The 60948-nt window shown below is 44.8% G+C and overlaps 2 protein-coding genes across 2 annotated transcripts; one reads left to right on the plus strand and one right to left on the minus strand.

Moving 5' to 3' along the window:
- Nucleotides 1-11613: 11613 nt before the first annotated feature.
- Nucleotides 11614-17690, minus strand: LOC138794732 (cystatin-like). The gene is made up of 3 exons (XM_069973582.1): nt 17314-17690; nt 13941-14054; nt 11614-11877 (listed from the first exon to the last, which is right to left on the minus strand). The coding sequence occupies exons 1-3, from the start codon at nt 17518-17520 to the stop codon at nt 11800-11802; spliced, it is 399 nt and encodes a 132-aa protein (XP_069829683.1). The 5' UTR covers nt 17521-17690; the 3' UTR covers nt 11614-11799.
- Nucleotides 17691-26781: 9091 nt separating this feature from the next.
- Nucleotides 26782-60147, plus strand: UFL1 (UFM1 specific ligase 1). Its single transcript, XM_069974756.1, has 19 exons — nt 26782-27019; nt 29939-30084; nt 30175-30203; nt 32678-32775; nt 35879-35993; nt 37462-37592; nt 38017-38075; nt 39523-39669; nt 41578-41753; nt 42110-42289; nt 43450-43567; nt 48050-48178; nt 48945-49065; nt 50145-50311; nt 52046-52176; nt 53558-53638; nt 54613-54698; nt 55720-55900; nt 58457-60147. The coding sequence occupies exons 1-19, from the start codon at nt 26943-26945 to the stop codon at nt 58673-58675; spliced, it is 2391 nt and encodes a 796-aa protein (XP_069830857.1). The 5' UTR covers nt 26782-26942; the 3' UTR covers nt 58676-60147.
- The last annotated feature ends 801 nt before the right edge of the window (nt 60148-60948 follow it).

A 60948-nucleotide genomic window follows, 5' to 3' on the forward strand; every position in this document is an offset into this window, starting at 1 on the left:
TAAGTACTGGAGATTTTTAAATAGAAGTAAATTACTAATGTATATACCTTTCTGACACCAGTTGATTTGAAAGGAAAAAAATTGATTTTTTGGGGGGGAACAACCCCTTTAAAGGGGTTGTCAGGGCAGGGGACTTTTTAGCTATACGGATGGGGAGTGGGTGATTGATAATAATAAATAATAATAATAAACTACATTCACCTCCGTTCCACTCCCACACTGCTGCCGATCTCACCCATCTCCATTCCTGCTGTGCAGACGATTCTGGGTTCTAAGGGGCCTATTCGTTGTCTCTATTCCACAGAGATTATTGCTCCGTGGAATAGACACAATGATCCGCCTTTCATCGTGTCTTCGGTTGATCGTTTATTTAGGTTTAAACCTAAAATCATCAGGCACCGATCGCACATCGCTGCGTGGAATAGTGATGCGCTAAGGGCGACCGGCGATTCTACAAGCACCATACATTACCATAGCATGTTGCAGGTCTTCTCCTGCGCTCCTTCCTCCAGGTCCCGCGCGCAACAGCAGCTTCGTTGCGGCCTGTCTGAGCTGACAGACCGCTCAGCCAATCACTGGCCAGGACCGCCGCAGCCAGTGATTGGCTGAGGGATCTGTCAGCTCAGACAGGCCGCACAGAAGCTGCTGCTGTGCGTGGGACCTGAAGGAAGAAGGAGCGCAGGAGAAGACCTGCAACATGCTTAGGTAAAGTATGGTGTTTAAACAAGGGCTGCAAGGATATCAGTAATGATGTCCCTGCAGCCCTCGCTAAACAATTATCGGGCCGTGTAATAGGCCCAATAAATGACGCTCGTTTACATTAATGATTGGGCCCCCATCGGTCCGAGAAATAGGACCCTAAGGGTCATTACGCTACAGGCCCCCAGGGGAGAGAGGGAAGGGGGCAGATCGCACGGCCGCGCACCCTGCTTACCTCCCTCCCCCCCGCCGGCCTTCGCAGAACCCCGATGCACACCATACAGAGAATTCTCCCTCTGTAGAGGGAGAATTCTCTGTCAGCAGACCTATAGATGCTGTGGTCGTGCTGACCGCAGTATTTATACGGTCAACTCCGGTGCTGAGAGTTGCGGCCACTGATAGCTGGGACCCGCCGCGGATGACGCAGACACAGCTCCTACACCTGTGTTATCCTTGATCGTAAATTAATGTCGCTGCAGCATCAGGCATAGGCTGCAGCGACGTTAATTTACTACCTAGCGGCAGGAGGAGGTTAAATAAAAACTTTTGACATTCTACAGGACCATGTAACAAGTTCAGGAGGATCAGGAGAACAAGCCAGGAGGTTAGTAAATTTTACTACTTTACCTCCTTGGAGGAGGATGGAAAACAGCTTTTGAGTACAGAAAGAGGCTTTATTGCCTAATTAAACCTATTACAGAGTTTTTTTTTTAAATCCCTTGTACTATTGATTTCTGAAAAAAAAAAATGTAAATGACAGTTATACTTTAAATGATATCAAATACAGTAAATGTGACATATTATACATTTCCAAATGAATTGTTTCTGATTTGTCATAGTATATGTCTAGTTTGGAAGCTTTGCCCCAGATTAAAGTCAATTTTCACAATCCAGGAAAACTGCAATCTGTGATCTTTCTGCAGAGACAAAAAGCTGACAGCTATCTGATGAACCGTTCTCTCCCAAACTATTCACCATCACTCAGCACGCGGTTTAATTTACAGAAGAGACGTGGTGTATGACCTTTATTATATCCCATTCTATTAAGAATACAGACTTATCTTTGTTGAGATAAATAGTTGAATTTAGGAAGAAGCTATGTGAACAACAGCGATCTGGTAATTAGATGTGGTCATTTGTCATAGTGATGACACTTCTGCTAGTCTGTACAAGCATGAATGCCATCCACTGTGGGAATGAAGGTGTCACCGCCACTATCATCTTCATCTACATCACACAGTATTTGTGCATTGCTATTTGAGATGACAAACATTCTAAAAAGTTTTTTCTTATTTTGGAAGAGTTCTAGTTCCATAGTGCATAGTTCATGAAGAAATGTTATATTAATTTTATAAAAAAAATTTTTTTTATCTAATCCTTTTTTTTTTTTTTTTTTTATCTAATTCTACAGAAACCATCTGTGCCTTTGAAAAGTCTCCAATATTGCCACTTTAGTTTCTTATTAGAGATGAGCGAACCTCGAGCATGCTCGAGTCCATCCGAACCCGATCGTTCGGCATTTAATTAGTGGCGGCTGCTGAAGTTGGATAAAGCTCTAAGGTTGTCTGGAAAATACATAACCTTAGGGCTTTATCCAGCTTCAGCAGCCACCGCTAATCAAAAGCCGAACGATCGGGTTCGGATGGACCCGAGCATGCTCAAGGTTTTCTCATCTCTATTTCTTATCTTTAAACAAAGACAGAAAAGGAATTTTCTGGAAGTGAGCATAAAATGGGTTTTTAAGTTTTTTTTTATAATTAAATTAATAGGGGTGTCTAGTCTGGAAAATTATGTTTGGTAGAAAAGGTTGATCCCAAAATATCAACCTTTGTAATAGGGCAGTGGTCTGTACAGTAGTGGATTATAATAGGGGCGTTTCGGGCGGCAGCCCGGGGCCCTGAGCTCCTGGGGGCCCCATGACCACCCAAAAAGACTTATACTTTCAGTGGTGTACTGTCTCCTGGCTACAGTTCCGCCATGATTTGCAAAGAACCACAGTTTTTTTTTATGGCAATTTTGCACAAATCAGGACATCATGATATTATCTATCCCGTACTATGAACGCCAGGCTAGTGCTGCCATAGTTACAGTGGGGTGGGGGGGCCCAGGCTTAGTGATCAGCCCTGGGCCTATGGTAAAGTTAATCCACCCCTGGGTCTGTACTCAGTAGCTTGGGGGGTCACATCTGGCTCACCCCCCCCCTCCTGTGTGGCTCATTATAGTGCCATTGCTGGTACTGATGTTGGACCGGTGACCAAGAGTGGTAACACCAACTTCCGGACACTCAGCAACCAGACCTTGGTTAGGACTAAGGTGAGGTGCGAGATGTAGGTACAAGTGTGGCGGCAGATATGAGTCTCAGAGATAACTTTAAAATTTTACTTAGGTCAAAAATAGTCACAAAGTGTGCTTAGGTACTTAGGTGCAAAAATAATCAGCAATAATACTCCAACAGATAGGTGAGTTGATAGAAACAGTAAGGTAACAGGTGTCAGGGACTGTATAGGAGGGCCCTTGCCTAATGTACTAGGTACTCTCCCAGGATGTGGTGAAGTGTCCCATAAGTGTTTGAAGAATATCCTCATACTCACGTATGGATGAGTTATCTCATCTAACCACCTTCTGCCCCACAGTGTCTGGTTTCCGTCCTAATGGGGTAGTACAAGTCCCAGGTCCCTGCTCTGGGTGGAGCTGGGTAGCAGAAACCTTCCTACAAAGCTGAGCGTCTTGGCAGTAGAGAGCGGCTTGCTGGCACTGTGCACTACAGTCATGGCCAAAAGTTTTGAGAATGTTACAAATATTAATTTTTACAAAGGCTACTGCTTCAGTTTTTAAAATGGCAATTTGCATATACTCCAAAATGTTATAAAGAGTGATCAGCTTAACAGCAATTACTTGCAAATTCAATATTTGCCTAGAAAATGAACTTTATCCTCCAAAACACATTTCAACATCATTGCAGCCCTGCCTTAAAAGGACTAGCTAACATTGTTTTAGTGATTGCTCCATTAACACAGGTGTGGGTGTTGATGAGGACAGGGCTGGAGATCAATCTCTCATGATTAAATAAGAATGACACCACTGGACACTTTAAAAGGAGGCTGGTGTTTGGCATCATTGTTTCTCTTCTGTTAACCATGGTTATCTCTAAAGAAACACGTGCAGTCATCATTGCACTGCACAAAAATGGCCTAACAGGGAAGAGTATCGCAGCTAGAAAGATTGCACCTGAGTCAACAATCTATCACATCATCAAGAACTTCAAGGACAGAGGTTCCATTGTTGCCAAAAAGGCTCCAGGGCACCCAAAAAAGACCAGCAAGCACCAGGACTGTCTCTTAAAAGTGTTTCAGCTGCGGAATCGGGCTACCAGCAGTGCATAGCTTGCTCAGGAATGGCAGCAGGCAGGTGTGAGTGCATCTGCACGCACTGTGAGGCGGAGACTCTTGGAGCAAGGCCTGGTCTCAAGGAGAGCAGCAAAGAAGCCAGTTCTCTCCAGGAAAAACATCAGGGACAGATTGATATTCTGCAAAAGGTACAGGGAGTGGCCTGCTGAGTACTGGGGTAAAGTCATTTTCTCTGATGAATCCCATTTCCGATTGTTTGGGACTTCTGGAAAACAGCTTATTCGGAGAAGACGAGGTGAGCGCTACTACCAGTCTTGTCTCATGCCAACTGTAAAGCATCCTGAAACCATTCATGTGTGGGGTTGCTTCTCAGCCAAGGGAATCGGCTCTCTCACAGTCTTGCCTAAAAACACAGCCATGAATAAAGAATGGTACCAGAATGTCCTCCAAGAGCAACCTTTTCCCAACCGTCCAAGAGCAGTTTGGCGATCAACAAGGCCTTTTCCAGCATGATGGAGCACCTTGCCATAAAGCAAAGGTGATAACTAAATGGCTCAGGGAACAAAACATAGAGATGTTGGGTCCATGGCCTGGAAACTCCCCAGATCTTAATCCCATTGAGAACTTGTGGTCAATCATCAAGAGACGGGTGGACAAACAAAAACCAACAAATTCTGACAAAATGCAAGCATTGATTGTGCAAGAATGGACTGCTATCAGTCAGGATTTGGTCCAGAAGTTGATTGAGAGCATGCCAGGGAGAACTGCAGAAGTCCTGAAGAAGAAGGGTCAACACTGAAAATACTTGCTGCATTAGCTCATTCTAACTGTCAATATAAGCTTTTGTTACTCATAATATGATTGCAATTATATTTCTGTATGTGATAAAACATCTGACAAACACACATAAAAACCAGAGGGCAGCAGATCATGTGAAAATATAATATTTGTGTCAAAACTTTTGGCCATGACTGTACTGCAGGTCCAGTCTTGAGTTATCATTCCCTTTTCTCTAAGGTGGTCGACTGTCCTGTTTGGCTGTAAAATCCACAGCATAGGCAAGGGTGAAGACTCCCTTGTCTCCAGTTTACCTAAGGGTCTACTCTAGCAACCCATAGTGGTTGAGTAGCTAGCTGTGACAAACCGTTCTGCTCTCTCAGCTCTCTGAAAGTAGACTGAATACCTCAAGGAAGTACAGACTAAGAGAGCGTGTGCAGCTAAAACCTAGTGTTATCTGCAGCTGCGCTGTCTGAGGGTGACGTCTAGTGGTTGGAGTAAGGACCAGCAGCCTACTGTCCTAACCTGTCCTAACTAGAGATGAGCGAACCGGGTTCTGGTTCGAGTCCATCCGAACCCGAACTTTCGGGATTTGATTAGCGGGGGCTGCTGAACTTGGAAAAAGTTCTAAGGTTGTCTGGAAAACATGGATACAGCCAATGACTATATACATGTTTTCCACATAGCCTTAGGGCTTTATCTAACTTCAGCAGCCATCGCCAATCAAATGCCGAAAGTTCGGGTTCGGATGGCCTCGAGCATGCTCGAGGTTCGCTCATCTCTAGTCCTAACCTGTGACACTAGAGTGATACACTTTTACCAAGGTGTAAGAAAAAAGGAAAAACATTAGAGATGCTCGAGTCCATCCGAACCCGAACTTTCGGCATTTGATTAGCGGTGGCTGCTGAAGTTGGATAAAGCCCTAAGGCTATGTGGAAAACATGGATATAGTCATTGGCTGTATCCATGTTTTCCAGACAACCTTAGAGCTGTATCCAAGTTCAGCAGCCACAGCTAATCAAATTTTGAAAGTTCGGATCGACTCGAACCCGAACCTGGTTCGCTCATCTCTAAAAAAAACATGTAGTGGGACAATACAATAGTGGTCTTGAGTAATAACCATATGGACAATTGACTTTATTGGAGACATATCTTAACAGTGCCATTATATATGGTATAATTCTAGTGTTAAAATGTAGCACTGAAATGTTTATCAACAATGTTTGGAAAAGTAGGGCCTCTGTTTCATGTCGGAACAGTATAAATACTCACAAATTAAAGAAATATGCTTAAAGTTGCATACTTTATTCAGTCCATATAACCCCTGGTTAACCACTTTCAGTCTGGACCCCCAAGGGGTTAAGGAGGGATGCATATCATTCTGATTTAACCCACTGGTGGTCCAGACTATACAACTATCTGTACAGATGCAGAACACCTGTCAAAATGATGGGTTTTCTGCATGATGTTGACTGTGGGCTCTTAGGCATGTGTTTGAGGTTGGATGCCCCCTATTAGGTGGTTCTGCACCTCTCAACACCTATTGGGTGATTGCGCCCTCACTTCCTCGCAGGGGGTTGTGGGGTGCTCCCGTACAAAGGTGACTCCAGGTTCGACCATGGATGGTTACCTGGTCTGAGACCGCAATTAGAGACATTAAGGTAACAGTTTATTGACGACCACAGACTTGGTTACCTATGGCAGCAGGAGAGAAGAGGTTCCCGCTGTCATCTTGCGCTGTCCCCCTATCCGGTGCTGGGCAGGTTAACTAGCCAGGTTGGTGACGTCACTATCCCAGCTGGGTTGGTGACATTGTGCAGTTACATGATCAGCTTTCAAAATAATGGAAGCCTGGCGAATTTATAATTGATGCACTTCACTCCACTCCAAATCATAGGTAGTCGGGCGCAGGGCACACTAGGTATCAAGTATAAAAGCTATTTATTAAAACACACAACGCATTTCGAAACCAGACGGGTTTCCTTATCAAGCGTGAACAACTTGATAAAAAAACAGTCTGGTTTTGAAAGCGTTGTGTGTTTTGATAACTTGCTTTTATATTTGATACCTAGTGTGACCTGCACCAGACTTTACCTATGATTTGGAATGGAGTGGAGTGAATTGCAACAATTTGTTCCCGGTAAAGGACCTATAGGTCCTTTACCTATATGCGCTGTTATTTTTCCATCACACTTTGTGCACCCACCACGCTTTCTGAGGAGTTTGCACCATTGGAGCGCTGTCTTTCTTTTTGTTTCCTGAATTTATAATTGAGGCTTATTAGTAAAATTTAAGTTGCAACAAAGCATGTTTATTAGTAAAATAAAAATATGACTTGGAAAACCCCTTTAAGTTTTACACCTACGGATGCTGTCGGATCTCTATTTCTGATGTCTTGACAATGTGTCAGAAGTTTATATAAATGACAGAAACGCTTTAAAGGGAGCCTGTCAAGAAGAAAATGCTGTGTAATCTATCAGCATCATGTTACAGAGCAGTAAGAGCTGAGCAGAGCGATATATAACTTTGTGGGGAAAGATTCGGCTTGGCTTGTAACTCATCGATTGAAATCCCAGTTCTTTCTATTTTTAGGAGTCATGTACACAGTGCCACTCAATAAATGACAAATTATACTACTCGTTTTATTTGCCCACAAAGATATATACATCAATCTGTTCAGCTCCTCCTGATCTATAACATGATGTTGCTAGATCAGACTGCATGTATAGTGTGACAGCTTCCCTTCAAGACACTGAGTGCTCCAATCCAGATCACCATACACCCCTAAGGGGAGACTTATCAAACTGGTGTAAGGGTAGCTTCACACGTAAAGGATTCGAGTTTGCAGCGAAATCCGCTTTGAGTCCTGCTACTGTGATTTTGAATGGGTTACATACCCGCAGCGGAATTTGCGTTCTGCTGCGAGTATGTAATGTTGGCCCCTTTAACCCCCCCACAGCATAAGTTACCTGCTCAGTGCTGCAGCTGCATGTGAGACTCCTGGCCCACATCGGTCCTGCTGCAGTCACTGATTGGCTGAATGGGACCGACAGGAGCTTCACATGCAGCCGCGGCGCCAAGCAGATAATGTATGCTGCTGGTGTCGGGGGGTTAAAGAGGCTGGCGTTACATACTCGCAGCACAATGAAAATTATGCAGCGGGTATGTAAGCCCATTGAAGATCACAGTAGCAGGATTTGCAGATTTCACTGAAATCCACTGCAAATCCATTACGTGTGAAGCTACCCTACTGGCTCAGATGCCCCTAGCAACCAGTCAGATTCCACTTTTTATTCCTCACAGATTCTTTGAAAAATGAAAGGTGGAATCTGATTGGTTGCTAGGGGCAACTGAGTCAGTGTCACTTTACACCATGGGGGAGATTTATCAAACATGGTGTAAAGTAAAACTGGCTCAGTTGCCCCTAGCAACCAATCAGATTCCACTTTTCATTCCTCAAAGACTCTGGAAAATGAAAGGTGGAATCTGATTGGTTGCTAGGGGCAACTGAGCCAATTTCACTTTACACCATCTTTGATAAATCTCCCCCCTAATCTCCAGGCCCCGGTAGTATCTCCATGCACTATAACCACAGTACTAGCCTTGACCTCTAACAAAACACAAAGAATTTTTTATTTTTTTTTTATCCTGTGCATTGTCGTATTCTCAGGAACAAACTCCCCCCCCCCCACAAGATAAACTCTACTGCATGATAACTAGTAGAAGCTTCTTGATTTTAATTTGTTTTATAATCACTGAAGAGAAGCAACAAAATCAGGCAGCTCCAGTAGCAGGCTGTATTTCATATTATGTCAATCTGCATAGATATGCTCTGCCGGTAATAAGCATACAAATCACACAGGCTATTAACTTCTGCCATGGTTTACAATAACCTCTAGCAGTTACAATACCATTTAAAGAAGCTATGAATAAATAATTTGTTGTGTATTAATACTAAAGCAAATCCCGTATCCTTCATATCTTTAATCCAAGCTTATTCAGAGGAAGAAAGCGCATGGGTGATTAATCTATAGAATCCAGTATTACCAGCAAATTCTACATAGAAAATGCGAATATGAACCTCACATAGTGTCACGGTATATTGCAATGTATTATATGATAAGTAAATATAATAAGAACGCAATTTGTTGAAGCCGTAATATCCCTTGAAGGGGTTGTCCAGTTTTAGAAAAACATGGCTGCTTTCTTCCAGGACGGTACCTCTCCTGTCCTCATGTTTGGGTGTGGTTTTGCAACTCAGTTTTATTGAAGTGAATGGAGCCAGATTGTAATTCCACAGACAACCAGAGGACAAAGGTGGTGCTGTTTTTGCAATAAAGTAGCTGTGCTTTTTCTAATCCTGGATAACCTCTTTAAAAGGGGTTATCCGGCCCAAATCTTTTTCTTTCAAATCAATTGGCTTCAGAAAGTTATATAGATTTATAATTTACTTCTATTTAAAAATCTTAATCTGCTGCTGTATGTCCTGCAGAAAGTGGTGTTTTCAGTCGGACACGGTGCTCTCTGCTGACATCTCTGTACGAGAGAGGAACTGTCCAGAGCAGGAAAGGTTTTCTATGGGAATTGCCGCTGCTCTGGACAGTTCCTGTCTCGGACAGAGGTGGCAGCAGAGAGCACTGTCTTAGACTGGAAGGAATACACCACTTCCTGCATGACATTCAGCAGCTGCTAAGTATGGGAAAACTTGAAATGTTTAAATAGAAGTAAATTACAAATATATATAGCGATCTGAAAGAAAATGGTGTTGTCCTACAAATATCTAATAAAGCGAACCTGTCACCCCCAAAACTGCTCAATGATCCTCATGCATTGTAACATACATCATAGCAAAACCTTTTGGGATCCCAAACAGAGGTCCCCAATCCTTTTGCTCAGTCATTTTCCACTATTCGCAAGGACAGGTGATCAACAGATTTACTTGCACTTAAAGCGACTCTGTACCAACAATCTGAGCCCCCAAACCACTTGTACCTTCAGATAGCTGCTTTTAATCCAAGATCTGTCCTGGGGTCTGTTCGGCAGGAGATGTAGTTATTGTCCTAAAAAAAACAATTTTTAAACTTTGTCAGCCCTGTGTCAAATTGGCGTGGCCTAGAGTACCCATGTCCTAGGATTGCAACACCCCTCTGTCCCGCCTCAGCACTAGCAATGCCCCTTGGCAGGATTTTTCCTATTCCTCACCTGTCTGAACAGGGCACAGGTGCCTTAACGATCCCGCACATGTGCAGTGTTCAGACAGGTGAGGAATAGGAAAAATCCTGCCAAGGGGCATTGCTAGTGCTGAGGAGGGCGGGGAGGAGAGACAGAGGGGTGTTGCAATCCTAGGGCATGGGTAACGGACCCCCAGGAGGACAGATTTTGGATTAAAAGCAGCTATCCGAAGGTACAAGCGGTTTGGGGGGGGGGGGACAGATTGCGTGTACAGTCGCTGTAACATTCGGATAAGTGAAATTTCTAATCCTGGCTTCAAGTTCTAGTTGAGGTCAGCGCACTGATGTTAGATGTGATGATCTGACTTTGGATCAGCATTTGGATGCATCTTAAAAGCATTCAAAGGGTTAAAAGGGGATATCTAAAAGCAGGAAAGGTTCTCCCTAATAATGCAGCGACATTGGTAACATTGAGCACTATTGATCACTGCCTGTAACATGCACCTTCCCCCATCTTGTTTGCAGAAGTAATAGCACAGCTGGAGGAAGTGGAGCGCTGGAGAGCAGAAGAGATAAGGGTCCATTTGCACAGAAAGATTTGAAGCCAAAGCCAGGAATGGATTTTAAAAGAGGAGAAATCTCCTTCATGACCTGTCCTCTGTTTATAGTCTGTTTCTGGCTTTGGCTTCAAATCTTTGGCAGATATCAATATTGCACCCTCTAGATGCTGCAAAACTACAATTCCCATAATGCCTGGACAGCTTAAGCTGGGCTCTTTAGGCATAATGTGAATTGTTGTTTAGCAACAGCTTGGGGGCAGTGAGTTTGACACCCCTAACCTATAGTGTAGGTCCAGGTATAGTACCTTAAGAATGGTGGGCCTTCCTGAACTGGTGCACAAGACTTCCGCATTGCAAAATGGAATGGGCCCAGAGTCAGGGCAAAACCTAAGCACTAGAGATGAGCGAACCTGGAGCATGCTCGAGACGATCCGAACCCGAACTTTCGGCATTTGATTAGCGGTGGCTGCTGAACTTGGATAAAGCCCTAAGGCTATGTGGAAAACATGGATATAGTCATTGGCTGTATCCATGTTTTCCAGACAACCTTAGAGCGTTATCCAAGTTCAGCAGCCCCAGCTAATCAAATGCCGATCGTTCGGGTTCCGATGGACTCGAACCCGAACCAGGTTCACTGATCTCTACTAAGCACACATTCTAAACATGCAGACCTTACCAATGCACAGCCCAGCCCGTCTGGCATCCAACTTCACTCAACGCCCCTCCAGGTGTCACGGACGCCGACCCCAACAATGAGGCATCGCTCTGCTGCGGGTGTCCGTTGGCTAAGCATTCCGGGGGTGGGCAAGTGCCAGGGGACCCCTTGCCTGAGTAAACCGGGTGCTGACGCCGGCCCTGTTTGTGTGTTCATACGACTGATACAATTACCTTTTTAAACATGTTTTTTAAATTATGAGCTTTGATGTCTGAACAAAATTATTACTATATATCCGGTCTTGTACTAGAATTGTTCACTACAAAAAATTTAAAAAAAGGTTTTTGTTTTTTTTTGTCAAGCCACAATCTGCACTGAAGCACAGAAAAAAAGAACCGGACACCTTTCTTAAATGAAACCTGTTTAATATATTTTATTATGTTTAAAAAGAATACTTTTCAACTTTTGTTAGCTCAATCTATATGTATAATACTGAAGGTAAAAACTATAGGCGCCAAACCTATATAATACTCTATGCTGTAAAATATGAAGAAAATGGAAAAAGCTTTAATACAATGGAAAAGCAAAAACTAAACACATTCGGATTTCACCAAGCGCCGCTCTGAAGTCCAAGGAACGTAGTACACCTGCAAGTGGCACTTAGACACCTGAAAGAAGAAAAACATGGTCAGAACTAGCACAAAACTCCTCAACAGTTTATATATACATAGTAATAAACTATCTAGAAGACTTACCTACTACTAACACAAAAAACTCTATGTTGACACTGCAGTAGAAAACATTGGCAATGGAACATTGAAATTCTCAAACCAATATCTGTCAATCAATATCTATCTTATTTACGGCTAGTTGGTTAGGTCTAATTGTCCTCATTGTTAAAGGGGTTGGCCACTTTATAGTAAAATAGCTCAGTGTACAGTATTAGTAAGTGTACTCCCTGTATATACTGACAAAAGCTCCCTGTGTACCGCAGAGTTAAAAATTACACTACCCTCCTCCAGACTGGGCTGCCCTGCAGCGAGTCTGTCCATAAGATGGCCGACATGGAAGAGCATGTGACCAGGACCCGCCCCCAGTGTCCACCACTGAGTCTGCATTTGCCGAAGGTCGTCTTTAACCCTTAGAGGACCGGGCCAATTTAAATTTTTTCCTCCTTGTGCTTAAAGGGCAATAGCACTTTTTTCACCTAGAAACCCACATGAGCACTACTTTTTTGCGCCACAAATTGTACTTTGCAATGATGGGCTGAATTTTTGTATAAACTGCGAAACCAGAAAAAAAATTAAATGATTGGTGAAATTGAAAAAAATTTGGAGGGTTCTTGTTTTTACGCTATTTGCCCTAGGGTAAAACTGTCTTGTTATATATGTTCCTCAAGTCACTACGATTACAATGATATGTAACATGTATAACTTTCATTTTATTTGATGGCTTTTAAAAAATTCAAACCATTGTTAACAAATATATGTCCCTTACAATCGCTCTATTCCCAGGCTTATAGCGCTTTTATCCTTTGGTCTATGGGGCTGTGTCAGGTGTCATTTTTTGCGCCATGATGTTTACTTTCTATCGGTACCTTGATTGCGCATATGTGACTTTTTGCTCGCTTTTTATTAAAATTTTTCTGGGTTTGATGAAACAAAAAAATTTGCAATTTGACACTTTGGGGTTTTTTTTGTGCTTACGCCATTTACCGTACACGATCAGGAATGAAATAAGTTAATATTCTGGGCGATTATGCACGCGGCGATACCAAACATGTTTATTTATTTATATCATGGGAAAAGGGGGGTGATTCAAACTTTTATTAGAGGAGGGGGCTTCTTATTAACAACACCTTTTTTTACACATATACTAGAAGCCCCCCTGGGGTTAGACTTATTCCCCCCGGGGGACTTCTAGTATAGCCACATTGATCTCTCATAGAGATCTATGCAGTATTCCGCCGAAAGCAATCAAGTGCCGAGCCTGGATCAGCGGCATTACGGCGCAGACCCCGGCAGGTACTGGACACGGGGATCTCTCTGTCGCGCTCAAGGGGGGCGGTATCGCAGCTTGCCGACGTCCTTATATGCCGCGCATGCACAGTACAAGCCACTGCTGTACTACACCACACAGGCACAGTACAGCAGTGTCTTCACTGCGAGGCGTATAAGGACGTCGGCAAGCTGCAATTCCGGCCCCCGGGTGACGTCACGGTGTGCAACGCTTTCCATCAAGCCCAAAGGGGCGTTATTACAGCGCTGCATCCCGCCCAGGACCGTGACTACATGGAGGAGCCAAAGCCCAGATGACTACTTGGATGGAATTAGCATACAGCGCAGGACTTTATAAATATAAGATTCCGGATTAATTAAGCAGGGAACACAGGGTAAAGGGGTATGCTTGGGAAGCGTGCTGGGTGATGTATCAGCACGTTTCCTTAGCTTTATTGCCATTTTTGGCTTTACTGGTTCCCTTTAAGGATCTGCAATCCATTCTGAAAAAAAAAATAGGATACACTAGTAAATAGTACGGGCCGCAATTGCGAAACAATTAGCCAATAGAAGTCTGTAAAATCCACAAAAACATGTGGATTCCCTTAATTTGACCACCAACTTCCAATTTTTTGCAGATCTGAAAAAAAATAGGGTTTGCGGACGACAACTGCGGACATAATATACGGTGCATCACATAAGGGTCACACACAGTACTCTCACGCTGACAATACCTTAACAAGCGCTGGATCTGTATGGAATCTACAGCTGCTCACATCTGTCGTCGGCTTCCTACAATGGGTTCGTGCAACGTCCAAATCAAAGAAATAATTTATCCCAGAAACAATCTTTTTGGAGGGAAAAAAACAAAGTTAAAAAGTGGGTACAGACTAGAGTACAAGCACAAGAGACAGCTGGCATCCTTACTATTATATATCAGAGCTGCTCTAGCACCAGATTACAGTTCCTGAAGACTGGTTTACTGCCTGATCATGGCTGACCCCTCGTCGGGCCCTATACCAGGAACATACGGGGAGATTAATAAACACTAAGGGCCCCAATTATACAGAGCGATAATCTGCCGAATCAGGCCAAATAATCCATGTAATGAAGATCAGCCGATGACAGCTATCATTGTGTCTTTTGATCTGGACCTTAAAGGAGAAGTCCGGTGAAATTTTTTTTTCTATAGTTCCTCCCCACATGTAAAGTTATATAACTTTTAAATGTACACTGGTTTCTGATTCCCCAGCCTTACCCCACTTTTCTCCTTCACTTTCGCTGCCGGAAGTTGTGTAGTTCCTGCTTCATTACTGATGTCACGACGATCTCTGGTCCCTGAGTGCTTCCCTGGGTCGTGACGTGGAGCCGGCAACGTCACGATCCAGGGCGTTCCTCCCTGTGGGCCGGTAACTCCCCTCCTTCTCTGGCACGCCTCCCAGCCAATAATGTCAGGACAGGGGCGTTCTGGAGGCGTTCCTGCATAATCCACCGTGTCCGGAGATGAAGGAGACAGCGGCTGCAGGCGAGTACCCGCTCCTATCCACCCTCCCTCCCTCCTCTCTCCTCTCTCCCTGTAGCAGCAGAGATCGCTGGACTGTACAGTGGATGTGACACAGACCATAGCTGTATGTGGAGCAGAGCGGCTGGCAGATGCTTGTAGTGCTGGGAATCAGAAACTACCGCACTACAAGTTTCAGCCAGCCGCTCTGCTCCACATACAGCTATGGTCTGTGTCAGCAGCCTGTGTCCCATCCTCCTTCCAGCAGCCTGTGTACAGCCGTCCCCTGTCCCGTCCAGCAAGAAGGGGTCACGGCTGGGTTATACAGCGCTGCGTTCATTGCTGCTCCTACAGGGAGAAGGGAGGGGGTGGACAGGAGCGAGTACTCGGCTGTAGCCTCTATCTCCTTCATCTCCGGACACTCACTCACTCCGCTCTCTCCCCCCTCCCTCCTCTCACCCTGTAGCAGTAGTAGAGAACGCAGCGCTGTATAACCCAGCCGTGACCCCTTCTTGCTGGACACAGGCTGCTGGATGGAGGATGGGACACAGGCTGCTGTATCTGGCTGGCAGGAGCTTGTAGTGCTGGGAATCAGAAATCAGCCGAAGTATGCCCGCACTACAAGTTTCAGCCAGCCGCTCTACACCCCAGGCTCTCTCTCCTGTATACAGCTTGTAGACTGTATGCACGCTGGAGGGGAGGGGAAAACAGAGGGGGCGTTACAGGGGGGAAGGCAGTCGTGCCGAGGGGGCTTCTGGGAGTTGTAGTAGAAGGGCTGAGTCTGTGTTCTGACTAAACCGGAAGTGAAGAGGAGCATCAGGCTTGTGAAAATGACTGATCTGTGTGGACAAGAAATCCAATTCTGGTGGAATAGCTTCACATGGGTGTGGGAAGTAGTATCCCAGATGCAAAAGCAATTTTTTTTTTTTTGTCATGTGGCCGGACTTCTCCTTTAAAGGGAATCTGTCAGCTCCCGGGCCCTATCTAAGGTGCTGACAGTGTGCTGTAGCTGGCAGCCCCCTAGTGAGCATGGTGCCTTCTGGTAATTTTTCATGCAATGGATTCTGTACAATCTCAGGTCTTCTACTGCAATGAAGAGTCAAAGAGGAGTCGTTTGTGCCAAACTGTGGCACACCTCTCCACTCCTTCCTCCCTCTTCTCCATAAATAATCTCTGCTGCCCGGCCTCCTGCTTGCTCAGCTGTCAGTCAGTGTCTCCGATTGCAGATCAGTCCTCTGTAGGCAGTTTATGTCTGAAAGAAAAACTAGTTGAATCTCTGACCTTAAATCCATCAGGAGATTTGAACCAAAGAATGAATTGCTGGCAGGTCACTAGACAGGTTAGTTACCCCTAGACAACAGCTCCAACACATTTAGGGTGCGTTCACATGTACAGGATCTGCAGCAGATTTGATGGCGCAAATTCAAAGCAAATCTACAGCTTAAACGGAGCGATAATTTGCCCGATCGTACGATTGTATGGGAAGACTTGAGATTTTTAAACAGAAGTAAATTACAAATCTATATAGCTTTCCGACACCAGTTGATATGAAAGAAAAATAAATTTAGCTGGAAAACCCCTTTAAGCCCATCTCGCACATAGGTTAAATCAGTGAACGATTGTTTACACAGAACAATCTGAGAATGTTTTGCGAACGACCAACGACGATTTGAGAACATGTTCAAAGATCAAAATGAACGATTTCTCGCTCGTCGCTTCATCGCTGCGTTTATACATGCGATCACTTGAATTCGATAGTTATCTTGCAAATTCGCACGATAATCGTTCCGTGTAAACGCAGCATTAGGGTCAGAGATTCAACTACACCTGAGTGATTCTTGTAGACATAAACTGCCTACAGAGGACTGATCTGCAATCAGAGACACTGGCTGACAGCTGAGAGAGCAGGAGGCTGGGCAGCATTAATTATTCATGAAGAATTAGAGTCAGAACTAGGCTAGGTCCACACTAAAAATGGCCATCTTTCATAACAACGGCAGTCATAACAAATAATGGCCGATGTTATGAAGGGAAGCTGTCCTGTTTACATAGTGTGAACCTAGCCTAAACACGTGACCTACACAAAGCTAAAAGCTGGGTCTTCAAATTCAACCCACTGATGTCTGTGGGCTAAAACTGCTACCTATATGGTTCCAACCTAATGCAATACTGAGGGTGATGGCATGTGATTAGGAAAACGCCATAGCCCAAATACTGCTGTGTGAACAAGCCCTAAGAAACATCTCCATCCCTGAACCCTGTTGTCCTATAGTGTGGGGATCTTATAGGACATAGGTGTCAAACTCAGGCTCTCCAGCAGTTACACGACTACAATTCCCATCATGCCCGCACAGCTAAAGCTTTGGCTGTCCAGGCATGATGGGGATTGTAGTTTTGCAACAGCTGGAAAGCGTGAGTTTGTTCCCCCCTGTCATAATAGATCAGTCTCTGGCATGTGAGCCCTCTCAGGTGGCAAGGAATGTTCCATTGTCCAGTGAGGGGGGGTGACATCCCTGACTCCGTACACCTACATCACATCCCTGTCACACTCTGCTATATAATCACACCGGAGCGGAGAGAAGCGCACACGGCCGCAGCGCACTCACCTGCTTCTCCGCATTCGTCACGGTCATGGGCCGGGCGGCGTACATGTCGTTGCTCGCCTTGTTTAACTCGTACATGGCGAACGCCAGAGCATCCTTCACCTCAGGAGACTCGCTATTGACTGCCTGCCGACCACCTAGCAGCCTCCCGGCCTGTGTGAGCGCGGAGCAGCAGACGAGCAGCACCACAGCGATCCCCAGCCGCGCCATGACTACCCGAGCAATACAGGGGGAGTCACGTGCCGTCACAGGGAGGGGGTCTCACAGCGCTGCGGGCGCCATGTTTAGTGCGGGCACTTCAGGAGGAGGATGTGGGTCTGTGGGTGGAGGGGAGAGCACCGGCAAACCTCGGGGATAGAACTGATGCTTAGCCTATCCGTTATCCGTATAGCGGACATGTATGGGAGACATTACATAGGGAATGATGGGGGATTTGCCCAACCTAAAGATGTCTGACCAAGAACTGCTCAGGGGGAGGGGGTCAGGGGACCAGTGAGTAAACAGAGGGGGCGGGGGCAGGCCTGGACCTTCTATTACTGCTGACACACAGGAGTTACTGCTGACACAGACAGGAGTTTAGTATTAACCCTTTGGGGGGGGTCGTCCATTTTTAGCCTACAGGACAAAATTATTATTTTTCTTTAATTTATCAAATCCTGTCGCCATGGTTACTATATATATATATATATATATATATACACTCACCGGCCACTTTATTAGGTACACCTGTCCAACTGCACGGCTGGTCTGAGTATTTCAGAAACTGCTCATCTACTGGGATTTTCACGCACAACCATCTCTAGGGTTTACAGAGAATGGTCCGAAAAAGAAAAAACATCCAGTGAGCGGCAGTTCTGTGGGCGGAAATGCCTTGTTGATGCCAGAGGTCAGAGGAGAATGGGCAGACTGGTACGAGCTGATAGAAAGGCAACAGTGACTCAAATAGCCAACCGTTACAACCAAGGTAGGCAGAAGAGCATCTCTGAACGCACAGTACGTCGACCTTTGAGGCAGATGGGCTACAGCAGCAGAAGACCACACCGGGTGCCACTCCTTTCAGCTAAGAACAGGAAACTGAGGCTACAATTTGCACAAGCTCATCGAAATTGGACAGTAGAAGATTGGAAAAACGTTGCCTGGTCTGATGAGTCTCGATTTCTGCTGCGACATTCGGATGGTAGGGTCAGAATTTGGCGTCAACAACATGAAAGCATGGATCCATCCTGCCTTGTATCAACGGTTCAGGCTGGTGGTGGTGGTGTCATGGTGTGGGGAATATTTTCTTGGCACTCTTTGGGACCGCTGGTACCAATTGAGCATCGTTGCAACGCCACAGCCTACCTGAGTATTGTTGCTGACCATGTCCATCCCTTTATGACCACAATGTACCCAACATCTGATGGCTACTTTCAGCAGGATAATGCGCCATGTCATAAAGCTAGAATCATCTCAGACTGGTTTCTTGAACATGACAATGAGTTCACTGTACTCAAATGGCCTCCACAGTCACCAGATCTCAATCCAATAGAGCATCTTTGGGATGTGGTGGAACGGGAGATTCGCATCATGGATGTGCAGCCGACAAATCTGCGGCAACTGTGTGATGCCATCATGTCAATATGGACCAAAATCTCTGAGGAAGCTTCCAGCACCTTGTTGAATCTATGCCACCAAGAATTGAGGCAGTTCTGAAGGCAAAAGGGGGTCCAACCCGTTACTAGCATGGTGTACCTAATAAAGTGGCCGGTGTGTGTAAAGCATTAACCCCGTGATGACTGGTGATGCTCTTCACTATGGCAGCCATTGAAATAAGGGTCCTATAATGCTGCATTTACATGGAGCGATAATTCGCCCAATCGATCGTTTAACGTTTTTGAAGCAACAATTTGGTTTTTATAATGATCAGCGTTTAAACGAATAAATAGAAAATTCGTAAGAAAAATCGTTATTGCGATCGTTTAAGCCCATCTTTTACATAGGGTGAATCTTTGAAAGACTGTTTACACAAAGTGAACCGCGAATTTTTTAGCGAACGATGAACGACGATTTGAGAACATGTTGAAAGATCAAAATGAACGATTTTTCGCTCATCGCTTGATCGTTCGCTGTGTTTACACAGAACAATTATCGCTCAAATGAGATCGTTAGTGCGAAAATTCGAACGATAGTCGTTCCATGTAAACGCAGCTTTACTCTGAGCGATTTTTAACGATTAACGACTAATGGTGCGTTTACACAGACAGATTTATCTGACAGATTTTTGAAGCCAAAGCCAGAAACAGACCATAAACAGGGAATGGGTCATAAAGGAAAGACAGTTTTCGCCTCTTTTCAAATCCACTCCTGGTTTTGGCTTCCAAAATCTGTCAGATAAATCTGCCTGTGTAAACGCACCATTATAATAAACGATCGCAAACGAGATTACATTACATCACCATATAACACAGAACGATAGTCATTAGTTACGTTATTGCGATCGTTACTATGATCGTTTATTCCATCTGATCCCAGCAAAACAATGAACAATGTGCAATTACACTGAACGATTAGTAAAAAAAAGGGGAACTTGAGCGAATGAATGTGGAATTACAGCGAACGATTAGCGAACGATTAATGATAATTTTAGGTTTAGATCTATATCAACAATCAACGACATACGAACGATTTTCCGATCGCTGCCTGCAATTACACAGAACGATTATCGTTTAAATTCAAACGATTTAACGATTTTTCTCACGATAATCTTCCCGTGTAATAGGGCCCTAAGGAAAGAGCGCAATGTGAGCGTATATGTGTCCGATTGTTCGGCATTTGATAACCGGTGGCTGAAGAAGTTGGATGCAGCCCTACGGAGTCCTGGAAAACATGGATTCAGCCAATGGACATATAAAGTATAGATAAGAGACATATATGAAGTAGGAGATGGATACTTTGAGTGATAAAATATAGATAGATAGACCACTGCCCACCTTTATAGTGACTATATATCGGCACATGGCAGCTCTGCCCAGGCGATACAAGCGATGATAGTGACGAATATCCAGATACTCATCTGGCTCCTGTGCAGTTGACCAGTGCCACTTAACCCCTTCGTGCTGCAGCTAGTTTTGACCTTAATGACCAGGCTAATTTTTCAAAATCTGACCTGTCTCACTTTATGCTCTTATAGCTCAGTGATGCTTTAACATATGCTAGCGATTCTGAGATAGTTTTTTTGTCACATATGGCACTTTATGTTAGTGGCAAAATTTGGTCACTACTTCGTGTGTTTTTTTGTGAAAAAACATCAAAATATCATGAAAAATTAAAAAAATTAGCATTTTATGAACTTTGAAATTCTCTGCTTCTAAAAAAAGAAAGCCGTAGCACATAAATTAGTTACTAAGTCACATTACCAATATGTCTTCTTTATTCTGGCATAATTTGGTAAACATATTTTACCTTTTTAGGGTGTTATGGGGGTTAGAAATTTATCAGCAAATTATCACATTTTCGTGAAAGTTTCCAAAACTGATTTTTTTTATGGTCAAGTTCTTTTTTAAATGGATTTAGAAGTCTGGCATCCTGAAACCCCCCATAAGTGACCCCATTTTGGAAACTAGACACCTTAAAGAATTAATCTAGGGGTATAATGAGCATTTTAACCCTACAGGGGCTGGAGGAAAGTATTCACAATTAGGCCGTAAAAAAATTGAAAATTTAAATTTTCCAATAATATATACGTTTAGATTAAAGTTTCTCATTTTCAAAAGGAACATGAGAGAAAAAGCACCCCAAAACTTGTAACGCAGGTTCTCTTGAGTACAACGGTACCCCATATGTGGGCGTAAACCACTGCATGGGCACACAGCCGGGCTCAGAAGGAAGGGAGCAACAATTAGCTTTTCCAATGCAAATTTTGAAGAAGTTTCTGAGCGCCAGGTGCGTTTGCAGAGCCCCTGTAGTGCCATCAGAGTAAAATCTCGCCATAAGTCACCCCATTTTGGAAAGTACACCCCTCAAAGAATTCATTTTGGGGTGTTGTGAGCATTTTGACCCCACAGGTATTAGAGGAAATTATTCAAAATTAGACAATAAAAATGAAAAACTAAAATTTTTCCAATATTATGTTTAGTTTGAAATTTCTCAATTTTACAAGGAACAAAAGAAAAAAAGTACCCCAAAATCTGTAACGCATGTTCTCCTGAGTAGAACAGTACCCTATAAGTGGGTATAAACCACTATATGGGCACACAGCGTGGCTCAAAAGGAAGGGAGCGCCAATTAGCTTTTTCAGTGCAGATTTTGCTGAAGAAGTTTATGAGCTCCAGGTGCATTTGCAGAGCCCCTGTAGTGCCAGCGGAGTAATATCTATCAATAAGTCACCCCAATTTGGAAAGTGCACCCCTCAAAGAATTCATCTTGGTGTGTGGTGAGCATTTTGACCCCACAGGTATTAGAGGAAAGTATTCAAAAGTAGACAGTAAAAATGAAAAACTCGAATTTTTCCAATAATATGTTCCTTTAGTTTGAAATTTCTCAATTTCACGAGGAACAGGAGAGAAAGTTCACCCCAAAATCTGTAACGCAAGTTCTCCTGAGTAGAACGGTACCCCATATGTGGGCATAAACCACTGTATGGGCACACAGCCGGGCTCAGAAGGGAAGGAGTGCCAATTAGCATTTTCAGAGCAGATTTTGCTGAAGAAGTTTCTGAGCGCCAGGTGCGTTTGCAGTGCCCCTGTAGTGTCAGCAGAATAGAATCCCCCCAAAAGTCACCCCATTTTGGAAAGTACACCCCTCAAATAATTCATCTTGGGGTGTGGTGACCATTTTGACCCCACAGGTATTAGAGGAAAGTATTTAAAATTGGCCAGTAAAAGTGAAAAACTCGAATTTTTCCAATAATATGTTGGTTTAGTTTGAAATTTCTCAATTTCACGAGGAATGGGAGAGAAAACGTACCCCAAAATCCGTAACACAGGTTCTCCTGAGTAAAACGGAACCCCATATGTGGGCATAAACCACTGTATGGGAAAACAGCAGGGCTCAGAAGGGAAGGAGTGCCAATTTACTGGAGCAAAACCGCAGCTAGTAATAGTTATTAGAATAGCGCAGTTACTAAAATAAAATAAAAAAAATGAGATTACAGGTAATGTGGGGTGCTTACGGACAGTCTGGGGTGGTTACGGACAGTCTGGAGGTGGTTACGGGCAACCTGAGGTGGTTACAGGTAATCTGGGGTGGATACGGACAACATGGGGTGGTCACGGGCAACCTGCTGTGGTTACGGGCAACGTGGGGTGGTTACGGGCAACGTGGGGTGGTTACGGGCAACGTGGGGTAGTTACAGGCAATGTGGGGTGGATACGGACAATCTGGGGTGGTTACTGATAAACTGAAGTGCTTATAGGTAATCTGGGGTGGGTACCTGTAATCTGGCGTGGTTACCGCAATCTGAAGGGGGTCATTCGCAATTTGGTGTGGTCAGAGGCAACGTGCAGTGGTCAGAGGCAAGGTGGCGTGGCCAGAGGCAATGTGCGGTGGTCAGAGGCAACGTGCGGTGGTCAGAGGCAAGGTGCTGTGGTCAGTGGCGACGTGCGGTGGTCAGAGGCGACCTGCGGTGGTCAGAGGCGACCTGCGGTGGTCAGAGGCAATGTGGCGTGGTCAGAGGCAACGTGTGGTGGTTACGGGCAACCTGGGGGGGGTTATGTGCAACCTGGGGGGGGATACAGACAATCTGGGATTTTTACGGATAAAGTGAAGTGCTTATAGGTAATCTGGGGTGGGTGCATGTAATTTGGGGTGGTTACAGGCAATCTGCGGTGATTATGGACAATCTGGAGGGGGTCACTGGCAATTTGGGGTGGTTATGTTCAACGTGCGGTGGTTATGGGCAATGTTCGGTGGTTACGGGCAACGTGCGGTTGTTAAAGGCAGCGTGCGGTGGTTACTGGCAACGTGCGGTGGTTATAGGCAACGTGCGGTTGTTAAGGGGGAAAGTGCGGTGGTTACGGGCAACGTGCGGTGGTTATAGGCAACGTGCGGTTGTTATGGGCAACGTGCGGTTGTTACGGGCAACGTGCGGTGATGAAAGGCGGCGGTGGCACCGGTAATCACCGTTATCGACGCCCGCCGCTGTAGTGTATCACCTCCCCTCCTGTAGTGTATTATCTCCGCTCCTGTAGTGTATGGCCTCCCCTGCTGTAGTGTATCCCCTCCCCTGCTGTAGTGTATCGCCTCCCCTGCTGTGGTGTATTCCCTCCCCTCCTGTAGTGTATCCCCTCCCTCCTGTAGTGTATCCCCTCCTGTAGTGTATCCCCTCCCCTCCTGTAGTGCATCACCTCCCCTCCTGTAGTGTATCCCCTTCCCTCCTGTAGTGCATCATCTCCCCTGCTGTAGTGTATTCCCATCCCTCCTGTAGTGTATTCCCATCCCTCCTGTAGTGCATCATCTCCCCTGCTGTAGTGTATCCCCTCCCCTGCTGTAGTGTATCACCTGCCCTGCTGTAGTGTACCCCCTCCCCTGCTGTGGTGTGTTCCCTCCCCTGCTGTAGTGTATCACCTCACCTGCTGTAGTGTATCACATCCCCTCCTGTAGTGTATCCCCTCCCCTGCTGTAGTGTATCCCCTCCCCTCCTGTAGTGTATCCCCTCCCCTGCTGTAGTGTATCACCTCCCCTGCTGTAGTGTATCCCCTCCCTCCTGTAGTGTATCCCCTCCTGTAGTGTATCCCCTCCTGTAGTGTATCCCCTCCCCTGCTGTAGTGTATCCCCTCCCCTGCTGTAGTGTATCACCTCCCCTCCTGTAGTGTATCACCTCCCCTGCTGTAGTGTATCCCCTCCCCTCCTGTTGTGTATCACCTCCTCTCCTGTACTGTATCCCCTCCCCTCCTGTAGTGTATCACCTCCCCTCCTGTAGTGTATCCCCTCCTTTCCTGTAGTGTATCCCCTCCCCTCCTGTAGTGTATTCCCATCCCTCCTGTAGTGTATCCCCTCTCCTCCTGTAGTGTATCCCCTCTCCTCCTGTAGTGTATCCCCTCCCTCCTGTAGTGTATCCCCTCCCCTCCTGTAGTGTATCGCCTCCCCTCCTGTAGTGTATCTACTCCCCTCCTGTAGTGTATCCCCTCTCCTCCTCTAGTGTATCCCCTCCCTCCTGTAGTGTATCCCCTCCCCTCCTGTAGTGTATCCCCTCCCCTCCTGTAGTGTATCCCCTCTCCTCCTGTAGTGTATCCCCTCCCTCCTGTAGTGTATCCCCTCCCTCCTGTAGTGTATCCCCTCCCTCCTGTAGTGTATCCCCTCCCCTCCTGTAGTGTATCCCCTCCCTCCTGTAGTGTATCCCCTCCCTCCTGTAGTGTATTCCCTCCCCTCCTGTAGTGTATCCCTCCCCTCCTGTAGTGTATCACCTCCCCTGCTGTAGTGTATCCCCTCCCCTCCTGTAGTGTATCCCCTCCCTCCTGTAGTGTATCCCTCCCCTCCTGTAGTGTATCCCTCCCCTCCTGTAGTGTATCACCTCCCCTGCTGTAGTGTATCCCCTCCCTCCTGTAGTGTATCCCCTCTCTCCTGTAGTGTATCCCCTCCCCTGCTGTAGTGTATCCCCTCCCCTCCTGTAGTGTATTCCCTCCCCTCCTGTAGTGTATCCCCTCTCCTCCTGTAGTGTATCCCCTCCCCTCCTGTAATGTATCACCTCCCCTCCTGTAGTGTATCCCCTCTCCTCCTGTAGTGTATTCCCTCCCCTCCTGTAGTGTATCCCCTCCCCTCCTGTAGTGTATCCCCTCCCCTCCTGTAGTGTATCCCCTCCCTCCTGTAGTGTATCCCCTCCCCTCCTGTAGTGTATCACCTCCCCTGCTGTAGTGTATTCCCTCCCCTCCTGTAATGTATCACCTCCCCTCCTGTAGTGTATCCCCTCTCCTCCTGTAGTGTATCCCCTCCCCTGCTGTAGTGTATCCCCTCCCCTCCTGTAATGTATCACCTCCCCTCCTGTAGTGTATCCCCTCCCCTCCTGTAGTGTATCCCCTCTCCTCCTGTAATGTATCACCTCCCCTCCTGTAGTGTATCCCCTCTCCTCCTGTAGTGTATCCCCTCCCCTCCTGTAGTGTATCCCCTCCCTCCTGTAGTGTATCCCCTCCTGTAGTGTATCCCCTCCTGTAGTGTATTCCCTCCCCTCCTGTAGTGTATCCCCTCTCCTCCTGTAGTGTATCCCCTCCCCTCCTGTAATGTATCACCTCCCCTCCTGTAGTGTATCCCCTCCCCTCCTGTAGTGTATCCCCTCCTGTAGTGTATCCCCTCCCCTCCTGTAGTGTATCCCCTCTCCTCCTGTAGTGTATCCCCTCCCTCCTGTAGTGTATCCCCTCCCTCCTGTAGTGTATCGCCTCCCCTCCTGTAGTGTATCCCCTCCCCTCCTGTAGTGTATCCCCTCCCTCCTGTAGTGTATCCCCTCCCTCCTGTAGTGTATCCCCTCTCCTCCTGTAATGTATCACCTCCCCTCCTGTAGTGTATCCCCTCTCCTCCTGTAGTGTATCCCCTCCCCTCCTGTAGTGTATCCCCTCCCTCCTGTAGTGTATCCCCTCCTGTAGTGTATCCCCTCCTGTAGTGTATTCCCTCCCCTCCTGTAGTGTATCCCCTCTCCTCCTGTAGTGTATCCCCTCCCCTCCTGTAATGTATCACCTCCCCTCCTGTAGTGTATCCCCTCCCCTCCTGTAGTGTATCCCCTCCCCTCCTGTAGTGTATCCCCTCCCCTCCTGTAGTGTATCCCCTCCTGTAGTGTATCCCCTCCCCTCCTGTAGTGTATCCCCTCCCCTCCTGTAGTGTATCCCCTCCCTCCTGTAGTGTATCCCCTCCCTCCTGTAGTGTATCGCCTCCCCTCCTGTAGTGTATCCCCTCCCCTCCTGTAGTGTATCCCCTCCCTCCTGTAGTGTATCCCCTCCCTCCTGTAATGTATCACCTCCCCTCCTGTAGTGTATCCCCTCCCCCCCTCCTGTAGTGTATCCCCTCCCTCCTGTAGTGTATCCCCTCCCTCCTGTAGTGTATCCCCTCCCTCCTGTAGTGTATCACCTCCCCTCCTGTAGTGTATCCCCTCCCTCCTGTAGTGTACCCCTCCCTCCTGTAGTGTATCCCCTCCCCTGCTGTAGTGTATTCCCATCCCTCCTGTAGTGTATCCCCTCCCTCCTGTAGTGTATTCCCCTCCCTCCTGTAGTGTATCCCCTCCCTCCTGTAGTGTATCCCTCCCCTCCTGTAGTGTATCCCCTCCCTCCTGTAGTGTATCACCTCCCCTGCTGTAGTGATGACAATGTCCCCATATAAAATACAGACGCGGCAAGGACTTGTTCATGGTGAGAACTTCCAGCAGGGGGCGCAGTACAAAGAGAACACTGCAAACACAGTACAGCAGGGACAAGTATAGTAAAAGCAGCTTTCATAGTGAAGCGTAATGTTAGATCCCGTCCATATTGTGTATGAGATGTCATTACTGACTGGTATAAGAGGACACTGTTATAAGAGAACGTCCATACACCATAGTGTTTTTCCCTTCCAGTACCGGCATGAAGCGCTAATCGCGGAGTCATTGGCTAAGGTCTCTTGGCCTCTCCCGGCTGCCGTAGCATGACGTGTATGTGAGCCGCAGGCCGTCCTCAGTGTGTGTACACACCACAGACATGTCTGCTGACTGGGAAGAGATCCGGCGGCTTGCGGCCGACTTCCAGCGAGCCCAGCTCAGCGATACCTTACAGCGGTAAGTGTCCGTGTGCACGGGGGTCAGTGCCGGCGGCTGCCCGGAGGGGGCGCTGCTGCGTGTACAGAGCAGCTGTATAGGAGATTAATACACTCCATAGGCTGCAATACACCATATAGGGGTGTCACACTCAGGCCCTGCTGTTACCAAACTACAATTCCCATCATGCCTGGAGGACAGCCAAAGCTAAAGCTGTATTGTCCAGGCATGATGGGAATTGTAGTTTTATAACAGCTGAAGGTCCTGAGCTATATAATAGACTGATCCCCAGGCGGGTGCTCAGTACTGGGGTCACACCTGCTGTATTGGTGCGGACTGGCTTACAGGGACCTCAGTACACAGACACCTTCACTGACAACGCGCTTGAAGACCGGCACACAACTTTGGCTTAGAGCGTCACTTTCAAATCAATAGTACGGGCGATTTTAAGAAACTTTGTAATTGGGTTTATTAGCCGACAGTCAGTTCTGATCTCTGAATACTGGCTTTCACACAGCTCCCACTGTGTAATCCTTTGTTCTCTGCTGCCGACTAATCTCCCCCCTCCCCTCTCTGTAGATTACACAGGGCCCGACTGATGTAAAAGAGTCGAGATTTCCTGATAATGAGCAGGGAGGGGAGGGGGGACCTGGGGAAAGTCTTTTCAAGTCTTTTCCGAAGTCCCACGCTGTATGGTATTTAGCTCTAAGTAGTCACGGTGGGCTGAACTAGTCACGGTCCTGGGCGTAGCTAGGCAGGGTCCTGGGCAGTTTCGAGCGCTGTGATCACTTCCAGAGGGGCGTGATTCAAAGACCTGCGCTCCGCTGACGTCACCTCCGGCTTGCATTCCACATCCTGGGGCCTGCGTTCCATGTCGGCGACGCTGCGACGTCTTTAGCACGCAGCGCATGCGCAGTGCGTCAGCATCTTCTCCCACCGTACTGCGCCTGTGCGGCGTGCTGAAGATGTCGCAGCGTCGGTGACATCAGCAGAGTGCAGGTCTTTGAATCGCGCCCCTCAGGGCGCGATTACAGCGATCAAAACCACCCAGGACCCTGCCTAGCTACGCCCAGGACCGTGACTAGTTCAGCCCACCGTGACTACTTAGAGCTGGGTGGAGATTCACTGATGTGATAGTTCAAATACACTGGATAGAAGTGGAGATCCTGCAGCTCTATGAGTGTAGCAGAACCCTAGAATCAGCAGCAGCATGGATGACATTATAAAGCAGTAATGAGCAGTAAACATTGTGAATACAGTGAAATAAATACTCATTAGGAGCATCAGCAGCCTGTCCCTGTGTCTCCTTCCCCTCCGCTCTCCATTGGGATTTTAGTTCCTGTTGAAAAACGGCAATCAGCCGACATCATGCATGTTTTACAACATGAGCTATTACACAAATCGATTATAATAAGTATAATCGGCCAATAATCAATTTGTTTAATAGTGCTCTAACAGAAGAGGGTCAATATTAAAGGGTAGTGCGGCGTTTAAAAATTATTCACTAAATAACACACATTACAAAGTTATACAACTTTGTAATGTTTGTAATGTAAGTGAATGGCCCCCTTCCCCAGAAGTGTGGTGCAGAATACTCACCAGGGACCCATGTGTATCAGATACCGGCACGAGGTACATGGGGCAGTATGGCTTGATCGACTCATACACAAAATTCTGATGTGTTTTTTATTTAGCCTAGCGGCACTAGTATCAGCCATAGGTGTGAGGTGCAGCACTCTTTTTCTTCCCTGAACCTTATTTTGTTTCTCTCTTTTCTCCGTGTATTGCACTTCTCCTGGTGAGAACCACATGACCGCAATCAGCAGGAGACACCTGAGTGCACATGGTTTTAATCCCTCCTGTCTTTTCTCATTCTGTCTGCAGCAGCTATGGTGAGCGCAATACCTCATCCAGACTTGTGCTGTTTGGGGGCAACCTTCTCCGCCGGCGGTGGTGGCCGGGTTCTGGTGTGGTGTTTTTAAGTCTGGTCCTGTGGCATGGGGGTCGCAGGGCCGTACCATGGCCCCCGTTCCCTGACTGTGCGTGCCTGCTGGGTTGGTGGCCACTGACTGGCACGGTGTGGACTTAGTGTAGGGACCCATGTGTATCAGATACCTGCACGATGGTACATGGGGCAGTATGGCTTGATCAATTCATACACAAAATTCTGATGTGTTTTTTATTTAGCCTAGGGGCACCAGTATCAGCCATAGGTGTGAGGTGCAGCGCTCCGTTTCTTCCCTGAACCATACTCACCAGATTACTGTTGAGACCGGCCGCCATCTTGGGTCGACAAAGTCATCTTCGAGAGACCACTCCAGCCGGCCCCCCTCTGCTGCTCAGCCGTGATTGGCTAAGCATAACTGTGCTCAGCCAATCGCGGCAGAGGGGGGACAGTAATCTGGTCAACAGTAATCTGGTGAGTATTCTGCACCACACTTCAGGGGGTGGTGGGAAACACGGGGGAGGGGGGCATTCACTTACATAACACACATTACAAAGTTGTATAACTTTATAATGTGTGTTATTTAGTGAATAATTTTTAAACGCCACACTACCCCTTTAAACTAAGCTGTGTTACTAATGAAAAGCATTGGCAAAATTGCTTAGTTTTCCATTATCCGCTACAGCTGAGAATACCCCTTTAAAGGGAACCAATCAGCCCAATTGGACTGACATGGTTCCCTGGAGCGCTGTATAAAGCTCCTGCTCCCGTGTCTGTCATGAGCCAGGGGAATAAAAGTCATTTTACCCCGATATAAAGCTGCAGCTGCGGCCGTTACGTGCTGCGGCTGCTACAGGAGCTTTATATAGTGCTCCAGGGAACCATATCAGCCCAATTGGGCTGATTGGTTCCCTTTAATGTAGACAATCCGCATCATTTTTGAACGAAAATAGAAAGCAAGTTCTTTATATATTTTGTTTCTGTCGTTATTTTAGGCTGTCTGAGCGCAACTGCATTGAGATAGTTTCCAAGCTCATTGCCGAGAAGCAGTTGGATGTGGTGCACACGCTTGATGGAAAAGAATACATTACACCAGCCCAGATTTCCAAGGAGATCATAGATGAACTTCAGGTTCGAGGTGGTGAGTACGCTAATAGAACATTACTCAGGATTACCTCCTAATGCGACCAAATAATGAGAATATGCTGCTTTTCTATTTATTTTTTTCTAGGGCGAGTGAACGTAGTTGAACTTCAACAGGTAAGTTATAGACTACAGAGAGATACCTGTCTGCCTGTCCTGTCATGTAACAAATAGATGAAAGAATTAGGTAAGCCTTTATTTTATGTTTAAAGGGCTAGTCTGGAGGAAAAAAAATATTTAGGCTATGTTCACACTACGTAAAAGTACGGCCGTTGTTGCCATCGGCAACAACGGCCATACTTTGTGCAGTGTGGACATAGCCTTATCTTCTGTGGAATCCCGGCCGGAGCGTATACACAACGTATATGCTCCGTACGGGGCCGCAAATAATTGACATGTCAGTTTTCTGCAGCCGCAATTCAATGAATTGCGGCCGTAGGAAACCCTGTCAGTTCACACAATGAAGCGAGCGGCTCCGGCCGCTTGCTTTATTGTGTGCTGTGGGAGGTTCTGATGCAGAGCACGTGCTGATGCGTACTGCAGTACTGGCTGGGATGATCGTGCAGAGACTGGCCGTTCCATGACCCGGCCGGGGTCACGGAACAGCCGGTCTCTCATGTTGTGTAAACATAGCCTTAAAATGAACTGGTGTCAGAAAGTGACAGAAATTTTTAATTTACATCTATTAAAAAAAATCTCCAGTCTGACACAGGGCTCTCTGCTGCCGCCTCCTCTGTCCATGACAGGAACTGTCCAGAGCAGTAGCAAATCCCCATAGAAAACCTCTCCTCCTCTCCAGACTTGAAAGAATACCATTTCCTGCAGGACATACAGGAACTGATAAGTACTGGAAGACTGTTGATTTTTTTTTAAATGGAAGTAAATTACAAATCTCAGGCACTTTCTGACACCAGTTGATTTCAATTTTTTTTCGCTGGTGTTCCCCTTTAACCACTCTGTCCCAACCGCAAAAGGCTGAATACAGAAATTTCTCGCCCTTCTTTGTCTCCAGTGGTTTAATCCTCCACAGGTAGCAAAAAATATACCCCCCCCCCCCCCCTCAGTAATGAACTGCACCTATTGACATTAGCCCTCTGTGTGCCTTGCAGCACTGATATCAAGCACTCCTCCTGTGCGGTGCTGCTCTGTATGCTGAATGGTGATTCTGTCCATAAGATGGTTGGGCATGGAGGAGCATGTGACCATGCCCCTACTTCACAGTCCTCCACTGTGCTTGCATATGCCTATGGAGGACACAGATGATCTCATGCTCCTCCAGAACTCTGAATATCCCTTCCCCTGCATTTGCTGTAGTTGTCATACAGGAACGTTTATTGACAATAGGCAGAGGAGCAGAAACAGTGACATCTAGTGGCCAGTATTAAAACTTTGAATTAAACACACAAGACAACAATCATAATAATAATATTTATTTGTCTTAGCGGCAACAGATTGGGGGCTGTCCGGCCTACCTCCAGTGATTGAGCACCAGACAGAAACCGTGGAAAGAACGGAGCCGTACAGGGGAACCGGCCCGCGGTTTGAAAAACGGACGGCGGCACCGGCTTCCCTGTGACGGCGCCATTCTATCCCTGTGTCAGTTTACAGAGGATGTACCTGGTGGTACATCCTCTTTAACAAGGGGAGAGAGAGCAGCATTTAAGGAGAAGGAGGCCTTGCGGCAAGTTTGAAAGTATTTGCAAAGCTATTTATCTTGATGACCCCCTACAAGTATAATTATATTAGTTGAGATGGGAATACCCTTTAATGTCCTGGATCAATTGCTATACATAGCAGTCAAAAAAAGATTTAATCACTCCAATGTCAGTATAAAAAGGGAGTTTATTCACCCATAAGCGGACAATGTGCAGTGTTTCAGCTCTAATAATACTCAATTCAGCTATTTAGTACAGACTTTGGAGTGCTCTAAGCTAGTTCTGCTAGATCCGCCCTCGTTTACTGGGCCTATTACACGGCCCGATAATCGTTTAGCAAGGGCTGCAGGGACATCGTTACCGATGTCCTTGCAGCCTTTGTTTAAACACCATACATTATGTAAGCATGTTGCAGGTCTTCTCCTGTGCTCCTTCTTCCTCCCGCTCCCGTGCGCAGCAGTAGCTTTGGTGCGGTCTGGCTGAGCTGACAGACCGCTCAGCCAATCACTGGCCAGGACCACCTTGGTCCTGGCCAGTGATTGGCTAAGCGGTCTGTCAGCTAAGAAAGGTCGCACCAAAGCTACTGACACGATCATCGGCTGATTGTTGTCTCTATTCCACGGAGCAATAATCGGCCAAATCTGGCCAATTATCGCTCTGCGAAATTAAACCCTAAATGTATGTGCTGAAGCTATTTGTTCATTTATTGTTTGTGTTGTTCTGGTAAAGTCATGAAGGATGACATAAACAGTCATTTTTGTTTGTATTGTGCAGAAGCTGGCCCTTTCTAACAGTAATACATAATTGCCAGGTCATGACATGCCATTACACCTATGCATTGCCCATTAAAGGGACGGTCTGGCTTATTAATAGCCTATGGGCAGATGTCATACAGTTATGTACCGTGTTTCATATTCATTGTCCTCTTCTTATCAGGTTATCAACGTTGACCTGACTCACATTGAAAGTCGAGCCAATGAGCTTGTGAGGATAGATAACAGTGTCCAGTTGGTGCTTGGACAGCTTGTGGATAAGTAAGTAAACACATTACTGCTACATAATGATGTGAGGGCAGGAGGTAAAACCATTAATGATGGCAGGCTTGTGTCTATTGTTTGTATGTGAGAAAACCTCAGAATATTTGTTAAACTAGCATTGACTCGTATGTATTTAACCTCACTATAAAGCAGTGTTCACAGGAGCCAAAACTACACCAAAAACAACCCGGAAGTGCTGTTTCCTATTGACTTTAGTAATGAATGTTGTAAAAAAATACAAAAATCAAAACCAACCCATGTCACATTGGTTCTGCTTAGAGCAGTGTTTCTCAACTCCAGTCATCAAGACCCACCAACAGGTCATGTTTTGAGGATATCTCCTACAAAGAACAGCTGTGATGATACCTGATGCACCGAGTATGAATAGATCACCTGTGAAATACTAAGGAGATCCTCAGAACATGACCTGTTGGTGGGTCTTGAGGACTGGAGTTTAGAAACACTGGCTTAGAGGCTTACATTGAAATTAGTGGGAGCTCGAAGAAAACCACATCAAATCACCACAAATTTTTCAGTTGATTTTTGCCTGTGTGAACATACCCTAAGGCCTCATTCACACGATCAGTGCCGCGATGAGCGGAAGAGGTTTGTGGCACGGATCCCCTAATGGCAGTGCACCCCCTCCCAGTCCCCCGACAGCAGAGATGACAGCAGCGCATAATGTGCGCTCCTGTCAATGCATCTGACAACTACTCACCTATTCCCCTGATGCTGGCCGGCGTTGGGAGAAGAAGGCACGGACAAGTTTTAGGGGACGTAGCTGCCTGAAGGTCCCCATACACTTTATATTGATGTCGACTGAACCTGCTGCTGGGGGCCTTTCAAGTCTCCACCGATAGATGATGTCGCTGCCTGACCCCTTTGTCCTCAGAAATATAAGCGGCTACTAGAGCAGTCTGGCTGCAGCTTACTCCTCTCCTGTTTCTTTTCCGTCTGACAGTTCTTAGAGGTGTATAGGTACCTTTAGGCTAGGTTTACACTAGGGCATTACGGCCAAATGTTCTGTGACCCCCCTCAGCTGACAGCTGGCCTTACAGGCATAATATGGACTCAAAAATGTCCCCGTATTACACCCTGTATTATCTCTTACCTCTGTGAGGCTGGATACACATATCTATTAAAATAAGATGTTATATGACTAGTCTTGTTCTCCATGCTGTTTATTGCCATGCTGTTTATTGTGACTATTGATATTTTATATGCATTTTTACCATCTGCTATTGTCTATATAATTTTACCATGGAACAAGGGAATGTCATCTGCTTTTAAAGTTATTCTGCTAGCCTTTATTTGATAATATAGCCTGGATTATTAGGATGTAAAGAAGAAAGTGACATAATCCAATCTCCATGGACCAGCAGGTGCATTATGTACAGTATATTTCACAATTCCTAGTACCGGAAGGTTTAGATCTAGACTTTAAAGCTTTACTGTAACTTTTGACATGTCATCAGAAATGTCAAAAGTTACAGATCACAGCGGGTCACTCTCCTGTGATACAGCCGGGGGATTGCATGTCTCTCCTCAGCTGTCAATTATATCTTACTCTTCCACTTCATTACAGTCTCCCCGGTTGTATCTCAGGATCACTGCTGAGAATTGGTGAGATCAGTAACTTTTCACATGCCTGATGACCTATCAAAAGGTTACTGCACCTGACAGTAATGCTTTAAGTCTGAATTTGTTTTTTATATCACTTGTTATGTATTGTGCCAAGATGATGTCTTGTACACTCTGCAAGCTCCTTCTCCTGCAGGTGACTGCTGAGGCCAGTGATGGCAGCAGTCCTATGCGGAGTGTAATAGATGTCATTGGCGTACTTCCGCTAGGAACTAGGGAGTTGCACTGCACTGGACTGGGTGCAATGAGAAAGGAGGGCACAGGGTACTTTACCTGTATATTCTGTGTTATGTTAAAGGTCTAGTAAAATATAATTATATAATGTTATGCCAGTATGTGTGTGTGTGTGTTAAAAAGTAAATATGGTTTCCCGTTTAGTATAGCGTAAACTGTTATGTTGTGAAGTGTAGACATATAGTACACTGTATGTATATTATTGGGTAGATATGAGTTAATTTAGGCTGGGTTCACACTACGTATATTTCAGTCAGTATTGTGGTCCTCATATTGCAACCAAAACCAGGAGTGGATTGAAAGCACAGAAAGGATCTGTCCACACAATGTTGTAATTGAGTGGATGGCCGCCATTTAATGGCAAATATTTGCTGTTATTTTAAAACAACGGCTGTTATATTGAAATAATGGCCGTTATTTACTGTTATATGGCGGCCATCCACTCAATTTCAACATTGTGTGGACAGAGCCTTTCTGTGTTTTTAATCCACTCTTGGTTTTGGTTGCAATATGAGGACCATGATACTGACTGAAATATACGTAGTGTGAACCCAGCCTTGCAGTAATAATGAAGCAAAGCGCTTTGTCACCTCTACAATCCGCTCATCAGCCGGCTGCCTTATAATTGACTGCCGCTCCGTGCCGCTCGTCTCAGGGTGCGGAGAAAAGCTGGATCCAGTCTTGGAAGACTAGGAGATGTATCCCAGGATTTTATCCAACTTTTTCAGGCACCCAGAGAGGAGCGGCACAGAGTGGCAGTCAGTTTTAAGGCAGCCGGCTCATTGCAAAGATGACAAAGCGCTTTGCTATTATTGTAAATTCACTCATCTCTACTGTGGAGGAAAATTATTTGCTCATCCACCAACTTCAACAAAAAGGACAATATAATAAAAAGAACTCCTATAAACCTGTAGGTAAGCATTTTTGAAATTACAGTCATTTAGCCAACTCGCCTCCTTCTCCCGATGCTGCTCCTTCTCTCCCATTGTTGGAGGAGGAAAGTTTGCTAAATGAATGTATTAGCAAAATGTAACTTTACGAGCTCTACAAGTATAACTATATTAGTTGAGAGGGGATATCCCTTTTACCCATACTGATGCATACTATCCCTGGAAGTAAGTTTTATAGGTTTGCATTTTTACTTTTACATAAGCCCAAAGGGCTATACGAAATGCCTCTGAGATTTGCATGACACATATCATATCATATTTCTTGTTTGTTTTAGCAACTATCTGGACCAGATAGCTGAAGAAGTAAATGATAAATTGCAGGAAGCCGGCCAAGTGACTATATCAGAACTGTGTAAAACATACGACCTTCCTGGAGACTTCCTGACAGAGGTGATAAAGGACTGCGCCACAGCCATATTTCATCAGCTCTCTATTTCTTATATTATTACTACTGCATTAGGGCATAAATCCCATACTTCTTACTGTTGACACTTGCTGGAATATAGTTTCTGGGTAAATATAAGTTAGTGCTTAACCTCTTCAGTGTTGGCCATCTTTTACATGTAAATGATCAGGTTCTACAGCTACCTAATCAGGGCCGTATTTACCACTAGGCACCCGTGGTCCGGTGCCTAGGGCAGCACCTTGCAGGGGGGCAGCACCAGGGAGCAGGGAGACAGAAAAGAATAATTTTTTTGTTTTTATTTTTTTAGTTTCCCTCCTCCCGTTCAGACTTGCCAGTAAATCTGGTGTCTTTTCCAGGGGGGGTGGGGGGTATGGTGGTATTGGTCAGGTCTGGTATCGCCAATAGGTGCGTGAAGATGGGGCGTCTTCAGGTTTAGTGCCTAGGGCAGCAGCAGCTGTTAATACAGCCCTGTACCTAATACATGGCCTGCTTCACACACTGATCTATAAATGTGGTTTAATAGGATGGGGCAGATCCATATCATTGGATCATACTCCTCAAGGGGGTTGCTTCAAAAAGATATTCTTTATTGTTAATGCTTACTTGTCATGAGGATTTTTCACCCAATTGGTCCTCCAGCCTCCAGAAGATTGGGTAACAGTGGATATGACCATGCTGGATCAGTACAGATTTAATAGGGCTTTTATGGAACTGACTCTGTGTGGTCGTATCCATCGTTGCCCAATCCTCAGGCGGGTGAAGAATCAAAATGATAGATACACATTAAGTCCAGCCCCAAACACTCTACATATTATGTATTAAAAAAATGCTCCTCTCACCAGATGGAAAGATAAGCATTTTCTGTACCAGTGCCCCTGCAGCACAATGTCACCAGTTACATCACAGCCTCTGGTCTTAAGTTTTTTCAGGCTTCCTGCATCGTCCATCTAAGTGGGTACTTCCCACCGGGACATGTCAGTGTCCTGCTGTAGTCACTGACTGGCTGAGCGGGCATTTGTCAGCTGGCATGGGACGTCATCAGACCAGGAGCTGCAGGGGCACAGGGACGGGTAAGGGCCATAATACACCCGATTGAGAGGATGAAGTGAGGGCTGACCTGTCGCTACCTTCTCATTCCCTACTTGCAGCCTGTGCAATTACATACACAGCAAGCAGAGGGGGTCGCTGCGGGAGAGGCTGAAGAGAGTGGCGGTCTGTGCTGCTGCTGCTCCTCTTTCACAGAGCGACATGCAGGAGACCATCGCTATTGTGATTGGGATTTTTCAACCTGTTGAAAGACCACGATCACGTCAGCTAGGCGCTATTACACAAAACGATTATTGGCCTGAATGTTTGGCATTCGGCAATGTACGTCCAATAATAGTTTTGGCCCTAAGTATGGCTTTATTATGTTCTCTATCATTTATTAAAGGTATTTCTTAATCCTTGCAGTCATTGGCGCTGAGACTTGGAAGCATTATACAAGGGAAGATTGATCAGAACAACAAGGGTGTCATCTATACTGAGGCATTTGTAGCCCGCCATAGGGCTCGCATCCGAGGACTTTTCACCGGAATTACAAGGTATCCACATGTACCCCCGTGTAACAGTTGAGGAGCTCTTAGGAGACTACATATAGGAATATGCGGCAGAACATTTTCTCCCCCATGTTTTTTTTTTTTCCTTTTTCGATAAATTTCAGTCTTTAGGTGTAGCAAGTTTAAATTGTGATTAGATGTAATCCCTCCGCCCATCCAAAGAGTGGTGGGTACTGATTAGAACCTGGTTAATGGTGATGTACCCCAAGCTTCAGTGCTAATATTTGATGAAGTCCTAGAGGGCATTTTTGACCCCTGCTGCATTCAAACTACATGTATTATTACTGAATGTAATTTACATGAAATTAAAAAAAAGATATTACATAGTAAAAAATGCATATTTTTTTGTATATCATCCATAAAATAAGTCAATGTGCTATTGATCAGTGTTATTCTTTTCTGTTTTTAGACCTACACCAGTAATCGGTTTGATCTCTCAGTATGGTTTTCCAGAGCATCTTCTGTACTGTAAGTGTTTCAGTCATACTGTATATTCATTTTATTTGTTAGGGCCTATTCACACCATTTGGTTATATATTAAAATCGTACATTTCCAGTAGATTCAGTGGCTTAGGCTGCCTCTAAAAACATTTACATCTGAGCGTTCAGTTACACCCCATAGAATGAGGAGGGCACAGGAGAGGAAGCAACTGCAACAGGGAAGGAATACCTTCATCCATCCCCTCCCTTGGTTAAACCTAATGGTCCCGTGTTTTGTTTCAACCACACCAACTATGTAACTAAGAAAAGGAGCCTTAGAAAGGGGAAGAGAGCAGTGGGTATACAGCGGGTACATGGCAGCTTTGTCAGCTCAGTAGTACTGCATCAATAGGAGTTAGGAGGCAGAGAGTCCTGTTAGAATCAGCGTTCAGTCTGTAATCTGAGGCCGGCATACGGGCCGTATCTCACAGGCTGCACACTGAGGTGTGATTTCAGCTTAAGGGTATGTTCACACTGAGTAATTCAAGTGGAATTCTGCGGCGGAAACATCCCGCCTTAGTGTGTCATAGCCTGTGCTCCTCCGCTGCCGCCGCTCCAAGGAGTGGCATGCTGGCAAGTATCATTATATCGTTTTATTTTTTATTTTTTGCAGAAATCAATAGTCCAGATGATTTGAAGAAACTTTGTAATTGTTTTTTTCAGGCAAATATGCCATTATCTGCATTCAAAAATCTTTCCCCAGCCCCCCCTCCCTCCTCTCTCTTATTCACTGCTCATTATCAGGAAATCTTGACTCTTCTACATTAGTCATGCCCTGTGTGACCTATGGAGAGGGGAGGGGGAGGAGGGAGATTAGTCGGCAGCAGAGAGCAGAGAACAAATTTTTACTCAGCGGGAGCTGTGTAAAAGTTAGTATTCAGAGGTCAGTGTAAAAGCCAGTATTCAGAGGTCAGAGGTCAGTGCTGATGTCAGAGGAGATAGTGATGTAGCTGTAAATTAACTCTTTGTTGTCCTGTTTTGGTACCTCATCTCCCTCAACCCCTCCCCTCTCCATAGAAAATCATGAAGACAGGGGGGAGAGCTTCAAACTTCTTTTTCATGATAAAAATGCATTTTTTCGGCTAATAAATTCAATTACAAAGTTTCTTAAAATCTCCCGTACTATTGATTTCTGCCAAAAAAAATTTAACGGCAGTGACACTTTAAGTCTGTGGAACGGATGGAGCTTCAAGTGTAAGCCGCTCAGCAGAATCCGCTTGTAGTCTCTCCGCAGAAATTCCGTAGTGTGCACGTATCCTTATGTTGAAATGGCGCGTTCCTTGCCGTATTGTACAAAACATTCCTTGCCCGGAATACCCCTTTAAGGCTTGCTCTCTATTATGTACATACATTTGTATGCAGTGTCTTCCAGGCTGCGCTGACAATTCAGAAGTGTCACTTAGATGTTCTTTAAAGAAATGCTTGCCTTTTGCAGCTCTGTTGGAGGAACTTGTTAACTGCGGACGTTTAAAGGGCACGGTGGTCGGTGGAAGACAGGATAAGGCTGTGTTTATTCCTGACATCTATGCCAGAACACAGAGCAATTGGATAGACGCCTTTTTCAAGCAAAACGGTTACCTAGGTAACATACTTCATTGTTCACGAAACAAGGGGCTCTTTGTAAATCTTGTTTTCAGCTACATGAAGGTGATTTGGAGAATGCGGCTTCTGGCACCAAAAATCTGACTTTTTACTTTGCGTCTATACCTGCAAGTCTAGTCTTTATTTTCTATATAATGCGGCATACTGCATTATGAGATTTTTAAATAGACGTCATTTACAAATCTGTATACCTTTCTGACATCAAGAAACGATATTCAGGGGGTAGTTCAACAAAACAAATTTTCTTTTAAACCAACTAGTGCCAGAGATATGTAATCTACTTCTATTAAAAATTCTCAAGCCTTCCAGTACTTACCAGCTGCTGTATGTCCTGCAAGAAATGGTGTATCCTTTCCTGTGTGACACAGTGCTCTCTGTTCACACCTCTGTCCCTGACAGGAACTGTCCAGAGCAGTAGCAAATCCCCATAGAAAACCACTTCCCTATAGAAATACCACTTCCTGCTGTACATACAGCAGCTGAGAAGTACTGGAATGCATGAGATTTTTTTATTTTTTTTTTTATAGTAAGTTCATTACAAATTTCTGGCACTAGTTGATTTGAAGGACAACCATACCATTTTTTTGTGTCAGATAACCCCTTTTGAATCCTAAAATGAGCCTGTGAGCAGCTTTTTAATGTACAAACGGGATGTGCTGCCGATAGCAACACATTTCAGTAGCCGAATGAACAGATTGTTCATGCGGCCCGGCCGCTTGATTCATTGTGCCTTCTAACTGCACTGCATACCAGTGGCGATCTCTCTGATCAGCACTCATTTGCGTCCATAGACAGTTGAAGATTGATGATTGTAAAAGTACCCTAAGGGTAGCTTCACACACACCAGATCCGCAGCAGATTTGATCTAAATAACTGAACACCGTATCTAATCTGCACCATCAAATCTGCTGCGGATCCAGTGTGTGTGAAGGCACCCTAAAGGTATTGTACAACAGTGCTTCTTACCCTGAATCCATAGATGCCACACATTGCAATCCAGTGCTCCAACACAGAGATATAAGCATGAGAAATAACATGAAAATTAGAGGGTAAAGTACGAACTGCAAAATACCAGCACCTTTATTTTATGTAGATTATTTCCATACATTAAGAGAAGTCCCAGGTAGAGGGGTGCAGGAACAAAGTATACTTACCAGTCCTCGTGCCTCCATAGAGCTGCTCCCAAGTCTTGTTGATGGCCTTCAGCTGTCATTTACCCCCGGCATCCAGGTACATTGTGTACCGGGCTCTTCAAGCTGCAGTGTCACGGCCAGGCTGATTCATTGCCCGCTTAGCCAGTCACTGATTGGCTGAGCAGGCAGTTGATCAGCCGGGTACGTGACATTGCAGCTGGAGGAGCTGCAAGAGGTCAGTGACTGTCAATGAGACCTGTAAGCGGAGCTACAGGGCATGAGGAAAGGTAAGTATACTTTATTTCCGCACCTTCCTGCCTTTTTTTAATTTCATGGGACTTTAACCTTTCAGTTGGTGCCAGAGATGAGTACGCTCTAAATTTTAAGTGAGTGAGTTGTTGAAATCGCCCAGAAATAGTCCACTGTTACAGCTTGTATTAATATGCTGCTTCTTGTTTTCCTTGTTTTGCCTTGGATACCTAGAGGAACCACATTACTACCAGAATCTATATTTAAAATCCAGACTTGCATGAGTATTTTTGTTAACTGATTGGCCTGATTATTGCTCCTGGTAGGTGTCTGGTCCTTGTAAGGAGTTATTTCATCTGCCTCATGAGCCTGATGTTGCACAGGTTCTGGCTGCCGCCGCTTCATTGTTTTGTAGATGATGCTCATGTGCTAGCGGGGATGTGGGTTCTTACTGCTATTTCAAAATTTTTTTTATCCATATATATTTTTCTCTTGTGTTTTCGCAGAGTATGATTCCTTATCTAGGCTTGGGATTCCAGACCCAATCGGATACATCAGAAAGAGATACAAGTCTACCCCCTTGATTTATTTGAAGTCGGTCTGTGTTGGTCAAAGTATAGTGGATCAGGTGGAGGCGTCAGTGGAAGAAGCTATAGGCTCGGGATCGTGGCTGGATATTGAGGTGTTTATTTATTGCAACATAGAGCTACTTAAAGTATTCAATGTGTCCTTTATAAAGGGTGGGGATTGCAGAGCTCAGGTCAACAAAAAACTAAGGCACTTTGCCTATCATCTACACCAGGGGTAGGGACCCTTTGGCCCTCCAGCTGTTGCAAAACTACAACTCCCATCATGCCTGGACAGCCAAAGCTTTGAGAGATTTCTTAGCTGCAGCTCAGTCTAAGATAAGGGGCCCCTCATTCAAATGTGACTTATTCTTTTTTTATTTTTTATTTTTTCATTTAAAAAAAAAAAAAAAAAAAAAAAGCTTTATTAATAAATTCATGTGTGTCTTATTCTTAATCTCTTATATCCTAGCCCTTGTTACCAAGCTGCTTTTCTGTAGAAGATGCCTCAATTTTACTTCAGCAAGTCATGAGAACGTTAAATAAAAACTCTTCTGCTCGAATCTTTGGAGACAGCCTTGTCATCAGCGAGAAGTTTATGAGCGAATGCAGCGGTATTTTTAATGATCTCATGCAGCACAAAGCTGAGAAGGTAGGAGGATTTCACTGACAGATTTTTCCCTCTGTAAATCCATCAACGTTTGACTTAAAGGGTTATTTCATATCTGAAAATGCATGCGTCTAGAATGGCTATTGGTGCGGTTCTTTCTATTGAAACATATTCTTCTAACCTGCTGTCAGTTTCCCTTTAAGTTATTTGTAAATATCAGATTATGATCTTATAAGGCAGATGGCGCTGTACTATTCTGTACTATTCTGTTCTGTATTCTGAATGTGTCAAAAATAAGAAGTTGCAAAAAAAAAAACTACAAACAAGAATCCATAAATATAGGTTGTAAATGTAAGAATACATTGCTAGCATGAGTGTTTACAAAGGCTGCACATTTCCGAGCAATGAAGCGAGTATGCTAAAGGTTTGTAGTAATGTGTCCTTCATCCTTAAAGGGGGACTCCGGTCAAAATGAAATCTCAACTGCAGACGGGGTTGTGGTGGTGGACAACATAATATAGAAGCTCTGCTAATCCATGCCCCCGCAGTGCTGGGTTACTCACTGAGCTCCCGTTTCCCCCTTGTTCCGGTGTCATCACGACCCAGCGAAAAGGGTCCGTTAGCCAGTCGTTGACTGCAGCTGTGTCCCGCCCCAGTCAGTGATTGGCTGAGCAGGCATTCCAACTACCAGGTCGTGACATTGCAGGAGCCGGAGTTCCAGGAAGCCAGCAGGGATCCTGGAACGGTAAGGCAGCACTGCAGGGGCCCGGGGATGAGTAAGTATAGCTTCTTTACGATGTTCTCTCACCCTCGTCTGCAACCGCTTTGTCATTTTGGCCGGACTTCTCTATTAAATGTATAGTAAGTTTCTCCCTTGTTGCGTTTTTTTTTTATGTAGCGGTCCACCTCAGTTTGGAGTATATAAAATAATATATTCTAATACCTTGCAGCTGGCTCACAAGGAATTTTGTCTATTTATGGAGGAGTACATTACACCTTTAAAGGGGTTATCCAGTGCTACAAAAACAAGGCCACTTTCTTTCAGTGACAGCACCACTCTTGTCTTCAGTTCAGGTGCGGTTTGCAATTAAGCTCCATTCACTTTTTATTTTTGTAGCGCTGGATTACCCCTTAAAATCCAGTAATGATGACATATTAAAGCTGATGACATAAGTGATTCACTGTAATGTTTTATTTTCCAGGAAATGAAGCACAGCCCTGTATTTCTGGTAACAGAAGAAGATCTTAAGCAAGCTGCTGTATTGGAAAATGCGGTGGGCAGGAAAGAGAGAAAGGACGAGAGGCGGAAGAAAGCTACAGGTTACTATTTAATTTAATCGACGTTCCCGGCAATGTTTAGAAATGAAAGAAAAAGTATTCTACCAATTTTGTGTAAGGGCCAATTCACACTGAGCACAACAGGCGGAAATGCTGAGCGGAACCCGCACCGTGGACTCTACTTGGAATCCCACCTGTCTCAATGTGATGTCTCGCTCCTCTCTGCTCTCCACTCAAAGAATTGACATGTCAGACGGGATTCTGAGCAGAGTCTGCAGCACTGGTTCTGCTCAGAGTTTCCACCTGCTTTGCTTAGTATGAACAGGCCCTAATATTTAAAGGGGCCTCCTGACTCATCCTGAACAACATCAGATATTTTGAGAGAGCAGCTGGGCATGTTGACTTTTCACTTCCCTTTCCTTTCATTCTCAGAGAGATAAGGACATAAGCTACTGCCAGAGGTGCCTGGAAGTGCATTTCTCCCCTGTCCCTAGTCACAATACATGCACACTTGGCTGAATGTGCATGTGGGAGAGATGACTGGCAGCTGGGCCATGTTTAGCCAACAGCTATTTGAAATGTATACTTGGGGTCCTATTACACAAAGCGATTTTTAACGATTAACGACTAACTATAAACGATCGCAAACTAGATTGTTTATCGTTAACCTGAAATCGTTCACCATTTTACACAGAACAATGGTCGTTCGTTACAATCGTTACTATGATCGTTTACTCCTTCTGATCCCAGCAAAACAATGAACAATGCGCAATTACACTGAACGATTAGTGAAAAAATGCAGGACCTGAGCGAACGAATGTGAAATTACAGCAAACGATTAACGATAATTTTAGGTTCAGATCTAAATCAACGACATACGAATGATTTCTTGATCGTTGCCTGCAATTACACAGAACGATTATCGTTTAAATTTGAACAATATAACGATTTTTCGCACAATAATTGTCCCGTGTAATAGGGCCCTTAGTTTTAAGAGGACCCGTGGTCTCACCTGACTTATCCATTTTAGTAAATACTTGTATTTCTCGTGCGATAACCATTCTAGAACTTACTTTCTTATAGCTTTGTGTTTTACCATTCATCTTTAGGCATAGATTTCTAGTAAGGACCAAACAGTCAGTGGGTTGATGCTAGGTGGAGCGTCCCTGCCCTGTCTGGCAAGATCCAATCAAAGCCGGAATGGTAACAACCAATTGAATACTTAGTCTAACATTTATGGCAAGTATAACAGAGGAAAGGTACAACACAGAGCTATAAGAAAAGATGTTCCAGAATTGTTATTTCATAGGGAAGACGAAGGACCGCTTTAATGCCATTTGCAGCTTGGTGTGAAATGATCTAGTAAACTAATGTGCAAAGTACAGAGATGCAGTATGATACTTGTAGTTACACTGAGAAGTACATACACAGGGGGAGATTTATCAAACATGGTGTAAAGTGAAACTGGCTCAGTTGCCCCTAGCAACCAATCAGATTCCACCTTTCATCCCTCACAGACTCTTTGGAAAATGAAAGGTGGAATCTGATTGGTTGCTAGGGGAAACTGAGCCAGTTTCACTTTACACCATGTTTGATAAATCTCCCCCCATGGTATTCTTTTACTTTTTAGAGGTGTAGGCAGTGCGTTGACCTGAGATGAATTAGAGGCCAAAGATAAACCAACCAATTTGGATGCAAATGTAGACGTCTTATTATCATTTAGTCTGGTAGAAACAGGAAAATGTATCTCCAGGAGGTTGGAATAATTTCCGCATGAGACGGGTTCAATCAGGACTGCAATTAAAATAAGTGGTTCTGATATGGAATCGGAGCTTTTACTTTTAATGGCTAGGCTTAAAATAGGACATTTCATTGAACCTAAGCCCGTTCCCAGTGACGATGAAATGGATTGTAAAGAATGTTCTCTAAGCTCGTGACCGATACGAAAGAAAGTGTCAAAGCTACAGGTCATGAAATATATTTTATTTTTCCGCTCTTTTTGGTTATCCTAGTGATAGGTTAATGTAATGCAGGTAAAATGGTAAATCTATATTTCTATGGATAAAACAATTGATATGTAAGGTGTCCAGTGGCCTCCTCTATGCTGATTCTCTTATATCTCTCTGCAGTATTTGACACTGTAGACCACCAGCTCCTCTTCTCTATGCTCCGCTCTATCAACCTCAGATTTTGCCGTCTCCTGGTTTTCCTCCTACCTCTCTGACTGCTCCTACTATTTGCTTCTTCTCTGTTTCATAGGGATCAGTCCTGGGTCCTCTCCTGTTTTCACTCTATACAGCCCCTATTGGACAAACTTATCAGCAGGTTTGGCCTTCAGTACCGTCTCTATACTAATGAGACTCAGTTACTCCGGTACTTCCAGTAACCTCATCCCTGCACTTCTTGGAAACACCAGTGACTGTCTGCAGTCTTGAACATCATGTCCTCTTTAAAGCCCCTATTCCACAGGCGTGAGGAGCAAACGAGCGCTACCAGTGCTTGTTTGCTCCTCGTTCCCCGCTTGCTGCTGCCGCTATTGCACGTGGCAGCAGTGAGTGGGGGAGGGGCTGCCCGGGTGATCGCTAGAGCGTCCGGGCAGCCCATAGAGGATAGTGGCGGTCTGTTGCCGCTGCTTCTATTAAATTTTGTTTTTCAACATGTTTGAAAGGCAAACGACGCAACAATCAGCCGACATGAACGATGTCGGCTGATCGTTGCCTTCTATTCCATGGGACGATTATCGGCCAAATACGGCCAGTGTCGGCCGTTACAGCCAATAATCATCCCGTGGAATAGAAGGCAACAATCAGCCGACTCGTTCATGTCGGCTGATTGTTGCGTCATTTGTCTTTCGAACATGTTCCGTCGAATAGGGCCTTAAAACTGAGCTTGTATTTCTTCTCACTATCGACCATCCTACATTTGTGGCACTACTATAACTTCTAAGCAGCACGCCCGCTGTCTTGTGATTATCCTAGATTCTGATATTTCTTTTACACTCTTTATTTAGTCACTTGCACCTGCTTGTCATCTGCACCTCAATAACATCTCCAGAATCCATCCTTCCTTACAACTACACGCCTAGCGTACGCTACGGAAAATGCACAGATTTTCTCCACCTTCCCGACGTACATCCCACTCACCTAATGGGGGAGCAAGTGGCATGTGTAGATTTCTGTGCCTGCCATAGATCCTCCTAATTTATAAAGAGTACGCCTCTTAGTAAATGTGGTGGGGTGCTTGCGGATGGGGCTTTATTCAAGACCAGCATACGGGTAAACCAGACTATATAAATTCCCCCCACAGTTGCTCTGATTCTTTCTCGTCTTGACTACTGTAAGGGCCCTATTACACGGGACGATTATCGTGTGAAAAATTATGTCGTTCGTATTTAAACAATAATCGTTCTGTGTAACTGCAGGCAACAATCGAAAAATCGTTCGTATGTCGTTGATCATTGATTTAGATCTGAATCTAAAATTATCGTTAATCGTTCGCTGTAATTCCACATTCGTTCGCTAATCGTTTAGTGTAATTGCACATTGTCCATTGTTTTGCTGGGATCAGGAGTAAACGATCATAGTAACAAACTAACAACTATCATTCTGTGTAATATGGTGAATGATTTTAGGTTAATGATAAACAATCTCGTTAGGGTGCTTTACACAGACAGATTTATCTGACAGATTTGTAAGCCAAAGCCAGGAACAGACTATAAACAGAGAACAGGTCATAAAGGAAAGACTGAGATTTCTCCTGTTTTCAAATCCATTCCTGGCTTTGGCTCCAAAAATCAGTCAGATAAATCCCTCTGTCTAAAGGTACCCTAAGTCGTTAATCATGAAAAATCGCTCCCTAACTCCTTTCTAATCCTTCTAGTTCTTCCCTTCTTTAAGCCCCCTATCCAGTCCATCCTAAATGCATCCCTCCCTCCAGCCTTTACACTGAGGTTTCCCCCCTGTGCCAGTCACTGCACTGGTTACCTATTAAATGCTGAATACAAAGTCCTCACACTCACTCACAATGCTCTCCACAGTGCTGCACCTCCTACATCTCCTCTCCCTTCTCTGTCTGCCATGGTCTTTTACCTTCTTGTAATGATCTTCCATAGAGATAAGCGCAACTCGAGCAGGCTAGAATCTGAACATTCGGCATTTGAATACCGGTGGCTGAAGAAGTTGGATGCAGCCATAGGGAGCGTGTTTCCAGGCAGCCTTAGGGCTGTATCCCACTTCTGCAGCCACGGGTAATCAAATGCTGCACGCTTAAGTTCGGACGAACCTTAGTGTGATCAAGATTTTTCCTCTACTACAGACGGAATATGTCTTGATTGTAAGTGGATGGCAGATACCTTTTGTATACCGCCACCTAGTGGCCAGAGTTTATAACTTGATTTTTTTTAGCCAAAATAAGCATACTTTTTAATTGAAATATATTACAAAACAAAAGTCCCATTTAAAAAAAGTTTATTGAAGTCTCCCGTGAACTATTGCATACCAGCTTACATTTACATTTGTTTTTCAGAGGGGAGTGGAAGCACCAGAGGTGGAGGCGGTGGCACTAGTAATGCCAGAGAGATAAAGATAAGAAAAACCAAGAAAAAATCAAGGAAAGATGAAGACAGTGATGATGAGTCGCAAACCACCAGCACAAGTATGTTTTAAGATATTTGTTTACAGAAAAGGGTGACTCAAGGCTTCACTTCCTGGATAAAATGGTGATGTCACGACCCGACTCCCAGAGCTGTGCAGTCTGTGGCTGCTGGAGAGGATGATGGCAAGTAAGCATGGGGACAGTCTGTGGATCCCAAGCAGACATGGTCCTAGATCTGGCCAGCACTGTCATCACGCCTCTTTGGGTTCAACACTGGGTCATTGTTGCATCACAAAGAGACAGGCCTGGATGGGTACAGCACAGTGTATCACACCCAGAGAGGCGTGAATACTGCGCTGGCCAGCCCCAGGACTGTGACTGTTTAGGATCCAGGGACCTCCCCGATGCCTACGTGAGCCGAATTTGCATACAGCGCAGGAGTTCATCAAAGTATGTTTTCCGAGCATAGCAGGCAGGTACCAGGACAATAGATATGGGTTTGGGCAGTATGTGCTAAGGTGTATTAGCAATGTTTGCCAGCTTAATAGTGATTTTCGACGTGGCTCCCTTTTAAAAAAAAAAAAAAAGACAAAAAAGGCATTCCTAGATGTGTACTTACATTAAATAAGATTATAGATCAGATTACACACACTTGCTTTGCTAGTGTCCGTACCTTTTTCGGCAGGATACACCTTACTTATAAGGAGCCTGTATGTGTGGCTCCTATTAAGAATAACAAAACCAATAAATCCTAGTTGTCCTGGTTTCCAAGATGTGACACCTTGATAATGTTGTATTTTCTGTGTTTATTGCTGATTTACATCAGATAAACCAAAGGAACGAGAGGTCCCGTTTATGTCGCTGGAAGAAATTCAAGATGTGTTAAGAAAACATGTTCCAGATGCTCCAGAGGAACTGGTCATTGAGCTCTCTGAAAACTTAGTAAGGTCAGTCACTTCATTTATTTCAGGCGTAATAATTATGCCATACCATTATCACATATAACCACAATCCTGTTAACAAAAAAGGAATATACACAGTCCAAGATCTCCCACACACACACACCATAAAGTGGTAGATCTACCTAGTCTCTGCTGGCCATACAATAAATGGCAGTGCCGTTAGATCCAGTGACTCATAGGTGAATTTTTCTCTGATCAGAGTCGATCGGTTTTCCTTTTGCATGATTCCTCTCTGCAGAACCTGCCAAACATACACTTAGGCTCAGCACTCAACTTGCGCTCCCCATCTATAGTGCCCCAAACAGTACTAGTGTCCCCTTGGTGTTCCATGCAGTAAAGTGGGAAGGTAAGTGGGTTGGAGGGAATCTGTTGGCAGATCTCTTCGGTAGAGGAACAAGCACACCACTAGTTGACCCAGTAGACGTGTCATCCTGTTGGTGGTTGCCATGAGTTTCCCCTGTACCTAGGTTGGATCGCCAATATTAAAAATAAAAACCTCACCTTTGCACCCTAGCACTTACCAGCATCCTCTATTTCATCCTCATAGTCGCATGCAGCTTCTGGAGGCCAGGAGCGTCTTTTTTCCTAAAGACACACACACAGAATGGTGACATTATTCTAACATTTTACACATGTCATTAAAATTATTGATCACAGTCTTTCTCACTGCTGAGACCCCCCTGACATACAGCCAGGGAGAGTGTGCAGCAGTGTGTTCTATTCCCTGGCCGGCCAAATGTATATAGGGTTGAAGCAAAAAAAAAAAAGCTATACTCACAGCTTCCTCGGCTACTTCCTCATTGCTGATGATACTCATGAACTTCCCTGTTCAGTCAATCACTGTTTGCGGTGGTGTCCTGTCTTACTCAGCAATTGGCAGAGTGAGGCATTTACTGCAGGAACATCGCATCAGCATCCAGGAACTAGCCAAGAGGACCAGGAGAAGGAGGGGGGAATCAGGGCTGGTGAGTATAGGTTTTTCTGTTGGAAAGTCTTTTGAAAAGACAGTATGTGACTTAGTATGTCGTGTTAGAAGTTTACATTTCCAACGTAATGTTTTGCAGACCCCTTACTAAGAGTTACCAAGAAGTGGTGCGTTCTGTTTTCATGTCATCCACATCCTCCTCCTCAGGAGCCAGTCGGAAGCAAACTATGAAAGACTTCCAAGAAGAAGTGTCCACTCTTTATAACAATATCCGTTTGTTTGAAAAGGGCATAAAACTTTTCACAGGTCTGTCTGTTCTTTTCATTTAATTTTATCTTTATTGTGATTTAAATTTTTATTTTTTATTTTTCATTGTGCTCAGAATTGTTTCACTCATGTAGACATTACCCCTAGAAGACACACTCATAACCAGCAGATATTTAGGCCGGGGCTTTCAGTTACCAGGTCCATTGTAGTAATTTATGTGGCTTCAGATCACTAAATACAGAGATTATTATATCATGTCTTAAAGGAAAACTAATAGCACATTAGTAGCATCTAACCTGCTGATATGTCCCTATAGCGCACAGGGCACAAAGTATGTCTCTTACCTTGATCCTCTGTACTTTTAGGGCACCTTCACATGTAACGGATCCGCAGCGGATTTCACGCTGCAAGTTTGCATTGAAATCCACTGCGATTCCCGTCCTGTCAGTTTGAATAGGTTTACATACATAGTCATCCCGCTGCGAGTATGTAAACGCTGTCCCCTTAACCCGCCGCGGCCCGGTGCATACATTACCGGTCCACGGTCCATCTTGTTCTGTGGCTCACGGCATCCTGATGTCCCACTCAGCCAGTCAGTGGCTGCAGCGGGACAGCGCGCTGATTGGCTGAGCAGGACACCAGGGAGCTAGTCCTGCTCAGCCAATCAGTGCGCTGTCCCGCTGCAGCCACTGACTGGCTGAGTGGGACATCAGTATGCCGTGAGCCACAGAACAAGCTGGGGCGCGGACCAGTAATGTATGCACCGGGCCGCGGCAGGTTATGGGGGTCACTGTTTACATACTTGCAGCGGGATGACAATTCCACTGCGAGTATGTAATCCTAATCAGACTGACAGGATGGGAATCGCAGTGGATTTCGCTGCGAACTTACAGTGTGAAATCCGCTGCAGGATCTGTTACGTGTGAAGGCGCCCCTAAGGGCATATAATTGGGCGCATAAAGGGCGGGACTACCATTTTTAGTGCACTGATCCGCCACTGTCTGCCGACCCTCCTGATGAATATTATGGTGGCTTTTTAAAGTGACATCACTCCAGTAGCCGAGCACCGGATACATGTGACCTTCATTCTTAGCGCCTTGTTTTCTATAAGGATATAACAGCAGGTTAGATGCCTCTAAGCTGCTGTTAGTTGCCCTTTAAACTCTCCCTACTGCCTCCCCATGGCAAAAAAAACATGCCATTCTCACTCCAAGATCAAGATATGTAAGGCTCATATGTTATTTTATAGTAAGAGTTGAAAGCTTTTCAATGCTGGTTTGGTCAGAAAACATAGGACAGAATATTGCAGCATGGTATTGGCTACCTACAATGCCAGATATAATGCCTGTTGTGGCCATTACCATTATAAATACGCTTCCCAACCTTACCATGGTCTGAGTTCATAGATATAGACACAGAAATGTGCATCTAGTGTTTGTGTGAAATCAGCCTTAAGGTCACCATACACTATTAGTCAGCCACACCTGGTGCTCGCAGCTGGTTTTGCCATTGGTATAAGGTGTGTGTTCCAACCATCCACCGATAGATGTCGCTACAGATAGAGGTTGGGTGGGATGATAAACCTTAACCAGAACTGTCTGGATGCAGATTACCCCTCTCCTCCCCAAAGAGGACACAGGAACGCTGCAGAAAGATTTTCGGGCTACTTCTTAGTGAGGTATTCGGGTTGCTACCGTTAAACACTATTTAGCATCAGTCTTTCTTATATTCTGAAATTGCTAGTTGTATAAAGTGGATTTCTTTGGTGTCTAGATGAAACGCAGAGTAATCTTGCTAAGCATTTGCTGAAGACTGTGTGTACAGATATTACCAATCTCATCTTCAATTTCCTGGCTGGTGATATCATGATGGCTGTGGAAGATTACTCAACAATTACTAGTGAGGTACTGTGTCCATACTAGGGGAATTTAGAGAACAAGTAACACTAATTGGGTAATGTGTCTCCTTGAGGTAAATGCTAAGTTGGAGTATGGAGTCTTATAAGCCATGAAATGGGAGAAAAAGTATGCAAAGTAGCTTTTCTCTGAAAGGACAAAATACAGCTCTCTAGGAAAAAGTGGGAGAGAGAAAGAGGGGGGTGGGGGTCCACAGGATGATCTGATTTAACTCCCTATATCTAATGTATTGTAGTCTGATTTGAATAGTATTAAGGCCCTATTACACGGAACGTCCTGTGTAATAGAAGACAATGATCAGCCGACATACATGAACGGTCATCTGATTGTCGCTGTCGTTTAGACAAACCACAATGATAGCAGCGATCTGCTACCGTTGCCCTGCAGAATAGGAGCAGCGGCAGCAGATCGCCGCTATCCTCTATGGGCTGTCTGAACGATCTAGCGATCGCCCGGGCAGCCCCCATATCTCCCCTTGGCCCCTCCTGCACTTACCCGCTCGCTGCCGGCACGTGTAATAGCGCCAGCAGCGGGGAGCTGACAGTGCTCATTTGCTTTTCACAGTCGCCCCGTGTAATAGGGGCTTAACATTGATAAAAATTGCTATTAGTATTCAGTAGTAGTTTAGTAGCAGGTATGCATTAGTTACAGAGAGCACAGACTAGCAGCGACATTACCAGCCTGCCCAGATAATCTCCTTGGTACAACAGTTATCTGTGTAATTTAGCAGCGTAACAGCTGCTTATTTTGGCTCAGGCATTAATGTCCGGTCACCGACCTGTGATGTGAAATCAGAACATTTAAAGGGGTACTCCAACAAAAATCTTTTTCTTTCAAATCAACTGGTGTCAGAAAGTTATATCAATTTGAAATTTACTTCTATTTAAAAATTTCAAGTCTTCCCATACTTATTAGCTGCTGTATGTCCTGCAGGAAATGTTTTATTTTCAGTCTGACACAGTACTCTCTGCTGACATCTCTGGCCGAGACAGGAACTGTCCAGAGCAGGAGAGGTTTTCTATGGGAATCCCACAATTGTATAATTAATCACTGTATGACCCACAAACTTCTTAAAACTCTGATTCATTTTAAGTGTAACTGTCCTCTTTAGCGAGCGCCAGAATACCCTTTCAAAATCCTGCCGCTACGCTCCCGATGTGGCGATGTGCTGAAGACCGATTTCTTCTGGCAGCGCCATTGTATACAATGCAATCAACCATGTTACTGAAACCACTCCATCTCTGGCAGCTTGGTGGAAGAATTCTGACAGCATATCCTGCCGTCAGCTAAAGATGATAGGTACACTTTAAGCTTCTGCTTCTGCCATGTAAATACCAAGAAATTAAATATATATTTTATTTATTTTTAGGTTAGAAAAAAAATGCTGAATAAATTCCAGGAAGAAACAAAAGGCCCATTGACAAAGCTGAACAGTTCACTAGCTGGGAAGGTAAATCCTTAAAGGGGTTATCCAGTGCTACAAAAACATGGCCACCTATTGTCTCCAGATTGGGTGGGGTTTGAAACTCAGTTCCATTGAAGTAAATGGAGCTTAATTGCAAACCACACCTGACCTGGAGACAAGAGTAAAGTATAAGTGGCCATGTTTTTGTAGCGCTGGATAACCCCTTTAAAATTCTCTGTATCTGGCATCATTTTCCACATTTGCTTTTAGTGTTTAGCTCATTTCATATCTTTCATAGATTATTTTACAACCATTGCTGTTCTTTTTAGCATCTCACCATACGAACAACATTACAAAACAGTGCTTTATAGCACCATACCCCACACATGTTATTACAGTCTAGTTATATTGGTAAGCTCTTCGTTGAACAGGTATCTTCTAACATAAGGGGTTCCAGGAAAAACTAATTGACTACCAATAGGATAGGCCATCAATAACCTAGAACCCTTTGTGATCTGTTGCTCTACATAGCCACACTATCCTCGCTACATAGTGAACAAAGGCAGAAGCCTTGAGCCTGTACTCTATGTAGTGGTGGTGGGTTACTGCAGCACAGCTCCCATTTACTTCAGTGGAAGCTGTGCCAGATGGTTTTCTAGGAGTGTTTTTAATAGAGAAAAACAGACCACAAGTACAAGGAGACACAATCTGAGATTAGTTGGGTGAAAGGTCGAAAACAACACAAGAAAATATTACTTTACTTGAAGAGTAGTAGATGCTTGGAGCAAACTTCCAGCAGATGTGGTTGGTAAATCTACAATAACTTAATGTAAACCTGCCTGGGATAAACCTATATCTATCCTAAGATAAGAAGGGAAATAATAAAAGGGCGGAATAGATGGACCCAGCGGTCTTTTTCTGCAATCTTATGTTTTTTAGTGTTAGTATAACATCGTTTACAATGATAGCCGACATAATGCGTTTATTTGTTCTTGTTTTATTAACGTTTTGTTTGACAGAGTATAGAAGACTTTCTGTCTTGCCTGGATGCAGCAGCTGATGCTTGTGGCATTCTAGTTAAAAAAGGAGATAAAAAGAAAGAGAGGTACATGTTCTTGTTTATGTTTTTTTTTTTTTTTTAAATCTAATGATTTTATTTTTAATCATGTGGCATTAGGATTTGCTGTATAGTGCCTTAAAGGGAATGTGTTATCTGAAAATAACCTATTATTTTAAATCAAGTTTTTGTGTTTGAATATATTTTTTCATTTGAAATTTTGTAGTGCTGACGCGCTCTCTCTTGTGAGTGTTGGTTCCATGGTTTACTGTTCGCATGGGTATTGTGAAGCTTACTTAAGCTACTTTTAATCCAGCCCCAGTCACTGACAGGCTGAGCGGGCAATCGCTTAGTCTGGCCATGACGTTGCTGCTGCAGGAGCCGGGTATGTGACGTACCCAGTGTCCTGCAGAAGATGGCGTCTGGCAGCGCTACGAGACATGGGGGACGGGTGAGTTAACTTGCCTGTTATGTTCACACCCACTCCCACCTGCCTGCAGATTTCAGAGTTGGTGGGACTTCTATTTTAATATACAGTAAGGAAAACAAGTATTTGATACACTGATTTTACACGTTTTCCTGGAGAGGTCATTTTTATCATAGGTACACTTCAACTGTGAGAGACAGAATGTGTATATATATATATATATATAATATATATATATATATTAGTCCGACGCTCCATTCCATGTTTTAGCTCATTGAGGTCGCATCATTAGGGAATGACTAGTGGAGAATGGGGGACCTCAAATGGAATGGTCTGCACTTTCTCCAGACCTGAATCCCTTAGCAAACCTATGGGATCAGCTGTATAGAGGCTTATAACTCTACCCCACAGAACCTCAATGACCAAAGGGCCGCCCTCCAATAAGAGTGGGATGCCATGCCTCATCAGACAATAAGTCGACTTATGAAGAGCACGAGACATCAGACACATGACAAGTTATTGAGACATTGACATGTTTTGTTCTTGGCTTTTGTTTCAATAAATAGTTTGAGGTGAGAAAATCACTATTGCTGAACCGTTTTATTGAATGTTTACATTTTCACTCTTTTCTTTCTTTTTCAGGCAGGTCTTGTTCCAGCACAGACAAGCCCTTATAGAGCAGCTTAAAGTGACAGAAGATGCCGCCCTTGTACTGCACCTGACGTCAGTTTTGTTGTTTCAGTTTGCTACACATTGTATGCTTCATTCACCAGGAAGATGTGTCCCACAGATCATTTCATTCCTAAGCACAAAGATCCCTGAGGTAGTTTCATATGTGAAATTCAATGTCTTTGTTACACAGTATCACAATAGTTCATGAGAACCCAGGCACTGGTGCAAATAGAAATGCTGTGAGATATGTGTATATATATATGTGTGTGTGTGTGTGTGTGTGATATATATGTATATATATACACCAGAATTTACGGCATATAAGACTACTTTCTAACCCCAAAAAATCTTCTCAGAAGTCGGGGGTCGTCTTATACGCTGGTTTTGGTCGCTGCATACGGTGGGGGAGCTAAAAAAAACAAACAAACAAAAAAAAAAAACAATTCAACTCACCTGTGAGCGGTTCCCAGCAGCCGCGCGTCTCCCGTCATGTTTGTGTCTGCAGTGTGATGCAGAGACACTGCCTGTGCCGGAGGTCCCGGAAGTTCTCCTGGCAGCTGAGCGTCTCATCGGAGATGCTCGGCTGCAGGAAGAGCTTTGGAGAATGACAGAGGCGCCCCCGAAGCATCTGCCGTTCCCCCAGCAGCCGAGCGTCTCCAAGCTTCTCCGATGAGAGGCTCGGCTGCCGGGAGAGCTTTGGGAGAATGGCAGAGGCGTTGCAAGTCTCAGAAGCCTCTGCCATTATCCCGAAGCTCTCCCGACAGCTGAGCATCTCCGAACTTCTCTGAGACGCTCGGCTGCCTGGAGAGCCCCGGGGACCTCCGGCACAGGCACATGACTGGGGACATGCGGCTGCCTGGAACAGGTGACAGGTGAGTTGATTTTTGGTTTTGTGTTTGGGTTTTTTTTCAACTAACCCCTGCCTGACAGCAGCAGGGCTCCAGCTAGTAAACCCTGCTGCGGTCAGGCAGGAGTTAACATTTGCCGGCGTATAAGACTAACCCCTGAAAATCTTCTTAAAAGTCAGAGGTCTTCTTATAAGGTGACTCTCTACAGTTAGCTTTTACCCGTGTGGCCACTTTTCCCCCTACTGTTGTCTCCAGTTCAGGTGCGGTTTGCAATTAAGCTCCATTTACTTCAATGGAAATGAGTTTAAAAACCCCACCCAAGCTGGAGACAACAGTAGGGGGAAAGTGGCCATGTTTTTGTAGCGCTGGATAACCCCTTTAAATTTATGTGTGCGGCATTTATACTCTCATAGACTGAGGGAGACATTTAAATATGTCCCCACAGCTCAGACAGTTTGGAGATTTATGTAGAGGCGCAGTGCCTCTACATAAATCCCGTGCGCATCAGTACGCGCGCCAGGAAACCTATGCCAGCTCAGAGCTGGAGTAGGTTTCCTGTCTATTTTCTGGCAGAAAAAAATTATGAATTAGGTGGACTTTAAGTCGGCGCCCCCCGTTTCGCCCCCCTTTGAACCCCCTCCCCGCCCCTCTGGCGGAAAATGGCCATTGCGAATAAATTTATTTGCATCTGGCCATTTTTCGCTTTTTTTCATTGATAAATGTCTATATATACACACAGATATAATTGCACATCCACATCCATGTTAAACTGATCCACTATTTCTCAGTACTATATACTGCTAACAATCAGAAGTTAGCAATTTGATCACAGTGTACAAGCCCACACACCACCTCACAGTTCCTGAATCGCGTGGGTCTCTAAGGTAAATGGCGTAACGCTGGGCGCTGACCACCACTGCCACAACAGTGCCCATAGAGTGAGTGACCCAGTGGTCCAATAACACCACTGCTGCCAGACCTAGCCCCCTCACTCTGGCCTACACCACCCCATAGACACTATGCTGCAGGGACTGTCGCCCCCGCACAGCACCACACAACCATCTGTTCACACTGATGTGCTGTGCAATGGTCAATGTTGCTACAGCGTGGTGCAGCTTAGAGCAAGAGGGAAAGTCTGGTGGCACGAGTGTTGCTGGACCACTGGGTTGCTCCCACTATCGTCACTGTTGCTGTGGCCATGGTGTTCGTCACCCTGTGCTAAACCATTTAGGTTAGGGACTAGAGATGAGCGAACCTGGAGCATGCTCGAGTCGATCCGAACCCGAACTTTCGGCATTTGATTAGCGGTGGCTGCTGAACTTGGATAAAGCCCTAAGACTATGTGGAAAACATGGATATAGTCATTGGCTGTATCCATGTTTTCCAGACAACCTTAGAGCTTTATCCAAGTTCACCAGCCCCAGCTAATCACATGCCTGAACGTTCGGGTTTGGATCGACTCTAACCTGAACCCGGTTTGCTCATCTCTATTAGGAACCCATACAAATCGGGAACTGTAAAGTGGTGTGTCTGTGATCAAAATGGATACTAATTACTGATGTTAGCACCTATTTTGCTGGGAAGCAGTGGATCAGTATATAGCATGTGGCTGTGCGGCCATGTCTGTTTTTCTCCTAATAAAATTATATATACACAGCAAGAAAAATTAAACTTTTCAAACCCAAAAGTCACACTACAGGAGGTAGGGCAGTAGTTACTGCAGTAGCGCCACCTATCAGCGACTTTTTATTTAAGAAATGGTGAGTGCCCATTGTCCATTTAATCACTGTGGATTTTAAATGTTTTTTTTCTGCTCTATGTAAAGTTATGTCAAGTTGTTGTTCTCATCTTTTCCACAGGAACAGCACAGCTTGCTGCTTAACTTCCAAAGCTTAGTGGTAAAACAGCTAATAGGTCAGACAAAGCAGAAGGATGATGATGATGTGGACACGACTGGAGACCTAGCAGATGAATCTGGAAAAGCTTCAGATAATATTAGAAAAGAACTACAAGAGCTGTCTGCTGCAATCAAAGATCTTGTTCTCCGACCCAGAAAGTCCTCCGCATCAGAAGAATAACCCAGACATGGATTCATTTTTATATCCAAAAGCTTTATTTCTGCTATGCTTCAATGAACACTTAACAGATGGTTTTGATTATAGCAAGTAAAAGATGTAAAGAAATGAATGGTATAATGGGGAAATCTTACTGTAATTGAGCAGAATGTTGTTAAGAATATATACTTTCTTTTAAAGAGAGAATCTCTGTACATTTATTTCTTTATGCTCAAAGAAACATTTAGAGGAATATTACATCTGGCAGCTTTGTTGCAGTAATGTCTGCACCTGCAAATCCGTTCCATGCATGTGAATGAGTTTGTTTCTGCAGCATGTGCTTTGATTTCCTGCAAGCTCTATTTAGATGAATGACACCATCTTAGAAATTTTTGCAGCAATGCTGCCATGTGAAAATTCTCCTTTAAAACCACATTACAGAATTGTTTTAACAAATGCTCCGCCACAATGAAAATTCTGCTGCATTGTAGTAGTTGAGACATAGAGCTGCTAGACTCTCATTCCCTGTTTGTGTCTCTGCAGGATTTGTATTTAAAGCGAATGTACCGGCAGGTACGTCGCTTTAAGATTTATTCATCAATAGACTGGCGCCAGGGGGCAGGTCCAGGGGGGCAGGGCAGGGTGTCACAAGGACAGGGCTTTTCCGGGACATTGTAATGTATAGAGCACAGAGTAATGTATGTGCGGATTATATAGAGGGGGGCAGTATACAGTGTTATCATGCACAGGAGATTGCACATCTATTTCCCATCTTATTCGCGATTCGTGCTGACATTGTCTCCACATTGCACTTATACTTGTGAACTTCATGACATCACTGGTGCATATGCTGTAAGCTCCCCTTGGTGGACGTCCCTGGATACACAATAAATATACAATTTAGTGCGTTATACAGTACAGCAGCCCCTTAAAAGTCAATGCCATTTTGATTATCTCATTTCTGGTACATTACTATGGGGGCAGCCATCTTTCTGAGCTGTTTTTACCAGCATTTAGTGATATGCTTTATTGTAAGCCCCAGAGACACCATAGACTGGAGCAGTCCCTAGTCACATCAATAAGATAGTTTACTAGGCATGGTCTGTGGCCTGTGCAGATATCATTGTGTAGGGAGGGGGAGGCTGCTCTCTGACATCTTTGCCTTCAGCTCTCCAGGCATGATGGGAATTGTTTTTTTTGCAACTGCTGGAGGGCCACAGGTTTCCCATCCCTGTTATAGATGAAGGAGTTATGGTAATGAATTTAGCCATGTTTAAAGGAGTTATCCAGGATTAGAAGACTTTCCTTACCACACCCAAACTGAGGACAAGTGTGGTGCTGTTTCTGGAAGACAGCGACCACGTTTTTCTAATGCTGGAACACCCCTTTAAGGACAGGTCTGATATAGTCGATCAGTGAGAGCGTGCCTGCTCCTTCACATCCCCTCCCTGCAACTTATGAATATACATTACGATTAAAGAGACACAGCTACTGAATGGTGAGTGCCGTTCTTTCTACCTACACTGTTGCATCTGTTTCACTTAATGGAGCACCACCTTTAGCATCAGCACATGTCATATTCAACTGTATATACTACGACTCGCTCACCCTAGAGCCCAGGTGCATGAGATACGACCGGAGTGCTCCCCCACCCATACTATTGGTTCTGATATATTTGAATTGCCCATTACTCCCATATCCACTACTGTCTAATGTTTTGCATCTAAAGCTCATTGAGCTCATCAAGTTCTCATTGGTTTTCTGTACTTGTAGGACAGAGAAAAGCGAGGAGAGGAGGCTGTGTTGGTGGAGATGGCAGTGGTGGTGGAGGAGGTGATAGTGGTGGTGAGGGGGGTGGTGCTGGAGCAGGTGATGGCGCTGGGGGAGGTGATGGCCATGGTGGAGGATGAGGTGGTGGTCACGGTGGATGAGGTAGTGGTGGAGGAGGAGGTAGTGGAGATGGAGGTGGCGGAGAAAGAGGAGGCAGTGGAGGAGGCAGAGGAGGTGGTGGAGAAGGAGATGATGGAGAAGGAGGAGGAGGCAGGCAGACTATTTCCAGTCATCCACCAATCACCTATAGGTTGGAATAAAAAAAAATAATTTTTGCCCGACATTTTTATGTCGGGCAGTATGTAACCAAGTCATTAATATGACTGAGCAAGAATGGAGGTAATAACAGTGTTTACTACAGGAGAACTGGATAGAGGGAGAAATGTTGGATCCTTATAGGAGGTCCCCTTATAGGAGATAGCCCAGGCAGGAACCATCCATACACCCGCACATCATTTGGGGAGATT

Source organism: Dendropsophus ebraccatus, chromosome 6, assembly GCF_027789765.1.
Source record: "Dendropsophus ebraccatus isolate aDenEbr1 chromosome 6, aDenEbr1.pat, whole genome shotgun sequence".
Taxonomy (NCBI): domain Eukaryota; kingdom Metazoa; phylum Chordata; class Amphibia; order Anura; family Hylidae; genus Dendropsophus; species Dendropsophus ebraccatus.

What these genes read in the sequence shown, in the direction of transcription:
- UFL1 (XM_069974756.1), top strand. Translation starts at nt 26,943, where the DNA reads ATGTCTGCTGACTGGGAAGAGATCCGGCGGCTTGCGGCCGACTTCCAG. An exon ending in CTTGGACAGCTTGTGGATAA is followed by an intron (nt 32,776 to 35,878) that starts GTAAGTAAACAC and finishes TGTTTGTTTTAG; the next exon opens with CAACTATCTGGACCAGATAG. An exon ending in GTCGCAAACCACCAGCACAA is followed by an intron (nt 48,179 to 48,944) that starts GTATGTTTTAAG and finishes GATTTACATCAG; the next exon opens with ATAAACCAAAGGAACGAGAG.
- LOC138794732 (XM_069973582.1), bottom strand. Translation starts at nt 17,520, where the DNA reads ATGGCGCGGCTGGGGATCGCTGTGGTGCTGCTCGTCTGCTGCTCCGCG. An exon ending in TGACGAATGCGGAGAAGCAG is followed by an intron (nt 14,055 to 17,313) that starts GTGAGTGCGCTG and finishes CCCTCCAAAAAG; the next exon opens with ATTGTTTCTGGGATAAATTA. An exon ending in CAGATCCAGCGCTTGTTAAG is followed by an intron (nt 11,878 to 13,940) that starts GTATTGTCAGCG and finishes TTCTTCTTTCAG; the next exon opens with GTGTCTAAGTGCCACTTGCA.